We start from the raw sequence: 72,089 nt of genomic DNA, 5'->3' as shown, positions 1-72,089 counted from the left end.
TTATGTGATAATAAATTGGATATCTTTGGCTTTTGGACTGTTGGGCAGAAAAATGAAGCAATTTCGGGACGTCACCTTTGGCTTTAGGAAACCGTGATGGGTACTTTTCACTATTCTTTAACAGTTAAAATACTAATTTAATCATTCTTTGACATTTTATAGACCAAACGATTAATCAGTTAATCAAGGAAATAATCAATCAACAGATTAATCGTTAGTAGCAACCCTAAAATAAATAACAGATGATTTAATATTTTTGCCTCTAAGGATTCAGCACTGATCTATACATCTATAAATAAACGTTTGTTATGTTAATGTTGAAAAATTAATATAGGCATATACATACTTTTTTTTTTAACCCTCAAATATTTTTTAAAAATCCAGTGTTGGTCGGGCTCTGGTAAAATGTGAATTTCTTACTTTGGTGTATGTACATACAATATGTTTTTTATCAATCCCAGTTCTGCGTGCTCACTTACTGAACTGTGCTGAAGTCCAGGGTGTTGAGGAGGTGAAGTTGTGAACTAAAAACAGCAGTGAATTGTATGTGTGTGACAGTGTTTCTCTCAGCACTGTAAACTTTCCGCCTGCTGTTTTGGACTAGCCATCGACTCTCCTTTTATCTCTCCCTCTTTTCTCCTCTCTTCAGCCTTCCACAAGTCCAGCGCACCAGAATGTCTATACAGTGTAGATATGATTATGTATCTTGGCCGGAACAGTGTGCATACATCATTGTGTTTATGAGTGGATGTGCATGCGTGCATCACAGTGTGTCCTAGTTGGAGGAGAGAACCAACTCATGGAACACTTGACAGAAGATATATACCTTTTCCAGAGGAAAAGGAAACAAAGACACACTCCAAATGATACACGGCTCCTCTATGAGGCCTGCGAGAGTACTTTCTCCTCTCTATCGATTCCTCCTCTCCAGGTAAACCCAGCTGTGAACCCATGAGCTCCGCTGGACCCATTTCTTTCATTTTTACGGTCCTTTTAACGTGACAATAATCCCTCACAGCCAGGCTGTCTGCTATCTCCCAGCATGTGCTGACTCGATTTGAACCCAGTTCTCCTCTTTCGCTTTTTCTCTCACTTCTTTTTTTGCCAGCTCTCCCTTTCTTTCTTTTTCTTGTCTTTACTCCTTACCATCCCCGCTTGTCTTTGCCTTTTTTAATTCTCTCCCACCCCTCCTTCCTAGGAGCTAGCTCCTTCCCTCCCCCTTCCTTCCCCGTCCAGGTAGGTCTTTGGTGCCAGACAGAGGAGCACAGTGTTCCTTTGTTATTTCCAGGGCTTAAGTCTAGATAACAACCGCAGCCACTCAGGCTCACCGACACATCATATCTGAGGCTTTACATTTCCATAATTTAAAGGGATTTGAGTCCTCACAAAGGGAAGGGATATCTAGACTAAAAGTTCCCTTTAGACATCGGACAATAAAGACTTTTATGGACACTTCCAGGCACTCACTTCTCACATAAAAAAAGTCTGTTTTTGTAGTATCCTGATTAAAAACTAGCTTTAACTCTCGCTGCTGTGGGAACAAATGGTGTAATTCTACTTTAATATTAACAGTGGTGATAGAATCTTTTCGTCAGCTTCTGCACATGCTCACTTGGTGCAATTCCATTCGGGATGGAGGAATGATACATTACCAGCCGGTACTGATCCAGCTGGCCCCTCCCCTTGACAACAGTTGCCTAGTGCCACAACTGGAGCCCATCACCAGGGCGGGCAGACAGCCAGCCTGCCAGATGTGAGGCCTTCTCCACGCTCTCTGTAATCCAAGCAGAAACACAAACTTCACGTACGCACACATGCACTTACAAAGATTACTGAACGCACATAAAGCATCGTTTATCACGAACGAGCGTTTACCTGCTCTGTATGACTTTGCATTTACTCTTCTTCCAGAATATACTTAAGAACATGAGAAGCAGTTTCAGAAATGGCATCCAGACCTCTCTGTTTTCCATCAAAACCCAAGAGTGACCTTGTTGTGGCCACAGATACCCCCTGTGGAAAGCAGTCCCCTTCAGGACCCTGCTATTAGCGGCTTTGTGGGGCAGAGTGGCGACATGTTAATGGCACACAGACACAGAAGAGGCTACAGACCCCTGCACCCTCCTGCTCCGAGAACACAGCTGACTGCTGGGAACTTGGACTCTTGAAGATATAAGTCGACAGCAACCACAGAGTGATGGTTTGGATTTGCGTTGGCATCGAGATTACATGAAATCATACTGTTTTTTACAAGAAAGTGTAGCATTGTAGCATCTATAGAACATGCCCACATTAATTGTGAGACTTAAGGAGGAAACATCACTTAAAAGACTTTAGTTGCTTTCTTGCCGAGAGTTAGATGAGAAGATTGATTTCTCTCTCGTTTGTACGTTATACCTCGTTTGTGTAAAAATAGGTTTGTGGTTATACGGGGGTTATGTGCACGACTATTTCTTGGCAGGCAACTAGTGGAGATTCCTTTTACCATAACGATGTGGGTGGTATCGATCTTCTCATGTAATTCTTATGAAAGTGAATAAGCATATTTCCCAAAATTATGTCTACATACTACTTCATATTGACTATACTATACTATGGCACAGAGGAATAAGATATATCAGACTTTGGCTACAAAGACAATGATTTTTATTAGGACTTATGTTGGATTTATTGGCTATAAAAAACATAGAATATCTGAATGTCTGAAAAACGGCATTGTCTACAAGCTCTCATGAACATACTGCAGCAGGAGTAGTAATAGTAATGTCTATGGCATTCAAGGTCATTCTACTAAAAGTGTAACTGGTAAAACAGATTTGGGATGGTTGGATAAACTTCCTGAGGCCCTAACAGGTGGTGTCATCAAGCTAATAATGCTGAACTTTTACCAGGTTCTAAACTGGACTTTTAAGTTGAAACATTTTAAGAACTGTATTTGTGAGTCAATCGTTTGCCCAAGAGTGTACAAGTAACAGAGCTGCTTAGAAAACAAGTTACACCATCTGTAAATAAAACAAACCAGAAAAAATAGGTTATTAGAGCCAATGTTGTTCTGTAGTAATGAGGCAACAGCATGATGATGTAATTTCACAGAGGCCAAACGTCAGGACATCTGGACCACTTCCTTTTAAACACAAGGGTTAATGAGCTAGTGGCCACTCATATACACACACCGCTTTGGTCAATGGGGCACCGCATCTCAAACTCAGAATGATAAGACAGCCACTGCTGCCCAATGATCCATTTATGACTGTCCAGGCCAAGATTGACAATTAGCTGTCATCTAACCGTATCATTGTTTCATGGCGCCAGACAGTTCAAAGAAAGAGTTTTGAAGATCTGAGGTGGGTACCATCAGATAGGCTTGTTAATGATGCCTATCTGAAGTAGAGTCTGGCAAACAGCCAGCAAGAGTACCGGCGAGAAAATAAAGACACAGTGGGAGAAGAGTTTAGGAACCAGATGCCTTTAAAAGCTTCTCTGAGCTGAAGAGAATATTCTCAGTCAACACCAACATGCTCTTCATGTAAAACTAAACTTAGAGGACTTAGAAATAGTGGTAGCCCTCAACCTACGCACAGTCCATGACCTTCTGCAAAACCTCATCCACCTACCCTAAACCTTTCCCATTTACCTCATTTCCCAGAAATCTTTGTGTTCGGTCACAGGCCATGGGCAGTAAAATGTAAACAGAGCGCTCCGTGATGAGTCACAGGGCGCTCCATTGTTGTAGCAACTTGCCAACGTAGCAGCAGCTACCCATAAAGAAGCAATGAAGGGAAAAATACCAGCATTTGTACAGTTAGTTGATGTCATCTATCACAGGTTTGTTCCAAGTACATTGATGTGTCTGCATTAATTACTGTACAGTGTGTTGTACTACAGGCAGGTAATTCAGGGGCTATGGTAACTGTCAATGTAATATATTTATTTAGACATTAAATATGTGTATTTAAACACTAAATGTATGTCTACTTTAGTGGTGCACACACTGTATACTTTTTAACCATTTGTCCTGGAAAAGTTGGCTGGACACTTTGCAGATTGACACTGTGATTAAATATTTGCTTAAAGTTTAGGAATTAGCAAAGTGCCTGCTGGAAAGCAAATTACACCGATAATAAAAGTTTATATGCATTTAAAACCATTCTATACTGTTGATGTATCCCACTCTAGATGGCCTATAGCTTCACTATCACTATCTCCATTAGAAACAAGTCCACTGGTATTGCGAGTGCTTTGCTAGGCTAACATCAAAGGCTTCCATAAGTCAGCTGGTGTTTGGCTCGCCACTGATCAGACTGGCACAGACCAAGCTTAAACTTCAGAAGCCCTGGCCTCGGTTTCACAAAGAAAGCAATGATGTCAAGTTTTCTGGACACATTGCAACATCACACCACTTTGAGGCTTGAGAAGCGCTAAAAGCTCTGCTGAAATTTGGAGACGGAGGTGTGATCATAAATCAGAATTCCCTCACACTCTCTCACTCCTCACTAACTTCTACCTTCTTTTTCTCTCCTCCAGTCTCTCGGCCTCTCTCAGAGACGGCACATTTTAAACCCATTAGCGATCAGCCTGCCAGCTGTACATCAGCAGAAAACCATAAATTGTTTTATTGGATGAAGTTTCTGCAAAGTGATGAGCTCAGCGTTACTGATTCCCGGTATACCACTAGCTTATTGTGTGTGTGAAAGCGTGCCTCTTGTCAAATATTCAAGAAAAAATAACGGTTATTTCCAAGGCTTTTGATGTTTGCATAATGTCCCTTGTGCATTCGTCACGGCTTTCTCAAAATCTGTGTCAGTAGGCTAGGAGCTTTATAGCATTTAAATCGAATTTTCTATACAAATATTTGACTTCTTAATTATGAGCTTGCAAGAGGCCATCCATTATTTCATATCACCAGCATTTTCAGTAAATGTTTGTCTATACACTGTAGCTACCTTGTGTGCAAAAATCGCTGATTTATGGCATCTCAGCTACACCTCTCCACTGCTGCAGGCTGTCTCTCTCTCTTTATCTCAGTGACTGGTTGAAGAAGGAGCAGCTTGTGTGAAGTTGTTGACATTAGTACCCATCTCCCACCCCCACTCCACGTCCCCGCTCTCACCAGCCTCTCCAAGTCACACAGCTGTGTGCAGTGCAAACACTCCGGGCCCCCTCGGACTGTGTTGCCAGGGTAACCAAGACCACAACCAGGTATACCCACTGTCCTCCTGCTGGCCAGTAGCCCACGGTCCCTCTCGGTGAGTCAGAAGCTCCGTAAACGATGCCTCCTGGAGGTCACCATATGAACATGTGTTATCCACTAATGTCATCGGCAGTGAAGAAGGGAGTCAAGGTTTTACACACTGATGTTCAGGGTCACAGTGGGGGATTTGGGGGTACAGGTTTGCCAGGGTTTTATAGCAAGTGTTGGTGTTTTCCCTGGTTGCCTTGGAAATGGGATTCCTCAAAGATGGGAAAGCCCGGACCCTTACCAACCCCCTCACCCCCTCCCACCCATCAATATACCACACATCCACTCCTCTGTGGAATAACATTTTGGTGCGTCAGCAGGATTGCGGGCTCCAGAGAGGAATGTTGTCTCAGAGGACAGGTGCGTCACACCTGTATGGCCTGCAGTGTCAAATATTGCCCCCCCCCCGTCTTACTCTTACAAATGAAAAGTTCAATTTATAAGCAATAAAATGCACCCTTGCTCAATTCAGTACTCTCAGGGCTTTTGCACCTACCACCTTATTTGGTCTGGGATGACCATTAGCTTATGTAAAAATCATTTTTACGATGATTTATGTGAGCTAATGTTTGCTAACGTTTGCTAGATATTGCTGTGTAACTAACATTATTGAGTCAGTTTGCTGACTTTATGACTCTTCTCTACTTGTTCTCCTACTATGCTACCTTTTAGCATTTTAAAATAATCCTATAATTGTTTCTTGTGGCCACAGTTGCAGCTGTTCAGCAAAAGTTACATAGGATCTCTTTAACACTAGTTTCTAGCTTGCACATGAATGGAGCTGTATTCATTTCCTGTGGCAACTCACACTACAGTGTGTGGGCTATCAACTAGCCCATTAGCTAAGAAAACTCGGCCATGACTGAACTGTTATCAATTATAATCAGACTGGCTACAGCCAATCAAAGCTTCCTAGTTATCAACAGCATTTTACTGAAAAGAAAGAATGATAACTTTTAAGAAAAAGAATAAACTGTTATTTTGTTTTCTACTAGAACCTACTTTTTGCTTGTCAGTTATCTTTGCTAATGTGCATAAACAAGCATTTGCTACAACTTAGAATACCAAAAAACTATAGAATTGTGATAAAAAAACTAACAGACACACACAAGTCTCCGTACCTGGCCTTTAAAGCAACCTTTATAGGGGTTGTTAACATTTTTACGATGATTTACACTGATGGATTTTGAAGACCGGATCAGAATTTTAACTGGACCGCACATACAATCCTTCATTTTTACATGGGCTTTCACTTATGTCCAATTAAGGCTTTACATCTGGACTCACAGCTGTATTGACAACTGACCTCTCCTGTCTCCTGGAGTGCCTCCACATAGCCGATTTACATCATTTAAAATAAGTAGGTGGGTGAAGGTGAAGGTGTGTGGTGGGGATTTCTGCCATTCAGGGTCCAGATTTGAGCCTGTTCTACCACTTATCCTTCCAGAACTTCATCCAAGAAATACAAACTAAGCTGCACTTAAGAGACTTCATGAAACACATTATTCTTACCCTGAGATGACGTCTGTTTCAAGGCAAATTCATGAAATATGAATACTATGGGAGCTTTAAATCTGCACCTAAATGGCTGCTTAGGAATTCTCTTTTAGTGTTATTGCTGAAGCGTGGAACAGAACTGCAACTATAAATCAGTTCTCCTTCTCATTTTGCTACTTTAACACTTTAATCATTTGATTAAATAACCACGTTAATGGCCTCTTAAAAGAGAGTTCTTTGCATTTTGAGTAATATGGACTGTATATCAAAGTAGAGCTATGTTCTCCTACAAGAGTACTGTACTCCTTTGGACCCTTAAAAAGGCAGTGTTTGCTGGGTTCAGCATGAGGTGAACCCATCCTTTTAGGGCATGCAGATATAGAGACATGTTCCTTCAAAATCAAAACATGTTTGTGTCCTGGCATGAACACATACAGAGAGAGGGAGAGAGAGCAGGGGGTAATGAATCAGCTGAGGTTTATGAGAAGCATACGTACAGTCTAGAGCGGAGCAGTGTGTGATTTAGGAGGAAGAAAGAGAATAACTCCGATCTGTTCAATAAGATGAATACTGCAAACCAGTACTCACAACTGAATAAAGCAGAGAGAAAAAAAGAGGGATACCAAAAGGGCGAGGAAAATAGGCTAAATAAAGAGTCAAAGCAATAAAGAGTGAGCAAGTGAGAAAAGCTGTTTAGAGAATCTCACCAGCGAGAGAGGCATAAGAGGGATGAAAGGATGAAGGCAGGCAGACGTAGAAGGAGACATAGGGCATGTGGTGTTCGGATAAAGCTGACCCGAACACATGAGATTGTACATTTCATGTCTGAGAAATACGGACGCTGAACTCGTCGTGAGACATAACAACTGCCTGACGTCAAATCAGAAGCACCAAAACACACTGACACATGAACATAACCACATGTTGAAGTGTGTGTGTGTGTGTGTGTGTGTGTGTGTGGGGGGGGGGGGGGCGCACAACGTGCCGCTCGCCGCCAGACATGCAGCTAAGATGGTTGACAGGTTACCAAAGATCAGCCGCATCTTTCATATCTGATTTGTCACACTTTTAGTCATAATCTCATACGTATGTAAATGATTATGGCGCAATGAAGAGGCATTAAGTGACGTCAGAGGCATCATTTGGTGACGTGGACCTACGAGGCTGCAGTCAGTCAGTCAGCGCTTGATGGCTAACTGCTGGGAAAAGGCAGATTATAATGGTGTTTTCTTTCCTCTTAGCTATAGAAGCTGACTGTAATTAAAACGAGGAGTTTCCTGTTTTTGAGGGAAAGAATTAAGGTTGTCATGTTGTTTGTGGATCTTTTGCCGATTGTGCAAGTCAGAGTGGCCTCAGAGGAATAATCTGATGCCTTCCGATTTGGGAACATTAACATGGTTGTCAGGAAAGCAGCCACAAGAAGAGACTACACAAGAGAACAAATGAGTAACACAAAGACTAGAACATCAAATGATGCTCATCTCTGCACAAAATGTACCAGTTAGCTCTCAAACAATGCACCGAGAGCACAAACACACACTAAACCACAAGACTGAGTGCCAGCGAGGCCTCATCCCAACAGCAACGGCACACTCTGTTTTCCTGCTGTTAGTGTTTTTAAAGGAGCTCAGTGCCGCTAACTGTCAATGGTGCGTTAAACAAGAACAGTTATCGGGGTTAAATCTGAAGTTGAAATGGAGTGGAAAGAGTCCTTGTGATCCAAGAGGGGAAAGTATAAACGACAGGGAGAGGAGGAAATGGTGTTCCAAATTTGGACATTTTTTCTTTTACTGCCCTCATGCTTCAAATGATTAAATATGATTCTGGTTACTGGAAGGTAATGTGAGAGGCTGCAGAGAGAGTTTATCTTTTTTGTGACAGAATCAAGGTAAACTTAGCTGGACTTTAACACCACGGCCATTGTTGAATATGAATGACTGCAAGTAGGCTAAATACCAAATAATTACCATGTGCAGAGACAGTTTTGCTTTGTGGGCAATGGTAATGATAGTTAGAAAAAATTCATACACACATACATTTTATTAATAGAGCTCTTTTCTAGCTTGTTTTCGCTTCCCCCACATAGCCAAGAAATTAGTTATTGTAGGTTTATGCAAAAATCAACCACAAAACATTAAAAAGTAGAACAGATAAGATAACAGATTAAGATACTGATGGAGTGAAGTGACAGCCACATATTTATGTGGAAACGGATATAAAACTCTAAACATTAAGGTAGTTTTAAAAAGGTGAGTTTTAAAGGTCCTGGTAAATGGGAAGCTACAGTTAGTTTTTCTTTATTTTTTCTGTATGATAACTAATAATAAAGAGAGGCGACAAATTAAAGGAAAAAGCTGAATAAATGTTTGGAGAAACATAACAAATGTAGATGCTTCTATACAGGGCACGAGCGCACACTGAATGGTTTAGTTGATGTAAATGATGTGAATCATGTGCTATACGTCGATTACCTCATAATAATCAACCGCAGCAGTTGCTTTCATAGTCATGGCTTTCAGAAATGCCTGTGAAGCTTTGTAACATTTTCATTGTTGATTTGCCCCTTGTCATACCCCGCTGCATTTATTTATAGTGGAGTGTGCCTAATCTAGCATGAAGACTTAATCCAGATGTAGGATTATGTGAGGGGAAATGTGTCGTAATTCTCACAATCTGCATTTCCATCTCAAGGCAAACATCAACTCTGACCGTACATTCTACTCATAGATCTGGTTCTGTACACGTAACGCTGCTAAGAACAGGGCTGGCCGTCCCGAGTCACTGGTCAGGTAACATGGAAACAATTTACACTATAGCTGAAGGACAAATACCTAGAGTTTGAGTTACACTGCATGTGAGGGTCTGATACTATGTGTGCATACATGTGCGGATGTGAGATGTATGTTAGTTGTTAACACCAGAAATTGACGTCTGATTGAAGTGAATCCTGAATGTGATTCTGATTAAGCTGTATTTAGCAGAGGGCTTAGTAAATAATAAGAAATAAGAAACAGTTTGTCCCAGCTCCTAATCTGCGATATAACAGATATGCATCATCATGGAGTCAGAAGTGCAGAAGTAGAGAGGTGTTGAAGGACTACGCCAAACTTACCTGATATATGGCGTGACAGAATTGCTACTTAAATGACCTCTGTGTCTCTGACAGATAGCTCTGTGTAGTATGCATGCTAATACGTAAGCATACAGTATGTAATGTAATTGTAGCTGACTAGTTATTGTGAGAGCAAGAAAATGAGAAGTTGTAGCAGCTCTGAGGGCTCCAATATACTTCAAAATGAATACTAATTTACCGTGTTCTCAAAGGAAGCTGAATATGCCGCATATCTCCTGGATATATGGATAGTTATTAGAGGTATTATATATTGAAGCCTACACCAAAAAAAGTACCTAGAATCTTTTTTGAATCTGGGAAAAAAAGCCTTTTCTTAGAGAAATTACTTGATAACAAATTATGCCGTATAATTAACCTGTGGGGTTCAGCAAGTTCTTACTGGAGGCCAGAGCACACTGCAACAATCAAACCCCAGTGTCGGTCTCTTTGGGCTCACACACCCACCATATTGTCTTTGAGAACACACCAACTTAGATTTTTGCTTGTGGTGTAATGTAGATTTGAATCTGGATTATTAATTAGTTTTAATGAAATGTTTAGCTCACCAATAAACTGATTTTTGACCATTTGGGGGCAGCGGAAACAAGTTGTAAACACATCAAACTCATCTATCATCACCTTGTAAAATGATATGGTGAACTTCTTAGTCGCCTATTTTTCGAATTCAGCAGATATGGAGAAACAGTAGCATCCATTTGGAGATGTGTTTTTGTTCACCTGATGAATGTAAGTCCAATATTCTCTCCTTTTAGCTCTGGTTTTGGTTTCCGCCAACTCCAGAGGGAAATATGTGGCTCTGTAGTTGCAAAATGCACCACTATGGTCACCAGCTAGTCGCTAACTGCGTCTGGTGCTGGGCAGGTAGTGGTAGAGGTAGTAGGTTTTTAGAGCTTTTTCAGTGACAACTGCTGCCTACTGTGGCCGAAAAATGACGCTGATCAGAACAGTGAGAGTGAACCAAAACAGTAAAGTTGCCGGTCGGAACACCAAAGCACTGAGCTGAAAGACACTAACAAGCTAGAGCTGATGGTAAGTGCAGAGTCAGGTGATAATTCTCTGTTGGTTCATCCCTACGAGCGACCTTTTCACTTACAAGTCATATGATCCATGGTTAATAATAAATATTGATTATAGCCACTTTAAGTCTGGTGTGTTCTCTGTTAAAAACATAGCAAAAATGACAACAATTCAGTCAACTATATTGTGAAACTTGATTTCAGTCAGATCGTCGCTGTACCATGTGCCCTGCGTTTATTCCCCTGTCCGTTTTTCCAGTTTCTCTCTGTTTTTCCCCGTGTTCCTGTGTTACCCTGCTCCTTGGATTCTTATGGATTATTCTTAGTTTGGACTTGTTTTGTTGGAATTATTTCTTGGTTGGATTTTACCTGGACTTCTCAGCCGCCCTCTGTTGTGTTATTTTCTGTTGCAGTAAGTAAATAAAGTCATCTTTTGTTTATTATACCAGTTCCCTGTGTGTCTGGTCTGCTCTCGGGGCCACTTCCTGAACTGAACCGCAAAAGATTTCCTTACACAGCGAATAAAAGCAGCCAGACTGTTACGGTACACTCTAGGGATTTGTAATGGATTTCACTAAATTAGTAGCATTTTGTTTTCAGAAGTTTGTATGGACAGTTCCTAGAAATAAATCAAAACCAGTCTAGGTTACTAGTGAAGGTCAGTCTAAATACTTTGTATAGTGGCAGTTGTCTAAAATTGGTCAGCACCTTAACCCCCATGCCACCAGGGCGTCCATATAGATCTTTTTCCAAGGCGGACATTTTGTCACTTGTCATGGCAGTAAAAGCACAGGTGTAATTAATAACAGTCAACAGCTCAGTTCCATTTAAGGATCACAGTAAGTCATGCCAGTGAGCCAGCATGCATACAACTACGGCCCTGGAGCGGGCACACCTACATGGATTGTAGCTATTTATTTTGTTAACTACACCTGTGCTTTTTCTGCCACGACATGTCAAAATATCTGCTGTGAAAATGGTTCGTCATATGTATGTTAGCAGGTGCATTTTGGGTAAGGTGACCAATGAACTCCCAACAAGTTTGAAAATAAGGTAAATCAGTATCTGACCTCTTAGCTCAGCCTGTTCACCTTAAGAACAGCTTTAAACTTTCTGCTCACTGTCAACAGTCCTGCGTCATCTACATTATCTGAAATAACTGGAATACTTACATGCTAGATGATAGACTGGTAATTCACTGATTGGTGTTCTTAGGAAAATAGAGAGCCAAGGCACGCACAAGAACACACACTCACAGTAATCATTATAAAAGCTGGAATCCTTAAAGCCAAAGTAAACTAATTATAAATCCCACAACAGCCAACATCGGCACAGATATAAGGAAATGTCACACAGATGTGGCTATGCAGTCAGTAAAGATAAGGGGGCACAATCACCTACAATTAATGAGTCATATTCAGAGTCCTTACAGTGAAGTGCATTTTGCGTCATTTGGTCTGTTAGAAAGTAGAAAAACTTCTTTTGCTTCTTGCTTCATCATCACCTGTAAAATCCAGAGAAATCTTGAAAATCCAGATTCTACCAGTTTCTGTCTCTCCTTCCCATCCTCTTTGATTTGCTGAGGGGTATTTGACAGCAGGTCGACAGGGTCGGCTTCAGACGTGGTCAGGGTGGCGCAGAGGGTCGTGATGATGTCCATATAGACTTCCCAGCACTCGAGGAGGCAGTGTGGCGCCACGTTCAAAGTCCTCGCTTGTTGGTGTGGAATGTTTGGCGGGCGAGGTGAGTCCGTTTGAAGCGCGGGCGCGCGTGTGTGTATGTGTGTTTCACCCAAGTAAAAATAGCCGTTGCAGTCCAGGTGGGCGTGTCTGTTTGACACCACAGTGGCCTGGGTTATGTGCACACTGAACAGACATACCAACATTGCAGCCAGGTCCATGAGCCAGCTCGCAGGAGGCATCATGGGAAACAGTTTAGATACAGATGGCACATCCAGGGCACAGCTACCTGCTGGAGGCGCTTATCAATCTCACCCACATCTGTTAACATCCCACAGGGAGCTTTTTATCTTTAGCAAGCAAGTCAGCCAAATACATAAAATTCAAAATGGCTATTCCAGGCTCGCACCCATACCTTTGTTTTGTCCATTTTTAAAACATATTTTCTTTTCTTTTACTTTTTTTTATAGATATCTTCTTACTGTTATACTTTATTTTTGTTATTAATCTTTGATCTAGAATTCTACGTAACGTCTTTGTGTATTCTTTGTTTACTTAATTTAATAATGTAATACGAAGCATTTTTGAGCTACATCTGTGCATGAAAGCTGGTATACAAATAAAGTTTTTTATTTACTTAAATTGTTTGCATATTATCTATATTAATATAGATATTTTATTTATATTATCATCATTATTATTACATTTTAAGAACACAAAATGCACTGAACAATTCATGCATATGGTCTAAGGCACTGTAAGGTTTGATTTTAATTTCTTTAAAATTATCTGTTTCCTATCTCGTTTCACTGTCTGTTGTCCTGCTGTCACGTGAATTCCTCCTCAGTAAAGTTAAGATCAATAAAATGTTCGTTTTATCTTATCTCTAGAATTAGAAATGACCACAAAGCCTGTGCTCAGGTATGTAATGTTGCACACAGGTACTATGAACTTAAGGAATCTAACCAATCACTGGGCAGAAGGGAGCAGTGAGGAGCTGATGGGAGAGGAGCAGCAGTGTTAGACAAACAGTAGCCTGGTATCCAGGTAACGCCAAAGGAAAGGGGTCAACAGGGACTGTGAGACCCTGCTGTTACAGGATGATTTCAAGTAGAACCGCTTGTTGAAGAAGGGCAGTTATGGTAACTGTCCTTCTTCAACAATGAGTTGATTCTTCTACCACGCATTATATTCCCACATACTGTATGTATGCACGTCCACATAAACATGCCCGAACATGCACGCTGATACAAACGCACGTGCGAGCTCTGCTGACACAAATATGCATGTCTCGATACCACAAAACCCCTCAAGTCATATCTAGGTGCCTCATTGAAAATAAACACAGCAGGCCGTTCAATTGGCAGATTGAAATTTACCTTGGACGGCAGCTGTTTGAGTGGCGCCAACTTTAACACTTTGTCATGAGATTTGTCAACATGGCTCAAAAATAATACAAGAAGCAGCATTCTCTAGCTGCCTCTTTCATGTGTATGTGTCTAAACGCTGGTGTGTGTTTTAGTGTGTGAACGGTCGACATGGCCACTGGTCAATGCACAGTAGTTTCTGGGAAGGGGTGTTGGCTCTGTGTGTTTAGTACACATGGCTACATACTGTAGGTACAGGCTACAGAAGACTACCTGCTGCTCAAAGGAGCCCTCCTCCTCCTCCTTGTCTTACTGAGCTCCTCTCCCTCATCAACAGGAGATTTCCACCTGAAAAAAAAAAATACATCAAGCATTAGTGGAAGCAGAAGTTCACACGTTCATAGTACAGATGGCTCCAGGGGGAACCAAAGGCCTTACATTGACTTTGTTAGGGCCCTGCTAGATTTTCATGACAGTCTGTCTGCTTATTGACCAGGGAATAGCAAATGGAGTTGGATGTGTGTGCTGTCAAAATAATAATGTCATGTAGCCAGACTTCCATCAAGCTCAAGGAGATTTGGAGCTCAAAGGTTCTTTAGAAAAGAGTGCACACACACACTGGGCTATATGTTAGAACAATGGCAAGGGACATTGCAAGGGACATTGCAAAGCAGGAAGAAAGAGAAACAATCTCTAATGTATTGTATTGTTTTTAAGCCGTTTGCTTTGTTGACATTGGCTTTATTTCTAACAAATATTACATAGCTATGTATATATATATATACTGTACATCTCTATTTGTTAGTAGGATCAATTCATTGTTGGTTTTGTCCTCTCCATAAGATTTGTTGATAATGTTGATAATGATAACACTAGCCTTATCCTTTAAGCTGTGCAAGAAAAAAGTGCCTCTGATAAAGTCTGGGGGCAAAACACGCTTTTTGACTCTTAGTGGCTCTGTGAGGCTATGGCACAATGGTGCTTAGAGCTAAATGCTAAGGTCAGCCTGCTAACACGCTCACAATGACAATCTTATAGCGAGACTACGTAACTTTTGCTGAACAGAGGCCACTTCAGCCACAAGTGACATTTACAGAATAAAGGTAAATGCTAAAACATAGCGTTACAGTAGCATAAAGAGACATAAAGTCAGCAAACTGACTTAGTAATGTCTGTTACACAGCAAAGTTTGCTAACTTTGACGATAAGCTACTGGTCAAACCAAGTGAGGCTGTAGCAGCAACATTTAAGTTATAAATTCAACTTTTCATTTGTGAGAACGTGTTATTTCTTCTTTCAAAATGTACATAGCATTGCTTTAACATGCTGATGTTTAGCAGGTAATGTTTACCATGTTCACCACCTTGGTTCAGCATGTTATGCCAACAGAGCGACAGACTGACATTGCCATTCCTAGAGAAAACAAAAGAAAAAGGAGAAGAGAATATATAAATATACTTTCATTGGTATGGACTAAATATTCCTACTACTAGTAGTAATTCTTCTTCACTTAGTCACCAGTAATGCTTCTGCTACCACCCCTCTGGTCCAGTCTGACCGCTTTAGCTAATGCTACTATCACATGTAATTATTATACTACTAAAGCACCATTTAGATTTGAAATACACATTCAGAGTGAGGCTTTCCAAACTATATGTCAGCAGGCTAATCCCTATATGTGTGGGCCAGCATTAAATGGGAACACTAAGTCAGTGGCAGAGTTTGAACTTATCTTTATTGTTTAAACAGAAGCACATCACTCGCTTGGCTGAACGTTCGGACAGAGTCAATCCAGGATTTACTCTTTGACCTCAGATAGTGCAGGGCGCCGTGCTATTAATCCCAACGGCCAACTACGCTTGGTCATGCGCTATTGTGCATGCACACACAAACACATATACACACACATACATGCACAGGCTCAGTGAAAAAGCACTATAGGAAGCTTATCACTGTCTGCTAAGTAACTCATTTCACAGAGCTTCACCTGGTGTAATGACATCACAGCCGTGCTTCTGTGTCCGTCTGTGTATACAACCCATTTGGGGTCAAAAGGTCAAACAGGACTTCCTAGCTATAGTACTAAGTAGCATGTGACCCAGTCGCCAAAAAACAGGTGCCAGTTTACTTAGGTCAAGGTTTAGAGGTCAAACATCTTGATTACATCATCTCAGACAGATCCTCTTCTACCCCCAAAACACATACACACAAAACATTTAGCAGTCTCCATGGTAACGGTGCGTCAGCATACAATCGCACATACTTTCCAAGTGCCTTGTTAAAGCAGCAGTGCTACCTCATACCACCAATGCTACCACTGTGCACTCCATGTGAGCCCTCACCGTGTCAACGCCAGCATTTGTCCGCTAAGCATTCCAAAATATTCTGCCGAGATTCCTGCCATATTCCTCCTGCCAATCAAAGAAGGGGAGAGATGGAGAAATGACAGTAAGAGGGAAGAGTATGAAATATCTCCACTGCTTCATGTTCGATGTGCTTGAGCTTATGGATGGAAAATACTGCAGTTTTATAGATTTTACAGATTTTTGCAGGCATTTATTGTTCATCCTATAAATTTTTTGTTTATGTATCTGGCCAGCGGGGTTTGGGGTGAGGGTTGGACATTGTGCATTAGTTAAAATGAAACAGATGGCATAATGACACGAAAAAAGAATGCGCAGGGAGAGGAAAAAAGGCCCAAATGGCTTCTTTGTCACCTCCAAATAATATAAAACTACATTCACACTGTTATGGATATACATCACATGCAAAAAAAAAGCTACGTGAGAAGATGCAACTAACCAAATAAAAAAAGGAGTTTCTTGAAAAATCGCCTCTGCTATTAAGACATTTGGGAAGCTGACGATTGGATGATGAAGTTTCTGAAACAAAGGAGATGGGGAGCACGAATTTGAACGGATTGGGACTTTAACAAAACATTTTGGGATGACCCATACTGTGTTGCAGTACAGATTTTTTTGACATGATAAATGTTCTCTCCAATTCAAGTCTCATGTCTTTTACCACTGAAAATAATAAAGTTAGATTTTTAAAAACACTTGATAGAAGTTTGTTTACTTTGAACCATTCTGCATGAGCACATTAACCAGAACTGGCTTCTCTAATTATTGCTCATTTGATCGATTTCTGTTGAATCAGCTTGAGACAAATTCATTAAAGGACATAAAATACAGCAAATGAATAAATAACAGAACAAAAACTCAAGTCTCTAACTACGTCTGCAAAATGCATCCCTGAAATTCTAAAGAATGTCTTTATAATAGTGTTAACCCCAAAGACCTATGTCCGCTACATCTTCAAATCTTGAGAACTTTTCTCCTGCACGAATTCATCTTGAAATGCTTAAAACTGTAATGTCAGTAAAATCATAAAGCTGCTTGGGGAATCCAAAGTCACTCAAGCTATGTCTCCAAAGCCTACTCAACTACTGCACCTCCAAAAACTAAATCAAGTGTGTATCCCTTAATCTACACCTCGAAAGAATCAATCCAAAAACCTTGATCCACGACCTTTCTCGTAATCCTCATCTCCTGAGCACCTTTCCACCTACATGTCTAAAACCTGAAACCCCTCCCTTCCTGCCTCAAGGTCATTTTCCAGTCTGTGATGAAAGCATGTCCTGTCAAAGAAGAGTTGAAAGGTCACAGGGGTCAGGGACTGCTGGGAAATGGGATGGGCAAACCGCTGTCGGACATCTCGGTGCTACTACTCTTCGCACATTCCTCCCGTGCCATTTCCTGTCCATCACGATAGACATTGGGAATGTGGAGAAGGGAGGTGGTGCTGTCTTCATGGCAACAGGGGTAAGCGAATGCCAAAACACTCAAGCGTTGGATGCCACATTTTGCCTGTGGACTTTCAACTGGGGCATTGTGTGAAATTCACATAAGCAGTCATTGTTTCAGCCTGTCAGTGTTTTCTTTTAAATCCTCCAGGTTCCAAAATCTGAAATAATGTTCTTATCTTGCAGTCTCTGAGTTAACCTTTATTTCTTGATGGCTCAGCACTTTTGTGACATTGTCCAATCACGTTGCACTTCTCTATGGCAGTAGTCTGAGGAAAATGTGTGCCAAAATGAAGGCACACATAATTGTTTTATAGTCACATTTTCCATATAGTCCAATAAAATCAACATATCTCTATCTCTACCGACACTGATTCTCTTTGTCCCACATTTTAAATTTGTATACCTCACTGCATGGAGCTCTAAATTATAGCAAGACAACTGAATTTTATAATGACAGTCACAAACAATCTGTATTTGATGTAGATTGTGGACAGTGAGCACATCTGGGTGTACCCAGTCTTACTAAGGTCAGTGTCAGCTCCTTACCTCTGTCAGCTGTAAAACATGGATATAATGGACATTCATATGCTCTACATGTGTGATTGGAGATGACAGCACTACCCCTCCCAAAAAAGTCCATTTGGATTTATGTTATTGGAGTTTAATAACAGAGGTCAACATGAAATATTTCCTCATTTGGTGCAATAACTTTATGGTCATTTCTGTATGTTGTCACCATCAAAAGTGCAGTTTGTAGCAAAGGGAAGGGCTGCCACCTCAGTACTTTTCTGCATACTGGGTTTTAATAAGGTCAGTTGGTTGATTTGCAATTAGTATTTTTACACATTCAGCAGTGGGACACCAACCAATGAGAAATAAAGCCAATGTCAACAAAGCAAAAGGGTTAAAGAGCTACAATGCATTAGAGATTGTTTCTCTATATTCCTGCTTTGCTAATGTCCCTTGCAGAATGTCATTGTTCCAACATATAGCCCAGTGTGTGTGTGCACTCTTTTCTAAAGAACCTTTGAGCTCCAAATCTCCTTGAGCTTGATGGAAGTCTGGCTACATGACATTATTATTTTGCCAGCACATATATGCAACTGCACCAACTCCATTTGCTACTCCCTGGTCATCGTTCATTAAGAAGACAGACATGAAAATCTACCGGCGTCCACTAACGGCATTATTTTTTTTTTCAGGTGGAAATCTCCTGTTGATGAGGGACTAGAGCAGCTCAGAAAGACAAGGAGGAAGAGGGCTCCTTTGAGCGGCAGGAGACGAGTCGGGAGGAGATGAAAGCAGGAACAAGAGAGAAAGAGGGGCCACACGTTCATCAGTCTCAGCCGCCGTGATCACAGGGCCCCGCGGCAAAACCCCCCAAACAATGGCCCCTGTGTGTGCGTGTATAATTTCAGATAAGGCGGCCTGCTCTCTGTCTCCTCTCTGTTTCTCCTCGTCTCCTCTCCCTTCTCATGCCCCCTTGCTGCTGCTCCTTCTTCCCTCCTCCTCTGTTCTCTTTGTCTCCGATGCTCGGAGGCCTCTCCCGAGATGAAAGGGAGAAGAGATAAGGGCAGGTAAGAGAGTGCAGGAAGGGAAAAGGTGATAAGGAGGGAAACAATGAGGGCTTTGATAGCATGTGAGCTACTGTGTGCATGTATATATTTGGGCATGTAACCATGCCTATATGTCCTGCAGAGATGAGTATAATCTTATATTTTGTAAGCAGAAACTTTTGATTGATAGGTGAAGGAGAGGTGAAGATATAAAAAAGTGACTTCCTGTTGACCCCTCATTTTACCCCTATTACCCTCTTTTCCCTCTTTTTTTATTAGGGCTCACTCATCCTTTTAAGCCAGCATTTCTCTGTTAGCCAGTCATTACCTTGCACAAGAAGAATCCCGCTAACGCACACACACATTAACTCACCTGTTTCTCCCATTTGGGGCTACGCAGCATTTTAGCCTTGCTCTCCTGTCCCTGCTGGGTGTGGTTTTCCAATCTGTCCTGCTTTAGTCATTACAGCCTCACCCACCCAAACTCAGGCCAAACATCCACCTGCCACTCCATCCACCGCTGTGTGTGTGTGTGTGTGTGTGTTTGTGTGTGTGTGTGTGTGTGTGTGTGAGAAGATGCCCGACTTTCCCAGAAGGATCATTAAAATTTTATCTCGTTCGAATATGAGTGAGAAGGAGCGAGCGTGGGTGTTTGCATGTATGTGTATAAGAGGAAGAATGCATGGGATTCGGAAAGCTGCAGCTGCTCGCCAAAAGTAAAAAAAAAAAACCCAAAAACAACGATTTGGAATTGAACAACAAAAACAGGAGGGGGCTTGTCACAAAAGCATTTCCTTGACCAGTGCTTCAATCCAATGATGATGTGTACACCCCAAAGATGTGTCTGGCTTTTATGAGAAGACAATGGCATCTCTATTACATTAGTGTGTGAGTGTGAGTGTTTGTGTGTGTGTGCGCACGTTACAGCTGGGATACACACGGCTAGACATTCCTGAGGATATGGAGGGAGAGAAGCCTCTGGGTTAAAGCTGTATAGATATTTGCAGATAAAAAATAAAGTGAAATGAGTGCTGATGTGGAGATATATGTAACATTATGGCTTATGATAACTTCTTTAATCTTTCAAGAGTTTTACCTTTTAAAAAACTGCAAACACCCACAGCTCTACTCTGGCTTTCTTTATTGTGCTAAACTTTCACCTCTCACTCTGGTGTGTGTTTCTCCCCTCTTACGCTCTATCATGGAAGTCAAAGTAAAGGCCTCTGGACAAAATTTCAGTATTGGCTGCCCTACTTTCAAGAAACGAGCTCCTTTTTGCCTCCTGGTGTTTTCTCACCTGCACTGAAGCATTCATTGCCCTCAGATGCAGTAAGACTCTGCAGTTCCTCCACTGGCCTGCAGGAGGCAGCCTGGGCAAAGAGATGCTGCCTGTAGCGGACAGTTAGTGTTTGGTGGCTGTTCAGCAGGTGGAGCTCCCTGCCTGAAGGTGAAAGGGGTAGGAAGGATATATGCACTATATATACTCTCTAACAGCAGATTTTTTTTTTATTTTATTCTGTGCATTAGCATTATTATGCATATATTTATGGCATTAACAAAGTTGCTTACATACACATGTGGTAGCCACAACAGACAAACAGGTGTTCATACCAGCTTCACTGCAATCAAACAGAAATACAGTGGCCCCTATATTGAAAAAGAAAGAAAAAATAGATTTTCAGTACAGTAGCTTTTAGTACATTACAGTATTTTTCAAAATCTAATCTAGATTAATAAAACTATTATACAGTTTAAGGTTAAATTTCAGCTCTACAAGATCGAATCAACATAAAATGTGCTGGGGTTTTTTTTATTTTATTTTTTACAAATTTTGGAAATCAATTTTATTGAACACAAACTCAGATGGAGGTGTATATTAGGTGAGGAGATCAAGCCATGATCTGCATGATAGTTTGAGCATTATTAGGTGGTACATAAACATTGAAACCTCCCAGTATGTGGCGTTTGGGCCACACACAGCTGCATAAGGGAATTCACTTTAGACATACAACACCGCAGACTTCAAACAAGCCTGATTCGAGTCAACCTAATGATTTGAGCCAGTACTAAGCAGCTCCAGCTGTCAGTAAAGTGACTGCAATCAAGAAGGCTGTTTATGACTAAGAAAAGAAGGAAATACTGGGTTTGGTTCATACACCTGCTCATGTGTTTTGCAACTCTGCAAAGGCAAAAACTCACTTCTTATGACTTTTTTTCAAAAGTCAAATTAAAAGTTGCTCTGCTGCCAAAAACAGTTTTCATGCTGACCCTATTGCATTTAGAAGCTACACTTTTTCTGGTTTCTGACTGTCAGAGGGAGAGCTGCTTTTCTTCAAGAACATTGACTGGTCTATAATTATAAATTCAACTTTTAGTCTAATTTCATTGCAAGTTTTCCTATAAACTACTTAAGTGCCAATTTTATTTTTTTTGGTTATTTCCTTTTCTGTCATTCCTATCATATCTATCACTCCTGGTCATTCTCAGCCTGGCTGATGCTAACTCTGAGACCTTCCTTCTTCCCAAACCAGAGAGGCTTCCTGTGTGAACTTCTCTGTTCTCTTTTCGGCGCCTCTTCCTCTCTCCCTATCTTCTGAGGTGTCTGCTTTTGCTCTGAACTTGACTTTCTGGAAACTCTACACTCCTAACGAGTCGTCCCAAAAAACCTTCAATTTGATGCAGATTCAACTAAAGAACATAACAAGGAACATAATGAACTGCCTTGGAAGTGTCCTTAAAAGATGTGAATTACATATTTGTTTTTCTGGCAAGTAATGCGTCTCTTTAGTAACAATTAGATAGACTACATAACCAATTAGCACACAAAGCATTTGTCTCTTTCTGTCCTGGTGTGACCTGCTGTTTGAGTCACATGAGGACATCTTGGCAGCAGATCCAATTTCCAGCCCAGTTTCTCTTGTTTCTTCTTACAGACATAAATTCTCATGTGGCAAACGCAAACACTGCATTCACCAATCACTCACTGACTGCTCGTAACGCATACAGGCGGATCATTGTCTTGTAAAGTGGGTAAAAGGCAAAAAATGTTTCCTCCAGCTACAATTTGATTCATGGTGCAATGAAAGCAGCAATATCATGCACTTAATTCACTGTTTATCAGTTCAAAGTCTCTAAAAGTGAAATGCCCGGAAGACAAACTGATGGCAAAAGTGGAAAGCTACGTCTTTAGGCATCTTGTTTATTTATTTTATGCACTTTTATCACATGAAAGAGTGATCCCTCGTGCATCTGGCAAGCCACACTTTCTTAGACATATGCCACATTAAGTACTGTGTAAATATAGTTAAATGGGTGACTAAGCCTGCTGATGAGCCTAGCATCAGACAAGCTAACAAGCTCCCCACAAAATTGATCCTCCAGGATCTGCTGACAGCTGCGCTATGTGAAGGGGATGCGGTTTGTGAGACATTTGGGCTCTTAGCGTGATTTATATGAAGAATGAATGGGTTCATCGAGTGCTTTTGCATCACGATAGCATTAACAAAACTGTTGTCTTCGACTCGTCAGGGACAGAGGAGGAGAAGAGAAGAAGAGGAAAATTAAGAAAGGAGAGAAAGTGAAGAAATAATTTTGGGGCACAAACAGGGGTTCTTAATCTCTTTGCAGAGTCGTGCAAACAGAACAGTTGTGAGTAAACTCATTGCACTTCCTGTGACTGTTGCCTCACTGTCCTACTGACAGACTTAAACTGTGCAGACTTTGGTGTGCATTTTCCACTGTTTTGCGTGTCGGTGCACACCAGCTACAATAGAGCAGGATGCAATTAGCGTGCAGTATTTTCAAATATTTATTTTCACCTGACACTGAAGCTTTCTTACTGAATATCACACCTCTGTCTGATCATTTTTTTTGGTGTTTCTGCCTCTCCAGAGGTGAGTGACAGGAGCAAGCATCACCTAACAACACTGGATTTTTTCCCTGGCATGCTGAACTGATGGTTCATGCATACAGCTTATCTGTTGTGTGACAGCACTGTTCAAAAATAGCTCGCACAGGGTTAACTGACAGATGTTTACCACATGTTATCCAAGAGAAAAAGGCGTTTTCTCCATGACTGGCCTGTAGGGGGAGCTCTTAACATACTGTCATAAAAAACGATAATGGAGGAGTGAAGAAGACAGGGACAAGGGCGGAAAGAAAGATGAAGAAGATTTTCATGGTGTACACTTCCTTCATTTTTGACCTCTCATCATTCACAATACATCATCTGATATTGCCTCATCTTGGTCACAGCAGCCCATAGAGAAAGTCTCATACTATCGCTTTTTGTTTCTCATCTACAATGGCCCAGTGAGTCATGAAAGCTCATCATTGTGCTTTGTGATGACTGTCAAGAGACACCACTCCACCGAGCACAAAACTCAGGCCTTCAGCATAATGCCGTGTCTCATAATCGCCTCACAGTTCATCACGGTGACGTGAAATATTGGAGCGGTCTGCGGTAGTGATGTAAGGAGCCAAACTGACAACCATTCCTCAGTAAGTCATGCCACCGTCTCCCGTGTGACAACCCGCTCTAGGTGTCCATTATCTGTTGGGGAACCGGGTGACGACAGTGTCTCTCCCTCCTTCCCCTCCCAGGGGACCAGTGACATAATGGGAATCCCCGCCATGCCAGGGCAGGATGGCTGACATCAGAGAGCAGGGAGGGAGCAGGGGGAGGATGAGTAAGATCCCATCTTGGTTGTCGTGGTGCTGGCCAAGTGGGTGCAGAGCATATTGTGCAATTTAGAAGACTTTTTCATTGCTTTATCCCATCCTGAGTCAAAGTTTGTTATTTCGTACATTTTAAGACGTATGACAAATTACTAATGGCAGCAGGGTGAATGTAAGGGAGTCAAAAGAAGGGGAAACTGCCCAGTAAGACACAACTTTTACACTCTTCGAGCCTCATTCCAGATAAATACTAATAAAATTAAGAACTTCATTTCTAGCACTTTTTTTAAATAGTGTTAGTGTTTCCAACACTGTAGTTAATTTCGTTCTTCGAAAAATGGATACGAAGAAGAAAGCTCTCCGGGTGCTGCTTGTTATTTGGCAGAGTAGGATTATATATATGTGACAAAGATAATATGAAAGTTAACTCCATTTAAGACTCTCTGGCTCTCTTTGTTCCCTCAAAGGTCAGCACTGTCAGGACGGCTCCACCTAACCTGCAGCCTTCAAGGAAACATAGAAGAAGAAGACAACAAGCCTTTCAAGACTTGACATCAACACTTTTGATGGTAGGAAAACATACAATCACATGTTTTGGGAGGTGAAATCAAATAATATCATAAAGAGTAGTATAAGACATTACAGTTGCCTGGGAGAAGTGAATATGTATCTTGTAGCAAGAAGCATCAATTTAAAGGTGGTGTTGGTGTTGTATTAGACTGCACTGTTGTAACATGTTGATGTGATTTCATCCATGCCTTTTATTTTGCGACATACTTCAAAAAACAGGAAGTGGAAGACGTGGGCTTAGTCAGTATGGAAGAGTAACACCACAGGCCACTGACTTCTGCTTCTGGGGACAGAGACTCCCCAAAGCAAGTCCATCTGATGCAGATGCAAATACACCTTCATATCCACGAGACATGACCCTCAGACATAAACATCCCTCCCCACACACACACCTCAGTCACACACACACACACACACTGAAGCGGAAGAGAGCAGCGGGCTGCGTTGGCACCGAAAGCAGCAGCTGGGAAAACAGGCAGTAAGTGATGTCAGCGCGACTCTGGGAAGCAAGGCCACTTTGAAGTGTTTTGGGGTTTTATGACAGCCCTGAGACAGGGCGGCGGATTTGAAGTCGAACTTAGAGTGTGTCTGTGTGTGTGTGTGTGTGTGAGAGAGTCAGACACATACAAACAAAATGCCAACATGGGGAGTGAAGTGAACCAAATCTCTCCAGAGAAACAGAGAGAGAAATATGGGAGGTGAAGAAAACTATTTCCAGGTAAATTCACAGCATTACGATCGACAGTTTGGCCTCCAGACAGGTCCTAAGTGCTGCAGGTGCAAAGTTACAACCCTCCCTTCTTCCCTTTCCTCTCTCACTCCCTCCATCCCTCCCCTCCTCATGCAGGGAAAACACAGAGGAGGGCAGCAGGGGCACAGTGCCAAGTCATACCAGCAGACAGGCTCAGGATCAAAGAGCATGGGGTCCAGGAAGGAAAGTATATGTGTGTGTGAGTGTGTGTGCTATGTAAGAGCAGGTGGGAGGTTGGAAGAAAGAAATACATGAGTCCAAAGCTCTTATGTTCTCATTCTTACACCTTTCCCTTTAGTTACTCAGCTAGTTTCAACATTTCCCAAATTGCAATTAAAGGAGCCTACTACAGTTTCAAGAAGAAACATTACCACTCTGGCTCACTGCACACTCAACCTATTTTCCATTCCATTAGTTGATGTTAATGAATATCGGATTATTCCAAACAGAGGCTTGATCCTGACTGCTGACTGAGCAAAGTTCAGAGACTGGGCATTGCCCTAGTTGGCTGATAAACCAGTGTGAAATCAGTCTGCGTGCTGGTGATTTCACCCAAGTGGGGTTTTGTAAGGTGCCATGTCTGGCCTCCTCCTCATCACAGTCCTACAAAATAGAAACTGTCTAGGACTGTAAAGGAAGGGCAATAAACTCAAAAGAGACTGATGCTTTAAGATGTTAGTGTGACATTTTTTTTATCTCCTCTTCAACAGCCTTTTGGCATTCTGGATTTAAATACATTCAGTTAAAGGTGCCCTGTGGAGTTTTCTTGTAAACATACAAAAGTTGCGTTTACATTCAGTTTACATCCAGAACGCATTGTGTGTATCCTTGTGGTCTAACAAATGTTCTTTACTGCCTTTGTTTTTGCAAGACTTGTACCTGACATTGTGCTTGTTGTTGATGAGCTATCCCTTATGTCTGTTCTCCCATCCCTGATCCCTACTATCAGTTTTAGGCTTAGAACTGAAATCTCACCTAAGTCATCTTGCTGTGGAATCTCCATCATCAAACTAAAAAGATACCTGAGATTTCTGCATCCAGACTGTAACACGGCCCTGACAGCCACTCAGCCATGAGGCCTGAGCAGTTGACCTCGCAACCTTTACTAGAACGTGGGTGGACCTTTTCCAGCACGTTGACAGAAATACAGCCCTGGAGTCACCTCTTTCCCACCCCTGGCAGCTATCAATAAACGTCAAAACAAATCATCCCCCTTTCTCTCTGCGTGACAGTCCGCTGCTGAATTCCTTGAGTTCTGTCTTTTACGCCTGCAACTTAAGAGCCTGCTGTAACTTGATAAAGTCACTACATGAGTAAAATGCTTGAGGTATTTGCTTTATGTTCTCGGCTGAAGTTATGGCAAACACGTGGCTATGCCGGATCTGCCTAGGGCTAAAGTTTTTTTTTTTGATTTTGTTTCACAACCCTGATACATTCTTTATGAGTTGAGGCAGATTGAGTGTGCAACAGCTAGATGAAAAACATCACTGAAAAATATGTTGCATTCACGTGGTTGTTACAGTAGATCGTGTGTGTTCGTTTTGTAATGTAACAAGTATTAGCTGGGGCTGCATTTACTTCTGTTGACATTAGTATTGTGCCAGTAATCTAAAAAGTAAAATATTTCTTCCTAATGCATTGTTTTAACCTATAAAAATAGATATGAATAAAATGGGAGATTTTGGGAATAACGTGGAAATATTATGAGAAAAAAGTAATATTTCAAGAAACTTTGGAGAGTTGTAAATTTACTTGCACCAAAACCAGAAACACATTCTTGAATTTGTCATATGGGCCTCACACGCTTATATGCGCACAGCATCATGGGTACAGTTATGAATGGTACAAATGGTAATACCTTCTAATAATGCCTCTTTTATGACTGTTTATTCTGTGGACAGGACACACAACTGATAATTGCGTAAGAATATTTTAGAATATTTGTTTGGATCGACAAATAGCTGAACACAGACTGAAGGAGGCCTGCATTCTTAGCATCCATATACTTTCAAATAGGAGCTGAGGCCACACACCTGACTGAGAGCAGGAGAGTTTCTCCTCTTTGTCTTGAATATCCTGCCAGACTCAATGTTTTGCTCTCACCCACATTCCTTTTCTCTCACTTTGCGGCCACCTTTTATTTCATCAAAACATACATCCGTCATTGCGCTGCTCCTGGTTCCTCCTTCCTCCCAAACTCCTCCATTCATCTTTCAGGACTTCATTCCTATACATCCTTTCTATCGTCTCCCTTTTATTCTTAACTTGCTGCCACAATTCCCCTTCAGCTTTTCATCTCATATTATGCCTCATCGTCTACACCGCTACTCTCCCTTTTGAGTCCAGCCCTCAAAACCCCATGAGCTCCTAGTATGTCTCTTAGCAGGAGAGTAGTGTAGATAATGTTTTCCTGCCTCCGGCTTGTTAGAGAGTGTGTTTTTTTGTGTTTCCAGCTGCATGCTAAGAGGCCGTCTGGCAAGTCAATCTGTCAGCATACCCACCAAGCCCTGATGGGAGTAGCTAGAGCATGGGGGATGGGACTTCACTCACCCACTTTCACTATCCATTCCAGCCCTCCAACTTTCTGTCAGAGACTTGGTTTTGAATTTCACCCCATGTGGATGAATTCATAAATCCACTTCTACGCTCAGTCCGGTAGTTTGAATATGTACAACTAAGTGGTGTGACATTAGTTTCCTCTAGGATACGTTACTAAAGTTAAGGAATCGGTATGTTTTGTCTCACAGTATATCTAAGTGGTTGGTAGTGGATTACTAGCTAATGAGCTACTTTTCTGCTCAGTAGTCCCTGTTATTTTCCCCAAGAATTCTTATTTAGTATTTTTTACTATTCTTATTTAGTTATTTACTTTAATAACGATCTTACCTTCATCTTACTTTCCTGGGTGGAACAAAGCTACATGGATTTTAGCATTTCTACAGGCTGCTACTCAACTCCGGTTTGTTGGTTTGATGTCTTATTTGATGTCACTTTAAAAAAATACTCCAGACCTGGTGACGTACAGTAGTCTTGGACTGGACAGAGAATAACTTTATTTGTGCTAATCATCTAGTGTATGATAAATAAAAGCTTGAACTTTATAAACTTTTAGAAGAAACATCAAATTTTCAGTCACTGATGGGTTCGACTAGAGCAAGGCCTAAACCCAAAATGAGTGTTGACTGACACAACAACCCTACATTATTATGCTGTGAACTTGACAACTATTTTAGCTGGATTATGGCATTATTCAGTCGCTAATTTGTGTCACACTACATTTACTTGTCAGGCTGACGAAAGAGAAAAAATGCAAGATGCATGACATAAAGAAAGGAAGGAGACAGAAAGGTCACAGAAGGTGAGAGCAGCTGTAGGTCATTCCGGCATCATCCCTCTCCATCTTGGAGACGGACAGATGTAATTGACGCTAGCTGTCACCGCTGACAAAACACGGCTTTGGAGAAATGGCTCTGAACTGTAAGGCTGAAGGCTCAAACAACAGTTTGCTTTAACCTTAGTTGGAGGTCACAAGGTGCTTCGCTGATTGTGTCAGAGCAGGGAGAGTCCCTGGTGGTGTGTATATGTGTCTCTGCATAATGCATGCATTGGTGTGTATGTCCATGTGTTTGCAAAAGAGTGGGTGGCATACTTCTGTATTGTTTCTGACTTTATGTCTGGTCTGTGGAGAAAAAGGGACTTTTTCTGCCTGCAGCAGCTGCTCAGACAGTCAGTCAGCCAGTTCATCAGGTCGATATGTCAGTTAGCTAAGCAGTCAGTGAATTATAGTATCTAAGATCTGGCACTATGCCACCAAAAACTACCCTTTATAGGAATGACAGCCCATATATTTTGCCACACAGGGTTTCAGTCATACAGTTTGTGTCATGTGTGTGAGAGCATGTGATCTAACTGCCCTGCTCTTTCTTTCTTTCTTTCTTTCTTTGTCTCTCACACACTTTCTTTGTCACACTTCACAGGCCATCATTTAAGATTTTCTCTTTTGAAGCGAAACTGTCTCAGGATCATATTTTAGTGCCAAGTGGGCCAGAGGGATGGGGAGGAGGGGCTGTGGTTAAAATACATTATGGTATAGGAATGCATGGGGAATATTAAAACAGAATAAACCCTGCTTTCTCTTTCTCTTTTACCATCCTTCTATATATCCATCCTTCTTCTTCAGAAGGTTGTCATTACTATCAGCTGTATCTGTGTTATTGCCCTCGTGCTCGCATGTGTTCCCCGCAGTGGAAGTGGTTGACGTGGTCAGAAATGTTTCTAGGTGTGTTTCTGTGGGGAGTCATTTATCAGATGCACACAGGAACCACAATTTGTGGTCTACATTCAGATTTTCTATTTTGATTTGGCTTCAGCATGTCAATTTGTCAAGTGTGAGGGCAAAGTTGGATAGAGTCCAAGTGCTGCAGCTGTGACGGACTGAGAGGTAAGAAAAGACTTTTTAAACCGGAGAAAGTTTCGTATGAACACTCAGGGGACGGAGGAGGAAATTTTACTTGCAGAGATTATTGTCTGGACTCTGTGGTTTGACTCCCACAGGCCTTTGTATGGATTTTTGAATTTAAGCTTATTCTCATGTGCTTCGGATGAGCATCATTTAAATGCTTAAAATATACTATACATTTATGCTGTATGTTTGTTTATATGGATTTTTATCACTTTTCTTCTTTTTTTTTCGCTTGTACTTCCACTTGCTCTGCAAATAATACATGTACAAATTATCATAATTGTCTGGAATTTGAAGTACAAAAGCTAAGAAGAAGAAGAAATACATAACATAAAATTCAGTTTCTTCGTCTCTGCAGACCAAAAACTAAACAAAAATTCTGAATACAATATCACAATGATACAATTATATCACAATGTGTAAGAGCCAGTTAAGCACATACATTAATACAAAAAGTACATATATATTTTGATTATTAAATTATAGATAATGATTATATTTAGGATTGTACTTTCCATGTGTGCTATTTAATTTATTTGCTTTAGGTATTAAAGTGGACCTATTGTGCTTTTCCTTATTTTCTGTCATATATAACCAATGTGTTCAATGTCGGATGTTCATATTAAACGTGGCTAAAGTTTCAAATAATGAAGTAAACATATGTAAAAGTAATCCCTGTGAGCAAAAAGCTCAGGCTTCAGACTGCTGTGAAAACTAGGTTTCCAACGTTTTTTTCTACTTTCGTGTTGGGCTGATGTCAGCTCACCACGGATGCCCTTATACACTCATGATCTGCTGCAGGCACAGCACGCCCACAAAGTCTGTCTTATTTAGTCCTTCAGTATGTCTCGCAGAAAGTGCTTTTTTGGTTGTTAAGGAAAGTTAGTTAGTTTCTTGATGGACAGATGGCTGTACTTGTTGCTAAAGTAACTGCTAACTGTAGCAGTAGTTAGCTAGTTAGCTCAGTTAGCCATGCAGCTAATGCTATTAGTTAGCTGACTCTGCCCGGACTGGGAGCTCAGAGAACCGGGGAAGTGTTGGTGTTTACACCACTAGCACAGGAGCTTTGGACCAGCGGGAGGAGGAGGTTTTCAGGCCCGGGCTCTGAGCTCCCAGTCCGCGCAGGATCAGCTAGCTATTAGTGGTAGCTGCTGCTCCACAGTTAGTAGCAGTTAGCAGTTACTTTAAAGTGGAGGTAGACAGCTAGCTAACGCTGTCTGCTTATCAACTCCTTGATCGTAACAGAATATACTAACTTTCACCTCTGCTCATTTTAGAAAAGCCACCTGCAAGAAAATGTGTTCTTTGCTTAGATTATCAAACGGAAAATGGATGATCGATGTTTGTTTCTGGCTGCCAGCATTAGCTAGCGTAGCAAGCCTTAATTTTCCCAGGATCGTGCCTGGTCTGAGACTAAATTTCTGAAAGTGATCAAGGCTTATGGGGAACCTAATCTAAACAGACATTATGAAGCATAAACAAAGAACATGTTTTCTTGCGGTCACGGTGGCCTTTCTAAAATGAGCAGTGATGAAAGTTACTATAGTCTGTTATGATCAAGGAGTTGATAAGCAGACAGCATTAACTAGCGCTAGCTAGTTGAAAAGTTGGAAAGTCTACTTCCACTTTAAAGCTATCTGTCCATCAGGAAATAAATCACAGAGAGTTGAGGCCAGTGGGGCCAGTGTGCATCACGTGACGGACCCGGAAGTTGTAATTCCACGGTTTGGCTGCTATGTCAAATTGGCTTCAAGTGAAGTGATTGTATGTCGGATTGTTGGTTTCGGAAAGGAACAGAAATTCTCAGACACAGTCCTCCCATTATTCAAACAACCACAAGAGGTTATCTTGTCATGAATTCTGGTGAGTAGTCTCAAAGCTGAGGCATAACCTATACAGGCAGAAACACACAAGGCCCAGGTGATTCAGATGACAGTAACCAAGTAACTGCTGGGAAATGCCCCCCCAGCTGAACTCTGACTGCCTGCCGGCACCAGTTCCCCTGCAGTCTCACTCACACATCTATGCACAAAAACAAGCATACATATCCACAAATACACACCAGACAGACATCGTCTGGCTGCTCACAAGTCGGAGCCGGGCCAAAACCTGTTTTGATGCGAAGCTTTCTGGGAATTCTGTCTTCCTCTTTTTTCTCCTAATTGCCTTGTTTACTTTTCCAGGTTGACTGCACATGGGTTTGTGACTAAAAGCTTTTCCACAATGAAGACTGATCTTGGACAGGACATGAGTGGGATTAAAAGACACTTTGGCCACCACAGCAAGGATGAATAAATTCCTGTAAGATTTGTAAAGAGAAAAATATTACCGCCTTCTTATAAAATCTCTTAAATCACCAAAGAAATGGACACAAAAAGTGTTACCAGAGCTGACGAGGGACAGATAAGGAAGACAGTGATCTAAATTCAGAAAAGGATTCCAGTTGTTCCAACGTGACTAAAATAATCCACAGTGGGTAATGACATTTAAGAGACTAATGGGTTGGTATGAAAAAACAACACACACCTTTGAGCTGGTTTATGTCATCAGAAAAAATATGGAAAGTATGCTTAGGGGAAAATATGACTGCAACACTCTGGTGGGTAGTGTTTATGTGTGTGTGCGTGTGTGTGCGTGTGTGTGTGTGTGCCCTCGCTAGGTGTTTGTATGTGTATGCATGTAAATCTGCGTCCACGTCGCTGTGTGTGTTTTCTTGCTATTTATGCCAAAGGGTAAAATATGTCTCTTTCAAGACCAAGGTTCAAGTAATTTGTCTTATTTCTTACAGAACACATCAACAAACATAAATTGAAACCTAAAGATGATGTGTGTGTGTGTGTTTTTTACCACACTGATATGTCCTCTCTTGTCATTCCGTTCTTTCCCTCTCTGTGGAAAGACTTGTCTCCAGGACACCTAAGAGGACACTTCGGGTTATTGGTTTTGGAATGATCCCCAGCTCCTCTCAACGGCCATTAATGAGAAGCTGTAAAACAAATGGAAAAGAGAAGAGTGAGAATGTAAATACGTTTCTTCGCTGCAAAGGTCGTCACCTTTCTCTGTTTTTGTTAGTCAGTTATTGCAAGATGAGGCAGGGTTCTCAGTTTGACTAGTGCTGGCAAGAAATAAATTAATAGATGTTGATACTTTCAAGTTCAGTATGTACTAGTGTGTACTGTTTCCAAGATATAGCCACAGCTTTACCTTTTCCCGCCTACTCTGCTTTTATATATTTATTAGTAACTGCCAGCAATTGAAATGGAAGCATTGCAAAGTTGGACAGTGCACTATTATTTGTTTGACCAAGTGAAGGTTGCTGAAAGCTGCCCTAATAATTATTATTTTTTTATTAACAATGGCTCAAATAATGATGTGTAATATAAAAGGGGTACCAACAGGAATTATCACCACGCTCAGCTCTATGAAGCATTTTAGCGTCCTTCAGCTTGCTGTTTTGGTGTTACGGCCCGCGACTTTACTGTTTTGGTTCAGTCTCACTACTCTCGTCAACCTAATTTCCAGCAGCAGCAGGCAGCTATTTTCAGCAAAAAGGCTCTGATAAACCAACTGTACACTACTTACCCATCACCATATGTAAGACAGACAAAGTTAGTGAGTAGCCGGTGAACATAGTGGCGCATTTAGCTGCTAAAGAGCCAGAAGTTGAAGACCAAACAGTAGCTAAAAAGAGAGTGAATATTGGACTTAGATTTGTCAGGTGACCTGAAACACAACTACAAATTAATGCTAGATAGCAACTAGCTAAAAAGGAGAGTGAACTGAGTGAATTGAACTTACATTCATCAGGTGGACACAAACACAACTCCAAATGAATGCTAATGTTGCTCTGTGTCTGCTGAATGAGTAAATAGGCACTCTTGAGGACTAAAAGGTGCCCAAAGCCTTAGACTCAAAAATGTGGATTGCGTGCAATGTGGATTCAAACATGATTTTCCCAAACTTTAAATAATTACTTTCATGAGGCACTAGGTGAGTTTGCATGTTTGCGGTTTTAGACAGTGGTGACAAAAACATATGAAAACTGTTTGAACTTCAATAGTGATAAATCATATAATGTGACGGTAGTAAGCTGTTCATGTTTACCCAGCCAGCCAGTCTGCGATCACTTTATACCAAAGGATACCAGAGAGATGAGAGAAGCCAAAGATCTAATGTTACAGAAGCCGGCTGTCTTCTGGACAGAGTGTTTGCAGTTTGTATTTGTATCAGATCATCAGTCTGTTTGGGTGGAGTTTTCAGCAAATCTCTAACGTGTCAGTTAGGGGGAACGAGACACAGCGCTTGAGGCAGCCACTGTTTTTGATTTATGCTAATAAAATGGGCTCATTCTTACATTAAAATCTCAGACAAAAAATGACAATTGTTGTCTTTCCCCGGGGCCCCAAATAAAGATTCTTGTCATCCTTTTGGGCTGAAGAATCCAACTACCTTCACATTTTAAACAAAATACTTTTCCTGTTCATACATTAACTTATTTTATTATATCTCCTTGCTTGTTTTTCCAAACCTGACTGTAACAGCGTGTGAGTATAACCAAGCTCCAGAAATCACAGGCAACCTGTGGATTCCCATAGCCTGACAGCCCCATCGCGCATATGCTACCTGGGATACCACATAACCACAAAAACACAAGACGCTGTGTGTATGTGTGTGTGTGTGAGAGAGAGAGCAAATGAGAAACAGGCTGAAGAGACAAGCACATTTTACTTAACCCATGTGCTTTAATCCCCAGGTCTGCACGTTGTCGACTAAATGGCATTTGTTTTGATCTGCGCGTAAGCAAATCAATATGCTGTGTCTAATATTTGCCATTTTTCAGCAGACTGGACTGGTTCACACAATGCTCTGCTGAACCAACACACGTGGGATTCAAGGGGGACAGAAAAGGCAGGAATGCCTTCACGTGCATATATATCTCAGTTTATGAGAAACACATGCCTGCTATAGCTTTGAATGGAGATATTGCATGATTTTTTTTAAAATAATAACTTTGCCATACTGTATGGAAGTGGCTTGATTTGATTAAAATACTGCCACAGTTGAAACATTTTTTAAGCTGGACTTACAAAAAAAAGAAATTAAGTGATGCAAGATTATGACATATGTCTTTTATGTTATCCAAGCTGTGGTTAAACCTGGTCAGAGTCCTACAGTGTGCGTCTGGCCCCTGTCTTTCACTGTGCCTTCGCAGCTTGGAGCCAGGTCTGCTATGAGGATTGTCGGCTCGGATCTGCTGTGCTGTAGCATTCCCCAGACTGCACACACACTGAGGCTGCAGAGTGGGTCAGTAGGACAATGATGTGTGTGTGTCCGTTTGTCTGGGTTTCAGTTTTATTTTGATCTATAACCCTACTGGGGATCTGATGTCCAGAATGGATGATTGCACAGTTGGCAATACTTTTAATGGGGATTTTTTCATTGGGCTGCATGATGTGAAATAGAAAAAGAAGCGAAACTATTCAACAACATCCATAAAAACATTCACATACACATAAACTGACTTTAATCCCTAGACCACTATATATCATATCTCCATGCTGTAATCTTCCTTTTATGGCATGTTGTCCAAAGAGCCTCTCAGGTACATGCACATTCCACATTAAGCCATGCAGTATCACATATATCTTAAAACTGAGTAATGCTCAGAGACATTTGAGGCTCCAGCAGTGAATCGGCAAGCAAACCGATACACTCGGCTGACAATCCCTTATGCCAATTTGGCAACCGTTCAGTGTATTAATTTACAGCAAAACTTTCCATGAGGTGGAATAAGATGCCATTTGGATACGGCAGAGGCAGTGCAGCAGTCTGATGGAAGAGGGCAATGTATGAACATTTTCCCACATGACAGTACATTTTGTAATGTGACAGCATTACATTCTAGCTGTGGTTTTTGTGCTGGACTGTGGGTCGACTGCATTGTCCTGTGGTCACTGACTAAATGCCACATGTCTGGGGAAAATATATGCGAGAGGAAATGTGACTGCCTTGAATCATCATCTTCCATAAAGAAATCCCCCACCATGTTATGTCCTCTTTTACGAAAATTTAAATGTTTTGATTTAGAAAAATTACTCAAGAAATACAATGTCTTATTTTGCATTTATAATGTAAAAATTATGCCCTCTTTAGGACTGTCTTCTTTTAAGAATGCAATGTCTTCTCTTGGGAAAATAACGCCCTGTCTTTGGAAAAATAATCCCCTGTTTTCAAATGCTTCCACAGCAAGCCAGTCGTACACGGAAACAAAGGAAGCTGACACTTGAAAGGACATAAATCACTTCAGCTTTGCCAAAAAGTTTAAAACAACTCAGCCGAGTGATGCTGACAAAGCGCTTGAAAAGTGCCTGTTGGTTATGTACGCCATTTCTGTGTTTGTGTATCCACGTGCGTCAGAACTGACCTCTGTTCCCTTTCAACAAATTCAAAGTGAATGTCATGTCTTTATCAGCCTGTCCATGAAATGAGCTACTTTTGTTGCTTGTATTCATTATTCATATCAGTTGTTTTTATTAAATTCTGCTGTGCCATAAAGCTATAAAAGATATGATATAAAGATATGCAACCATTTTGAGTGTTTGTGTGTGTGTGTGTGTGTGTGTGTGTGTGTGTGTATGATATGTGCATGTTTCTTTAACATTGTACTATACATGAAATGATCCAGACTGAAACATGAGAAAGTGGTCATGTGAAGGAAACAATAACTCCAACAGTACAGTTATGAGGCTGATTGTGGGCATTTTGTAGCCATGGAGAAAGGTGGATTAGTTCAGCTTTTCTTTGGAAGGCAGCTCTTTGGAAGTGAAATTTCCAAAACATTTGTTTATTTGCTTTCACTGGTGTGGTTTGGCTACCAGCTGCTATGGCAGAAAAAAAAACTTTCAGACTGTCACACTCACTTAAAGCAAGACTATGTAACTTCTAAAAGAAGGAACAACACATTCTTCCTCTTACAAAGCAAAAGTTGAATCCATAAGATATAGAATTCTCCATTTCTTAATTCAACATACTCAGGAGTTTTGCTGCAGCCTTATTTGGTCTGGTATGACCAGTAGCTTACGATGGCTAAGGTTAGCTGGTGTTAGCAAACTTTAGATAGCTATTGCTGTGTGGCTAACATTGTTCAGCCAGCTTGTTGACTCTTCTCTACTTGTTACATTATGTTTTAGCATGTATCATTATCCTGTAATTGTCACTTGTTTTCTTGTGGTTGAACAAAAGTTAGATAACTTCACTTCTGTGTATCCATAGTAGCAATAATGTATCCACGTTAGTCATTGTAGCCAGGATATGTATCAAAACAAGTGTGCTACAGTGCAGTCTGGTGACAAGAGTCAAAACCTGAGTAAATGAGTGCAGATGCTGCCACACAGGGCACATGGACTCACTGAATGGTTTGAAAATGATGTGAATCATATGCTATGGCCATATTGAGGCTTGTGGTGGCCCAACACCTTACTTTGTCACACATGTGTTTATCACAGTGGCCATGAGCTATCTATATTAGCCATGAAATGTCCATAGTGATATATACGGAAATGACGTGACGTGAAATGACGTACTGCCGTGATAGTGAGCAGCTGTAACGAAAGAGTTTCCCCTTGGGGATCAACAAAGATCTGATTTGTTCATGTTAAATCTGTTATCCGTAAACCAGCTTCAGTGTGTCTACCAATACACCATGGGACCGGATGCATGCTCATCAAGACATGCAAATACTTCTAGGCAGATTTGCACACACTGGAACTGAAAGTACATTTTGCAGCATATGTCAGCATGTGTTTATCCTGCAGTTAGTGGGCTGTGAAACCTGAATGAAAATCCCACTGTGTTAGCATGAACAAGGCTTTTCCAGATTGTAGTCTGACATGCAAGGCCGTGCATGCAGTATAGGGCCAGCAGTCAGTACTTCCTTTATCTATCCATCCATCCATTTTCTTCCACTTATCCCGGGCCGGGTCGTGGTGGGAGCAGGCTAAGCAAGGTAGTCCAGACATCTTTCACCCAAGCAACGTTTTCCAGCTCTTCCTGGGGGACCCCAAGGCGTTCCCAAGCCAGATGAGATGTTTAATCTCTGTCTGCACACCAGAACAGATAAAACAGAGATGGGGGACTACTTTTTAATGCAGAAAGGAAACTCAATTGCCTTTCTCTGTATCAGGAAAATACATTTGAGAAGGTTTCAAAACGGGATATTTTGGATTTTCACCCATGGGAGAGGTTTGGTAGGGGTGGCAGAGATAAGAAGAGGAAATGGAAGAGAAACAGAACTGTTGAGCTAAAGAGCTTCTTTTTTGGGGACTCTGTATTCCTGCGTTCCTTTTGTGTGTTTTTCTGTTTCTCTGCACACATAAACCTCTGTCTTTTTTCTCTAAATCATTTGACAAAACCACTAACAAACAGCCCAGGCAGCTGATCAAAGTGAAATAAATCAATGTGGCTTAAAGATATTACTTTTTACCTCAACAGACCCTGAGCCAATGACATTATTTTCCATATGACACAAGAAGATATATCAACTTGTGCAGCATTTGCTGAGGCAATGGAAGAATGGCTCGAGCCTCTTTGACACTTTTATGTTTAAGACTGATTGACTGAGCCATATAAACATGATCCAATTCAATATCTCACAAATTGTCACAAGAGAGGCGTGTGTGTGTGTGTGTGTGTGTGTGTGTGTGTGTGTGTGTCTGTAAATGTGTTTGCAAGTGTGTGTAGAGCCCTCCAGATGTGCTGAACAGAAACGGCTGTTCCTCAAACAAACCTTCCGTCACATGCCGTCCACAGGAGTGTGACTTGGCTTCACAGCTGTGGAACACACTCTCAGCTGTTTGGCCCGCACGTATTTCTCTCCCTGCCTGTTATTCTTTGAATGTGTTGGGCCAACTTTAACTGGACACTTAACAGCAGATCTCGTCAAAATAAAATGTTGGTGTCCAGTTGTGCCTCATATTGTTGGCTGTATTTTTATACTCTCAGTATCATATTCCTGTAAAGGTCATATTCAGTATATTCTGCTGTCCAAAATTATGATTCTTTATCCAGAAATATGTAGTATTTGTCTGTCTTCTCCCTTTTCTGGTGATGTAAACTACTACTACTACTACTACTACTTAAAATCAAACTCAATTTTGTACAAAACACATAATTTGACAATAATTGGAACATGTTTATACATTTACTGTATGAATTTTGGATACACTATCTCAATTTTCTATTAATGGCTCAGGCCAATTTCCAACATTTACTGCCAATGCAAAATAAACGCAAGTGGCGTGCCATTTCTGTCTTCTTTTTTTAAATCTGTGACCATGATCTTTCCCTAACCTTAATCAAGTGTTGTAGGTGCCTAACCTTAACGTCTGTATGAAACAGCAGTCTGAAGAGCATCTCTAGCTTCTGTAATGTGACATCATTTTGAGTGAAATGGAATATATGGGCATGGTATCATTTCAAAAGGAAAGAAAACTGAGTTTTTGCCAACTGGTATCCAAACACACACCTCCAACCCATGTTATTGCTCTGTAAGCTGCTATGACCCACAAGCCAACGGTCAAATGTGCTTTTATATTATGGTTTGACCGAATGCATTTATGTATACGCCACAAAGTGCGGGATGAGTCACTAAAAAATATTTTAATGTTTTACAGGAAGAGAAAAGAGGGAGACTTTGAGATATAAATACGGCCAAAATATAACATAACAGTTAACACAGGGTCACTGTGTCTTTAAAGACGTACTCTAGCAACTTAGACTCATAAGAGACAGATTAAAAAAAGAATGGTCAAAATCAAAGCAGCGGTCCCAAGTATATGACAAGCTCCAAAAATACATAATACATTTCCCATAATGCAGTTCTATAGCATCTTTTTATTAGACCATCTCTGCCTGATAAATGTCCACATCTTTCAAACTCCATGCCCCCAGTTTGTAACACAGACACACTGTTATAAATTTGTTAGCTACAAACCTGTTGAAATAAAATTATTTTTTCAGACTTGACAAAGTTCCTCTAGAGCCACAGAAGACATTGTACAACTGTTTTCACAGAGTGAGTAGTATTCTTTAAACATACCTTAATAAACACATTCTCATTCTCAAAAACATTCTCATTTTCAAAATGTCAGTGATGTGTCTGGCGAACGGCTTTCACTGGCACAGGTAAATAAATAGATATTAGTCATGGGGCCAATAAGAATTCAGTGTCTAGAAGAACAGTTCAGCAGGGTGGAGGCCTGAACCTGGAGCAGCCGGTTCATGATATTGGTCTATATACTGTAGACTTTTTGGATGCTTTTTTTGCAAGACACTTGGCAAAATCCAGTGCCCCACCCACCCATCATTCGCTTCCTCCCCAGCTGAGCCCCACCCAAGTAGGGTAAATGCGGGGCTAGGCCTCCCTGGAGCTCCTCACCACCAGCTCTGGTCACCAGCAGGTCAACCTCACCACCAGACCCAGGTCAAGGGCTTTAATGTGTCCATCCGAGCCTGGAAAAACAGCCTGACGGCCTGACGAGAGAGCCTGGGAATCTGGCCCGTACCTGCTGCAGAGTGAATGGAAAGACGGATGGAAAAAGAGAGACACATTGAATCTGACATCTTAACAAGTCACTTAATCTAATATTTTGTGCTCAGAACTTTTTATTGAAGCATGTGAAAAAAAATGATTATGGGGTGGGATAACTGTACTTAGTTCCAACACAAATCTTGTTTCAAGAATTAGTTTCAAGACAGTGTTTTTCTTTATATGATCCACCTAATTGGGTTTTATGGAATTTTGGTATTGACGTTTTCACAAATTTCATTATTTAAGCAAAAACGCCCCTGAAAAGGTATTTGTTTACGTGTTTAAAGAAGAATGTGTTGTTAGACTGCAAATAAGTAGAGTAAATGTCTTGAGATGGAAAGTGTTTGGCAGCACAGAAATACAGTAAAATTAAACAAATTGCGTGTGTGTGTGTATGAGTGTGCCCATGTGAATGTGTGCAGTCAAACTGGGTTGAGCATGTTTGTGTGATTGCAGTGCTGTGGTCCTGTCGCTGCCACCCATCTGCCTTCTGCATTTCATCCCAGTTTGGATGCGTTTCGCCCCTGCTAGGAATGCAGGGGAAGGTTGTGATTAGTTTTTCATCACACAGCAGCTTTTTGCTCGCTTTTGAGAATGACAGTTTTGAAATTCCTCTGGTTTTGTCAATCAGTGCCATGTGGTCTTTGGCAGGCTGGAGGTCAGAGATGTAATGGACTTATGAGTGGCTGGAAAAAATGTACACTTCGGAAGTTATTGAGGACATCCAATAGAAGTATTACTATGATTCAGGGTGTTACTGGAAAGATAATGCACCCTCAGCTGACTCCAGCTGAGCAGAAAGCCTTCATCTTCATCTCCCTCTCTGCCTCTTCACTCTGACCATCTCTTGTTTCATTTTCCACTTATTTTCTGCTGGTTTTAACAAAATGTTGAATCTCAACTATAGAAGTCTTTATATGTCCAAACTTTTAGACCTGATCCGTAACCTTAGGAAAACTTACCCGAACCTGATGTGCATACATTTTTAAAAAGTTTTTAAAAGACAGGTGGACAGTCAAATACACCCAGGGATTATTAGATCTGAATCCAAAATGCTGTGTTCTTGCCATTTAAAGTTCACACTCTCAAACATAAAACACATTTTTCTCCTGGTGCAACAGAAGCCTAACTGGACTGAATATAATTTGGACCCAGCCTGACTCGGGTGCAATGTTGGGTCTTGGTCACTAGGAACACAGTGAACCATTTAAAACATCTCTGCCCATTATCTCTCAGAATTACCTTCATGTTGGACAATTCTGCAGCGCACTGTTTACATCCAATGCCAGCGTTAAGTTGCAATGCAGAAAATGCAGTGTGCCCTTTATGTAGCAAGGTGGATCATTGGTGTGGTGGATGTGTGTGCACTGTAACCAACCTTCATGTTACAAGTGCATGTCCTGTTACAGACCAACATTTTATGCTCACTTTTTGTTTTGTTTTGTTTTGTATCAGATCAAAAAATCCAACACACTATTGATCACTTATACTCACTTTATTTACAATCTTTCGGTCCTCAGACCTTCATCCAGTAAAATTCATGGATATGAATTAATATCATATATCCGTCTAGTGATAGGGTTTATTGTGTACAGTATTTTTTGGTTCTTTTACAGCCAATGTCAGCTAAAAGATAAGATAAAACCAGACCTTCTATATTCTGTTTCATTGAGCACTTCATAACCTTCTTGAGAAGGAACATAAAACACATTTTTTACGTACACTCTTTCAGGCAGAATTCAACCGTTCCTGATTGAAACAAGGCTTGAGTTATAATCCTAGTAAGTTCACATTTTATCAGAAGTTCAATCTTCAGTTAAAAAGCTTCCAGGTATAGGTTTTGGCCTTTTGGCAGAAAACATTTTTGGCTTCCTTATCAGGGCTTTTATCTCAAAGACATGCACTTGGCCAACATTCCTGGTTAATTAAGGGTTAAATACAGGGGTGTGTTAAGAAATGACGCTGAAGGGTTTAGGCTCAAAATATACAAATATTTCCAAGGGGTTTTCCATGAGAAGTGCTAAGCAATTTCTTATCATGTCTTATCTGTTCTTCCATGGGTTTTTATTTTTTTCCATTCAAAGAAACAAAAAAAAAAACATCATTCACTGTATATACTCCAGAAAAAACCCAGCATTCCAGTAGGCAGGAACATCTTATTTGGTTAAAACTGTGGAAAAGCTACTTTCCGTATCACTGCTAATAGAACAAAATGTAATTTATGCAGTGAAAGCATAGCTAAAAGATGGTTAGCTTTCATTTAGCTTGCCAGCGTTTATTCACAGAAAACATACCTTAGAGACACATGTGACTATGCATGCACACACACCCATGCATGTACTCAAGGTCATACCTACAAAACACACCCTCAAATTACTGTTTGGCTTAGCGAGCAGGAAGTAGGTAAACCCACTCAATCTGGCCGTTGTCATGCCAACGACCAACAGAAGAGGGGTTAATGAGGGAGGCAGTAGCCTGTCTAGCCAAGTAGGGATTGTTTGTCATTCTCTTGTTGGCATGAATTCAAAGAATGTGGGTAGAACAGCGATGGACAGTCTGAGAAAACTAAATTAAGAAAAAAAGAGAAGAGGAAGGATGGGAGGAGGAGGAGAAGAAGAGAAGAGGAGGAAGTGAAGGAGAAGAGCCGAGGCTGGAAAGCACCTGAAGTGTGAGTCAGGGGAGGAAGAGGAGGAGGAGGGCTGGTCGCAGCTGCAATAACACTGTCTGGCAGTCCGAGGGGGAGCTGTTAGACTTACAGCACACTCTGTACACACGGACGCACACATATACACTTAATGTGCATGCTCGTCCATATGCTCTAAAAACATTTTCTCATCCGTTAAGACTTTCTTGTGTCATACTGTGTGTGCGCACCTTAGAAAACACATTAATCAGTAGCTGCCTCCTCTCTCTCAGCACAATGCAAGAAAAGAGACTGTGCATGTCATTAAAGGTATATACACACACACACACACACACACACACACGGGCCCAGGTCAGCTAGTGCAGCCAGCCACAGGCATGGCCACAGCCGCTGATCCACACCCCCACATCTGGCAGCCTGGGATCTGGCCTTGGCCTCAGTTCACAGCCTGCGGTGGTCTGCTCCGGGTCTGGGTTTCCCAAAAGCCTCTCGCCATGCGTCTTGTCTTCTCGTCTGGTGAAACATAGCTGGATCCCGCGTTGAGCCGGTCAAGTGTCTCACCCCGAGAGGCCGAGGCCCGCTGCTCTGCAGCCTGAGAGCTACAGAGGACTCAGTGTGCTGTTCACTTTGGTTATGGCAGTGCTTAAACAAAAAATAAACAAGAGTATGAATCTTGAGTGCTGTCGTAACTTGAGGTCACGGTGGTAACAAACACGGCATAGATGTAGACGCTTGAGGATAGAAAAGGTCACAGTTCAAAGAAAATATTCAATATGTGGTGGAGAGCAGTTGTGCTTGGAGTTAGCAGCTACAGTAAATTTGTCAAGCCTTGGTTTACAGTAAATAATCCCTTTTCTGTACAGCTGTGGGTTGAATGTGACATGTTTTCGCTCTGGTGAGGAAATGACATCACCTAACCCTCCTCACTTTGCTCTCCTTGTGAGTTCACTCACATTTTAAACTTTACTACTGTGGAGAATCAACTCCCTCTGCAGCAGTGGAGCTCGCCATAGAAAATAGTAGATGTCCTATGCTGAATGTTGTGTGAGTGTTGATTTTGAAACATTAAAATATATGTATATGTATATATATTTTATTTATTTTTTTGTCATCCAGCAATGGAGCCAAAGTTACAGGAGTTGCCACTTAACCTCTGATTCTGGTTCTACACATACCACAGAAAATATTGCAGTTGCAGTTACTGTTCGTGCATATTGACCATATTTGGGAGTGTCATGAGAAACTGGTCACCTCCGTCAAGGAGGTTATGTTTTTGGAGCCGTTGTTTGTTTGTCTGTCAGCAGGATTACGGAAAAACTACTGGCCAGATTTTTATGAAACTTGGTGGAAGGATGTAGCATGGGCCAAGGATGAACCCATTACATTTTTGAACTGAATTAATATTTTAGTGTCCTCTCCTCTGCGTGTTTGACTGAGGGCAGGGCTCAGCTCCTACACACACACACACAGTGGACAGCAGAGCAGTGAGGCCGCAGTAGAGACAGTGAACCAGGTGAAGTGAAGGTAACATTTTACGTAAAAAGCAGAAAAAGTAGAAAGGCAGTTGTTGTTGTTACAACCACAGCGAGGTTGTTAAGCTAATGGCGAATTTTTACAAACAAACTAAAACTGGACCATTGGCCTTGGCGGAGGTCTGCGCTCTCCGAGTGCCCTTCTAGTTTCTCTTGGGTTAGGTAAAAACAGCCTTGGAAAATAAATAAATATATAAAAGTGGCTGATTGGTTTGGTTTAACGCAAGTTTCATGTCCCTGTCAACCCAAAAGTTGTGTTTCCATCTGGAAGAAGACCACAACAGATCGGTTTGCAACAAGCACAGCACCTTCCAGTTACACAGTAGAAAGTGAAACATTTTTTTTGTAAAAATTGCAAATTGAGCTGCTGATTACGCACCAGAGTCCCTTTGTATATCTTCCCAAGGCTTTTAATATCACAATATTTTGTTAAATAAGCTGCTTTCTATGGGTACGGCCAACGCCGTCTCCCAGAAATTATGTTTATATACAGCTAATTTGCAACAGCAAATACATTTTGAAAGAAATGTAATGTTGATGTTTTCTATTAACATAATGAGGAAAAGTTTTTAATGATTACGTTTTTCATCACAATGTAATTGGTAAAACAATTTAGTAGTATATAAACTTATATAAACTTAATTTCTAGGAGACAGGATTGGTACAGCTGGTTTATATCATATCATCAATCACTTACTCTGTATATAAACAATATTTATTTCCAAACTTGTTTTTTTTAACCAATTGATCTGAGATGAAATGATTCTAGTGATTCTAGTGTTTTTCTCTCAGCTTTGTGTTTGTAATCCGCTGAGTGTGATTTATGCGTGTTTTAATGTGTTTACTGCTTGCCACCCCATAGTTGAGCAGAGAAAGAGAGTAAAAAAGAGAAGAAAGCATAAGAAAGCAAAGATGAAAGCGCTTCCAGGCGATGGAGGGAAAACACTTTGGGGAGGTATGTTTATGAACACAGCTTAAGATCATAATCGGGAAAACATAAGCTCACAGTAAGGCCTGAGTCGGCTGAAAGCTCCGTCTCCGGTGCTGCGAGGGGAGAAGCTTCTCCTGCTGTAACACTGAACTCTGCTCCCACTGCTGCTTTTCTGTGTGCTCAGCAGATGTCTCCCACTGATGACACAAACAGATCTGAGTGTTAGCCCGTTAGCTGGCCTCAGATCAGTGTCCGGCTTTGTTAGAGACAGACTGGAAAAACAAGAAGGTGTTTGAACATGGTTCATGTGATACTTAATGCGTTTTAATATTTTACACAACACGTGAGGAGCAGCAGGAAAGAGAAAAGAAAACATTTATTATTATTAGTTCAGTGTGACTATAAGACAGTATATCTGTGGCCTACATTTAACCAGTGCTTATAGGCCTAATTTGTACTGTACTGAAAAGTGTGTTGTATGACGCGCGTCAAGTGTTGCCCCTAGCACCAATAGGAAGCGTCACACTGCAGCGCGTCAACAGGAAGACACACACAGCTCGACCTCAACAACTGTTTCTCCTCATCCATTGTTCTACACACACGAGAGACAGCGACAGCAAGAGGTAAAGAGAGGAAGTCGAGCTGCCACGGAGGCTGTACAAGCAGGGAGCGCGTGGAGTTTATTTATTTATTTTATTTTTGCCTTGTAGATACAGGCACAAGTGAAATAGTTAAAACTACAGTGAAAAGCAACAAACTAGTAAATAATGTCTGTAGTTAGGCCAACATTGTACTGAAGTACAAAACAGCTTTTTCTCTGGAAAAAACGTGTGTTTTTTCAGGGGTGGCGATGCTGGAATTGGGACAGTGGCGTGAGGTGTTGCGGGGTGTTGGGGGGTGGCATCTAACCGCCTCTGGTGTGGTCTCACCATGACCCCCATCTTTCCCTAACCTTAACCACAGAGATCAAGTCAATTTTATTTGTATAGCCCAATATCACAAACAATAAATTTACCTCAAGGGGCTTTACAATCTGTTGAACATATGACACCCTCTATCCTTACTCCCTTGATTCGGATAAGGAAAAACTCCCCCCAAAAGTCCTATAAGGGGGGGGCAGATTAATCATTAGTTATTATCATCATATGGCCATTTATTATCAGGTGACCAAAGTTCCACACTTAGGTCACATGATAACCATTTGCTGAGTGGAGATTGAGAGAATCAGTTGACCTTTGTTACATATATTGTTCCCAAGGTCAAGATTGAGCTTTCAAGTCATATGGGTCATTTTGGAGGGAATTACAAACTACCTAGTTTGTTGTTCACGCGTGTGGACTTGTTGGTAGATGCTGTTGTTGCCTTCATCGGTCAATTTTTAAACAAATCACAACTCTTCTAAAATGTAACATTTTTATGGCTTTATGCTTTTATTGAGAGTTTTGGTAAATGTCTCATTGTGGAACATACCAAGTTCACACACTACACATGTTTATGGTGCTCTTCCTGTTGCAGTAAATGTATCTGTAGATTAACCGAGGAGTAATTTCTTCCTGGAAGGATTATCAACATCAGCCCTAGTAAACACTTTCCACCCATGCCTCAGTCTTCCAGTTTCTTTACTACTTGTTCCTATTCAGGGTCACGTATCCCAGCATGCATTGGGCAAAAGACAGGGAAACACCCTGGACAGGTTGCAAGTCTATTTGCAGGGCTGAACACTTTGCCAGGATAAAAATACACTCTACCCAACAGACAACAAAGCTGTCCATGTTAGCTGGCTAGCTTGTTAATGATGCTATAGTTTACAGGCAGTCTGTTTCTCACTGTGGAAAAGTTTTGCAGCCACTCGGAGGCTGATCTGGACCCTGTAAACAGGCTACTAATTCAGATTATTTACAGCGGGAATTAAATCATAAGAGGGCTCTTCCTGTGTGCAGGATCACACTGTGTGTATAGCCACTCTGTCTCTCTCTCTCCTACTCTCTGTTTGTGTCCCTCTCCCTTATTGAGCAGATTTTTGTCCTCTGAGGGTCTGCTCCCATGAAATGTTCTACAATAATAATGTGGCGACTGGAAATTCAGTTCCTCTCATAAAAGTCTACTTGCTCCTCCTGGTACTTCCGTACGTCGCCCCCACCCACCCGCACACACACACACACACACTTTAAATTGTCACACCACAGGGCCAAATGGCAACACGTTAAAGATAAGTTTGTCATACCTGCTGGCGCAGACACCGGAATCTTTGGATTTTTACACAACACTGTTTCCAGTTTTATGCAGCTCATTCACTGGGGTGGGCCACGTCCACAGAGGATTTAAACATGGAGAATCATCCCTTCATAAAGTTTACAAGGCCCCAAATACCAGTAATTAACTTCATAGATATCAAGGTCCAAAAACTGCTCCACACTGACTCAGCTGTAAAATATACAAAATGACGTAACAGCATGTTTAGACTCTGTTTTGGCCATCATGAAGGAAAGTAATTTACTAAAAAAAGACTTTTCAGTTATAGTTGACATGTCACCATGAAAAGAGATATTTATTCCAGAGTCCTCTGGGATTAAACATGTCACCCCTGCCATAATGCAGTAGTTTAAAAACAAGCCTGACTTACAGAGCCACCTTTATGCTGCGCCAACACCACTGGAACCCAACGAAGAACTAGGGGACTTTTGCCACTGCATCATACTCAAAAAAAGCTGCAGCCTTTGCAAAAATGAGTTTTCTAAATTCCATCTTGCATTAAAAGCTCTTGAGTAGAACTTAAAGGTTTGTACGTCTGATGTCTCTGAGGTGGCACGAGGTGAGACCTATAACTCAGTTAACAAGCCTTGTTGTTAAAAAATGCTTACACGACCTCTGCTCCAAATTCAAACAGCCTGCTCATGAAAAATAAAAATGAAAAGACAACAGTCTCCTAATATTTCTTACTAAATCTCAATCCCACAGTAAGGTACGGTCAATAACAAATTTAAAGCTGCTCAATGCAAAATTCACATGCTGGCATTAAATCTCAGTTTTTTTAATGTGAATTCTACAGTCATGCTAGCATCTCTGTGAGGCTGTACTATGAACATTTTTTATTGGCAATTGCTTAAAAGGCAACAATGATCTAATTTATTTCTCTGAGCGCTGGAGTGCTAATATTAGCACCTCTGACATTACTCCGATGCATTAATTTGTTAGCAGTAGTAGATTATGGGTAATTTTACATATCAAATTCTGTCGAGTAAGTTACAACATGACTGTTCATGATGTCTGGAGAATCTCACAGAACATGGGAGGAGCTGACATCATTAATGGCAGTAATTACACTTTAAAAGCATTTTTATTTTATGACTGACATCGTCATTATGGGAATATTGCTCATCAGTGGTAATAACAGTGGCTAAAACTCACTGTTTCATGAAAATCACAGGGAACCCGCTACATTCTTTGAGGAAACATGAGAGTGAAGGGGTTAGAAAAGTTAACAAATAATGCCACAGCTCACACCTGACAAGAGGAGCTGAAACAACGGACCACACAGTTTGCGCCCAGAGAAACTGGGCTATAAGATCTATTAACACAACAAACCACTGGGTGTAATTTCCCCACAGATGAGCCAGGTTCTCGCTGCCAGGGAATGTCCTGTGGATGTCAGAAATAAACCTCAGAAATGCTCTGAGCCAGTGCTGCAGGTGAGGGTTTTCGCGGCATCAGTGTGTGCGTAATGGAACCAAGAGAGGAGCTGGGGAGAAATGTATTCGCTTTAATTCATTGGATAAACCACCAAATGAGTGAGGACACAGAGGCCGACAGTTTAGCAAAGACTTTCTGAACTGTCCTGAAACCAAGACTTGCATGAAAACACCAAGCCAGTTTCTCCCATTTTTGGTCATCCTCCTACATCGCCTTCGAATGAAAGATGGATAAGATAATTATTACCAAATTTACCCCAAATATAGATATATATAGACAAACATCCAGTTTGTAGTCAGTGCCATGGGAAACAATGTAAACCACATCATCAGAAACAATTAATCTAACAAACTGAAGCATAATGTTAGAAATTCAAAAACGCAAGACCATCTTCTGCCATACAATGCAGATAGAATCAAAGAACAATTAAGCATTCACTAACAAAGACCACGCCAATAAACATATGGATTTAGAATAGTTCACTGTGTATTAAGGATGAGGGAGAGCCAAGATGATGTGGGAGGGATGGATTGAGGGACTGGAAGGAGGGATGAGGGGAGAAAGGATGTATGGAGGAGTGCGATGATGGATCGGAGCCAGCTGGTGGCGGGAAGACGGGAGGGAACCAGGGGAGTCGAGACTGACTGAGTGAGGGAACCGCCTCTTCATGTGCTCTGATTCGGATAGAGCCCCCGGTGGTTCCTGTATTAAAACAAAAGAGAGTAGGGAATGAATTTTTTTTTTTTTTTGGGGGGGGGGGGTGAAAACTGAGTTGAAAGGGAAGTGGGAAGATAGGGTGTGCTTAAATAGTAGTGTGCGTAAATGGGACGTGCTCAAGGCGTGGTCTTTGTTCCCGAATCTAGTTCTAAAACTTAATTTAATACTGTATATAGATATTCCTGTTATAAGCCTCAATACAAAACATCTATCTCTCACACAAGATCATACTCAAGGGTATATACATATATGGACTACAAAAGTGAAGGATAAGGGATACAATGACACAAAGATGAAGGAACACATTTGAACAAGACTTAGCGTCTACAGCCATGCTAGCAGCTCTGTGAAGCTGTACTTAGGCACAACCGTGCTTTGAACTAAATGCTAATGCCAGCATGCTAATATATTCAATGACAATGCTAACATGCTAATTTTTAGTAAGTACAATGTTTACAATGTTAGCCATTTTTGTTATGTGTGTTAGCATACTAACATTTTATAGCCCTAAACAGAAACTCTAAATTGATGCCAAAAGGTAGAAATGCCTCCAGACCCTTGGTCCAAACACTTCTCTCTTAGCTAACTTTTCCTCCAGATCTCTTCCTCTGTGCAGCTAACGTGTTTAGTGCAGTTCAGAAAGGGTAACAGCCCATTTTGAGCAAGCAGAGGGTGGGTTTTGGTGGACATGGATTACTAATACGTCTTAAATTTGATGGTGCCAAGCCATTTAAAATTCTCTACAGTGACTGTTTATTTTGGTTTATTTCTCTAACAGTTTATTACCAGTAAGACCTACAGGACAGTTTGAGTATTTTGGTGTGAGGAATTCAACAGTGGATAGCCCATATGTAACCCTGTTCTCTTGTCTTTTGGTTGTTTTATGGCTCATTCAGTGCAGATACAAAAGTTTAGTTTGAGTAGTATCACTGATAAACTGAATCACATAGCCAGTCTGTCTTCTATTAGGCTGTACAGTGACCTTTGAACTCATGTGGACCAAGATCTGTACCATAACAAGCACCAGCACAATAATTTTATTTTGCTTCCTCTGCTATCGTTCATACATCATATGTAGCTGGAGGGGGGTTGGTATGGTATTCCTTACACAGAAACCCCTGGGAAAGATTTCATTAGAAGTTTCTATTAAACACCAGGATATGTTTTCAGCACAAGCTGGGAAGTTGACTAATGGGTCTATTTTTGTAATACATCATGGGCTATCAGCACCCCTCCAGTTTGCAGATGGCCAGAAGGTATTGTCCCATAGTTCCTAGAAAGGAAAAAAAAAAATGTGAGCGAAAATCTCTACTGCTACTTTAACTTTATGGAAGCACTTATAAAGTACAAGGAAGGCTTTGTTGCAGATGATCAAGATGATTTGTTGAATCTACTGAGTTTTTTAGCAATATGCAGCAAAGATAAATTCTGAAACTTTTATCACAATTGATAGCTAAATGTTCAGCACTAAAAGCAGATAATTGACGTTGACTTGGATTATTATGAACTCCATGCCCCATAAATAGCTGAAAGAAACAGATGAAAGGTTAGGAAAGATGAAAATAAAAATACTTGTTGTATCCACAAAAAAAGAGATAATAGATCAAGTTATACTTTTTACTTACTATCTCATAATTGTGACTTGGTAAATAATAATTTTGGATTACTTAAAAATGTGAATTACTTATCTCATAATTTTGACTTCATAACTTTAATTTAGTCAGTAGAAATTCTGACATGTCTTAGTGTTTTTATATTTATTATTGCTAACTTTTAATTGTTTTTTTTCCCTTGTCCTGGCGGAACAGCCGCTTAAATGCCCAGCACAATCAATATATAAAACTTTATTGGCTATGCTTTATGCACATTGGAACGCTAGATTTCAACAGAAATCTAATGTCACAAAGACCATTAACTTGTTTCTTAAATTCAACCTGAAAGTTTGTATAAGCATCCCCTGTACTAGTTAGAAATGTCAAGTCATTTTTCACTTTTGCCTGACTTAAAGCGCAGCTATTCAGATTCAAATAAATTATGTGGGTCCTTGCTTCTAAGCGTTGCTAACCTTTACATTTGAGTTCATCACAACAAACCGAAGGTAATCCTGCATTAAGCTCTTCTGTTGACATTTTAGTGTGTACCCATTTAACTGGTGTCAGGAAATAAAGTGAAACCTTAAAAACCCTGACACCTCAGGATTTTCCACATCACCTTGGTATTTTAACGCTGGCTTTGAGGTGGGTGTTTCAAAGTCATGCACCAAGAGTGAGATCATCCTGCACTTACAGCAGCGGGACAAACTTATTACATATGTGGGCCACAAGATTAATGCTGCGTCCACATTGTGTGGGTGTCCCAAGAGATATGCAAAAGAAACGTCGATATTCTTCACCCACTAGATGTCAGATTCACATACAACTCATGCATACCATTCACACATATTGTATAATTATGTTAATATGCTGTTAACCAAGAAGGAAGATTGTTTATTGAATTATGTGGAAAAGAGTACAAACAATGCACATCACATTTTGAGAAACTGTCCCATAAAGAGGCCACGCTGAGGTATTTATTTATGACAGGTGACAGCATGTCCGATCACTCTGCTTTGTTCCTATTGGCTTCCTGCTGTTAATAACACCCATCCCTGCCAATAAAATGACCTGCTCTTTGAAAAGAAACCCACGTCACACAACCTGAATGCTGTCTGGCCAGCTCCAACCTAACAGTAAAGATCAAAGGTCAAATGTCAATGTCAGGGTTAAAGCAGTTTGAAAGCTGGGGTTAAGTCAACATTTTGTTTGTCTTTAGCTGAGCTCGACCTCAGTGTGTGTGTGTTGCAGTGTGCATTTAGTCCAGAAGTTGCTTTGCACCAGTCTATTCCCCCTGCATAGATTATGTATCAGCAACAAAGTTGGTCAGTGTCAGTCAAGGAAATATTACTACATGAAAGAGAGAGAAAGGCCATGGAGAAACGGTGATCTGACAGCCAGCTAACAATTAGTTTCTACCCAGAAAAAAAATATAAAAATATATAAAAAAAATAATATGTGAAATCTTTTGCATCTAGGGGCAGAAAAAGCACTTGGAAAGCTATCTGAGAATCAGAGAGAAAGACAGAAAACAATGAAGCGGTGTAACAAAATCTTCCTATTTTTTATATCATTAATTGCTTCCTCTGTGCATTCAAAGTCGCTCAGCCATCATGGTCTAATGGGATAAATATTTCTGTTTTTCTGTTTTAGGCACCTGCTGGTTTTGGCTTCGTCCTGTGGGAGGCTACCCATTAGACCAGATTAGATTACACAGACTCATACACACATGTGCTCACACTTGCGAACTTCAGTCATTAGTCATTGTAGTATCATTTTCAGTTCTCAGAGTGGTTCTGGACACTTTTCAGCCCAGCGAGGGAAAGTGGAAAATTATTAGGCACAAAACAGGACCCCATGTTTTGATTCCATGTGGAGGAAATGTCAAATGTCAAATGAACAAATCTGAGAAATACTGAAATATGCAGAACTGTTTAAAGACTGTACATTTTGTGTTGCAGCTAGTTATCACATGATTAAAATGTGTTCTTTTCTCTTCACCTAATGCCTGATGGTAAACTTGTATCAGGCTCTGTTTTGTTCATAGGAAGTGCGGTGTGAGGCTAGTTAATGAGTGAGCGAGGAGAAGAGCAGGAGGAAGGTACTCAAACATGCGCAAACTGACGCATTTGCCTCCTCAAGAGCTTGATAGGAATGAACATTTAGATCAAAGCAGGGTATTAATGGTGAAAGTATGACCTGTTAGCATGAGGATGAACAATAGAGAGGTCGATTACGCTGCAGGAGTGCTTAAAATTGAATTCCTTTTCCACCGTCATGAATCCAACTGGACCATCAAATAGAAAGCTAGCACTATGAGAGTGCATACGTATGTCTGCCATGGCTAAATTGTTTTCAACATTTGTTATTATGTTTGTTAGTTTTTTCTGCATCTGATCTGCATCAAAATAGTGAGAGACAATCAAGACTTTTGAAGAATATCTCAATCCCAGGAATATTATAGCGGTAAGTACACACCACCTATAGGAAACTATAAAATTGTGCTGCATCACTTTGAGTTTAAGATTCATAGCAGTTATATCAATTAGGCCACACCTAGTGGAATTCAGACTGAATGATGAATCAAATTTTAAAGGCAGCGTGAGTGCAAGTCGATGGATACACGCAATTAGAAGCGAATTCGCCCAGAGCTGCGCAAATTACAAAATTTGCACATGTCCCGGGGTTTTTGGAAACATACAATGTAACTCAATTCAATTTTATATAACTTTCTTTATCCCAACAAGGGTAACTGTACAGAGACGAGGGGCAAAAGGAGAGAGACTGGAGGGAAGTCTCTGGTGAGTTCTGAGATCAGTCACAGGCTGAGCTGAACACAAACACTCAAGCACACAGACATGGGAGGTGTGTCCATTGCATATGTACAGTTGCTACATTGACTGTTCGGGGTGAAATAACACGAAGCAGCAGTCAAATTCTTGCGAATGACGTGAAAATTCGGATCACTTTCTCTCCGAACAAACCTTTAGAACCAAGAAATCCAGGGTAAAAAAAGACATTTTCTTCACAGTTCAGGGGCAAAAAGTAGTTTTTGAGCTATTATGCTCGCTAACAGCTGGGACAAAAAAAATGCTGTAGAAATGCACATGGATGCACAGTTCCAGTATTGATTCAAACACAACATTCCCGTGAGTAATGTACAACACACACCTCACACACTAACACCCATTGTGCAAATTGCCTCGTTTTCACCCACCACTTCCTCCAGCACCCTCCGACTGCTTCGCTCTCTATTAACAGGGAACAATCAATCAGGGTCATTTCCTGTGCAGAGTGGACGTCCTGTCTCACAGGATGTGGCTTAAGAGGGTCATGGGCACAAGAGACTCAGTGGGCAGAGGCAGCAACCCCCTCCCAGCCCTTCATGTCAGGAAATCTCTACATGCCTACTAAATACTATACTGTATGTAAGTGTGTAATGTATACCCAGGCACCTGTGTGTAATAAGGAAATATCTAGAGATTAGTTCTAGTTCATATAAACAATGTATGTAGTTGCAATAGTGCATGTTTAATGGGACGACTGAAGCTTGGTGCTCGTTACCTCAACTCATACCACACTTGTCCTCTCTCTCGCTTTCTTGCCATTATGTGTAGTGCCTACCTTGCTCGTTTCGGGGTCCTGGTTCCCCGCTAACTCCCAGTACCAGGGTGAGAGAATGGAAACAGCACATTAGGGTGTGTGGTACGTGGCGCCTTCAGCATGTGTGTTTGTGAGACACAGAGCAATACAGTGGTAGTTAACTGTCAAATACGGCAGCTTCTGGTTTCCGAGCATCATATAAATATTGCATTCCTCAGCGGCCAGTCTGCCACTGACAAGCCTGGATTCCACAGAAGTCCCGCTGTAAACGGATTGTAAAAATGTCAGAAAATGCTCATCAGATGAGCCAGTACCCCAAGCCAAATTTCAACCTTGGTTAATTGCATTTGAGCTCTTCACGTTGGTGGTCTGTAGCAAATTGTATCCATGTTAACTTTGATTCAAGGATTCTGTCTTGTTGGTAAAGAAAAGAGCTTCTGTTGAGACAACTTCACACCTCAGGAGGATGTCTGCCTTGTATACAGGCGAAAGGAGTGAGGCTTTTAAAATAAAAGTACACATTGGTGTCTGTAAAAGCCCATTGAAGACTGACTCCAAATGAACATCAAAGAACTAGGATAACTTTACTGTCACAATATACTTTCATTCATTCTTTGTGACTTCTTTTTTATTATTATTCCAGTTTTACCAAAGGAGGACATCTGCTTAAACAAATGGTTTAGGTCAGGCCGTGGAAACTTATGTAATGATGAGTGAATTTACACCCTTTTGGAAATATTTCACAGGGAGGGCAAAGGACGATCTGGTTCTGGGAGGAAAAAGTGAAAACGGTAACAGTGGAGCGATTCACGTAAAGCCAAATAGGTGGTTTTTAATGTGGAGATTTGTGTAGTTTAGAATGGGGTTTGGCACAGCTTGAAGATGCCATCTGTGTCCCAGGTTAGGTTTATTACTGTCAGTGGAATTGAAATGGAATTATCCTGATGAACTTCAACCATCTTTTCCCTGCAGACTTATTAATAAAATCCCTGTGGTAAAAGCTTTCTAATGAAACTCACAGAATTGACATTTCAGCAATCCATAATTTATTTAATGTGACTTACTACAAAATATAAATATGCTATAATCATAAACAGTTGTTGGACTTTAAGAGCAGGACCAGATTAACCTGCTAAGGGGGCTCCAGGGCAGAAATTAGTTGTTGGTCCCAATTGAGGCCCCATTCCCCCCATTATGTACTGCATGTATCCTGTTGCTTGTATGTATCCATCCATGTACAAGGCACATGACAGGCAACACATGGAAACTTAATTATGTATAGTTTGTAATTTGTTTAAATTCAAATTTATTTAGGAATAAGCACCATGTAAGCATAATATCAACTGAAACAATAAGGGCTGGGAATCGTTTTGCTATAATTTTATAATTTTTTAAAGTTTTTTTCTCAAAACTCTTTTTTCATTTAAAAAAATAATATCAGTTGTTTGCATAAGCAGCTGTTTTTTGGCTAAAAAAAGTAGAAAATTGACAAAATTTTTAATTCAAAGGAATAGTGAATTTTGGGAAATATGACTAGAGTATCACAGTTGCATCTGATTCATAACATCCCCAGCCTAACCTGTTTTCCTGTTCACTAACCTCTCTTGTCTTTTTAGAGCTGCCATTCCCACCTCTGCCCACCCAGTGCCCTCAGTGTGTTCCTGCCCCAGTCACCACCTGAGCATCGTCTGCCAGCACACCTGCCTTGCATCCCCCTAATCAGTGTGCTAGTATATATACCTCCCCACTCACAGCAGTCCTCTGCCAGATTGTGTTTGTACTGAGCTTTCCACCCAGTTTTCTCCTCCAGTTTATCATACTTCGTGGCTCTCGTGGTTTGACCTGAACCTGTTTTTCAATGCCAACTTTTGGTACTTTACATATTGAAATGGGCACCATTGCAGTAGGTACCAAAAAAGTATTAATGTTTGACATCCAGCTGTGGAAATAATGAAGGTATTTAAACTATATTTTGAGTTAGGTAAAAACTAGGAATTACGTCCATATTGGATGATTTTGCACCTTTTTTACACACAATGCCAACATTCGGATGCAGCCCATGCAGGAAGCAGCGTTGCTTAACCATTGCTTATTTGCCATAACCACAATGTTTCCCTAACCTTAACCATACCATAGTTGCCATGTGCCATGTACAGGTTTTGTAGAAAGCAAGAAAATGTTGGTGTTGGACATACAAAAGACATCATCATTGAACGTAATCCAGGGCTTTTCAGAATCGTCCAATATTGACAACAAATCAAATTGCAAATATTAAAAGTACCACAAACTAATTGCCACACCGTAAACCTTTGACCTTCAGGGCCCCTGATGGTCTAGAACCCCAAGACAGTTACCATCCCACTTAGCATGGTTGGTAATCTAGCCTTGTCTAAGAGTAATAAAGTGATGCTTGAAACACAGTTCCTCCAATTTTATTGAGACATTTTGTCCATACTGCACCACCAACAAATGGAGTCAACAGCACCAACATTATTCTGCCAGGAATCTCAGTATGCACATCACAACGTATTTGAGTTACTTATTCAAATAAGTTGATGTGCAGTTTGCATTCTTTTTTCGGCAGTGTGGGTGCAGCTAATGAAGACACTGACAGTCAGTCCTACGCAGGCGAGTGAGTCAGCCGCATGCTGATAAAGGGATCTGCTAGCAAAGGAGCCATCAATCAAACGCAGGATCACTCCTACTCTCACTCCGCTCTGTTATGTCTGTATATCCAGCTGCTGGCTCGGTGCCTCAGACAGAAACCCCTGCTCCTGTCCTGGCTATCTAACGGAGGTGCACAAAGAAAGAAGGAGATGGCTGGAAATTCAATCCATGCAAAACTACAGTGCCAATTTGAGTTCAGTTTATAGTCATACGTTTAAAAAAACAGTTAAAAACTATGTCACAACCTTGTCTCTGTTCCAGACACACAAAATAAACAATATGTGCATACGGTGTATATAAAACAATAAGCTTTTGAGATGTTTCTCTGCACCGCTGACAGTAAGGAAAAAACATACAGTATAGTGTGCTCTGGGAAATTTGGAAAGAGTAAGGTTGGAATCTCAACTCACCCACGTCGATGGGGATTTGCAGCTCAACACCCAGGAGAATAGACATATGGCTTAGTGGTTTGGAGCCGAGATATGTCGAAAGCAATGGAGACTGAAATAAAGAGAGAAAAACAATGAAAAAAGCAACGATAGAGATGACAGAGAGAAATTCCTTTTTATTTACTTAACTTTTATTTGACAAGGTTGGTGCCGCTGACAGTAAAAATTGTGCTAAATGAGACGTATCCAAGAAAGTAAATAAATTACAGACAAATACTGTACGATAAGTTGAGAATAAGTGAGCCAAAGAGCTGGGAGAGACCAGGACATCTTGGTTTGCATGTCCACTGGGAGGCCAGACGGAGTTAAGTAAGAGAGCAGCTGCAGTAGGCAGGATATAAAGCCAGCTACTCCCATGGAATCCCCCAAACTCCTCCAACTAACACTGCAGTTAGCTCTCGGCTCACTCCTGGCCTCCAGGGAATCCATCACACCGGGCCAGTGAAAAGTTTAATTGAAGTCACTTAAAACTCTAAAATAATATCCATCTGCTGATTAATACTGTGACTGTCAATCAAACAATCAGGGTTTCTAGGCAAGATGGAGACGCCAGAGGAAGCTGTAAAAGTAATCACACCCAACAATTAGGAACAAAATATAGCAGGCCTGATAGACTGCCTTGAAATATGATTCATATACTACTTAACTGCATTAGCAAATATGTTTTGTTTAATCAACATAACAAGGAAACATTTATATTGAATATATCTACAAAGCATTCACTGACATAAGTGCATTGGCAACTAAAGCATGAGTAACAACTCAAAGCACTTGGTTAATGTTAGCGAAAGATTGAAAACACATCCTGTCTCATGCTTCAGGCTGGGGTTAATTTTTTCAATATTTAGCCAAGATGATGATCTTTCCTTAACTTTCACCAAGTGCTTTCATAGCCTAAAGTGGGTCGTGAACTTGGAAGTGCTAAAAACTGCAGTTCCTCAAATGGCCACTTGAGTCTGGCTCCAAAAGCGAGTCAATCCCCATAGATGTTAAAATGCCCAACTTTACAGAAATAAACATGTTTACAGCCAGGTACGAAAAACAGTTTTGGTCTCCATAGCTAATTTCCCCGTTCATGACAACTGTGAGGGGGGTGAATTTTTATATAACTCAATTATATTATAACTCATTATATTAAGGCTTAAATGTATGCATAATTAGGGGCATGCCCTCTTTGAGTGACAGGTGGGTGCCGTCACAGGTGGCTAGCCGAAGCAGCCAGGCTTCCTTGGGCCCGTCTCACCTACGCTCCACCTTTTTGCCCATTTTTGGATTAGCCGGGAGTTAGGCGGAGTCAGGCACTGCCAAGATGGCAGGAATCCCATTGGGCCATCCCCCAACATTTACAAATCGCCTCCTGGCCTGGAGCCACCACAATGAGCTTCACAATGGAAACATGTTTGTTTTATGTTTTAAACAGTCTATGGTTCAAACATAGCTTAATTTGAACATAGTGTGGGAGTTACGCTACTATTGCACCATGCAAGTTAGTCACTATGTACTGTGAAGTTTTAGGTATTTTGGGAAATACTCTTATCCTCTTTCTTACCGAAAGTTAGAAGAGAAAATCGATACCACTTCCATCCCTACAGCCAGCAGCCGGTTAGCTTAGCCTAAAGACCGGAAACAGGGGGAAGCAGCTAACTTGGCTCTGTCCGAAGATAACAAAATCCTACCAGCGCCTCATTAATTAACACGGGTATAGTATTACGTACAAAAACAGAAGTGTAAAAATGACAAATTGCAGTTTTGCAGGGGCCTTAGACTTGTATTTACCGCACAGATTGGAGAGTGATATCGATCTTCTCATCTAACTCTTGGCAAGAAACTAATTGGTTACAGCATATTAATTAGAAGCTAATAATTCTAGTCATTTGTCAAAGAAAATTTGTAGGTTATTAACATCATTTGTAGGAGACATCTTTTGCTTGAGAGATCTTTGGATTGTGAAATTGAATAGACAAACACACACACACACACACACACAGGATTAAGACCCTCAGAGGCGCAACACCAAAAGCACTGTCAGCAAGTTCTCAGTTTGAACCTTTGTTGTGTCTGACTGATGAGAGGTATTCTCAAATCACACACCACCCTGAACACACACAGACAAGAAAACATACATTTTTGTACTTGAACACACACTTTTCCCAGCATACAGCAGTAGTCTGACCTCACTCATGTTACACATTGAGACAGACAGCTTGTCCCACAGGATTAGTGTGGTGTTTCCCACACACACACACATCATCTGGTGCCAGCCATGGCCACAGTATATAAACTGTATGTCTGTCTGTATGTAGATGTGTGTCTGTAGACCTGTTAATATGTGCAATACATTTGTGTGCATCATGTTGGTTTTCTTATCAGGGAGAAGGTCAGGGAGGCCACCTGTAAGTGGAAAGGTTGCTGGTTCTGTGAGTCACAGCAGCATTGAGCAAGAGCAACTAAAATACCTGGTTGTGTTTACAAACTGGCCAAATGGAAAAATATGAAAACTAGCAAAGACTGCAGTTTTTTGGATGCTCATAATTGGGATAAACCTTTTGAAAAAATAAGAAAAAAAATCAACTGCATTTTTTCCCCCTTTGTGATTGTCTCTGTTTACATCTCTGCTGCAATAACACAATCTTTCTTTTACAAATGATGAGTTGAATTCAATAAAAAGCACAATTTCTTAAATATATACATGAGCCTAAGCTACTGGTATGGTATGACCAGTAGCTTATGGTGGCTAATGTTAGCAAATTTTAGTTAAATGCTATCTAACTGACATTATAAGTACGTTTGCTGACTTTATGGCTTGTCTGTACTTGTGCTCCTGCTCCACTACATTTCAGCATGCCACAAGTAAGCATGGTGATGCAAAAGACTCAAGAGAATCATTGGAAATGAAGGCAAATTCAATGTGCTATTGTCCTGTAATACCAGCTGTGGCCACAGTGGCCGCTGTTCAGCAAATGTTATGTAGTTTCAGCCAAATTACAATTTTTACTTAAATCTGCTGGTATCTAGCCATGCAGATAGTTTTGGTTTTACTTGTCCAGGTCTTGAGATATCCATCTGTCTCCACCACAATACATTGGAGTTGAATGGAATTTAGTTGTGGCGCTCACATGAAAAATTACATCTCAAAAAAATTCAAAAGCAACATCTCTCTCCAGAAACAGTGTCCTCCTGATAATCCACAGAACACACTATAGACAGTTTGACAAAAAAACGTCTTAACTTAAAGTTTTTCCGGGGCTTTCGACAACATCTTACAGTCTTCCTCAGTGGATGGAGTTTGCTCAGTTGTCATCAGTTGACCTAAATATGGAACATGATGACAATTGAGCTATCTAACCGACAATTAAGCAAATCCATCCACTGACAGCAAGAATGAACTTTCCCACTTAACACTGTCAACAGTTTCCATAGGGACTATTGCTTTGGTAGAAAGTAGTTCAAAAGAAAACTTTTGGCAGCACTTAAGGATGAAACCTCAGTAGTGGATATCTCAAAATCGGGATAAATAAAACCAAAGTATTTGTGGGAAAGTGTTTTTTTTGTAATTTGGGCAACTGACCCTTTAATGAGATCCAGAAATGTGGCCAGAAAATATAAAATTTGATTGTATTTTAATTTTCTACTTTACCACAGAGTCGTTTTGTCACCAGTTTTTCCCATGTCCCTCGGGGCTTAGATTGTGTATTTATGCTGAGTCTCAGGAATCAAACAGCATGATGACACAATCAGTATGCACACATGTTTCTTCAGAAATGTAATCACTAAGCTTAAATTTCAGTCAGGGGGGTTCTATCTCCCTCCAGTCTAACTTTTCCTCTCTCTGTTTTTGTCTTTTCCTTTGTCTATCTGTCATGTCTGGAGAACAGATTAGAGGCAGGGAGCAGAGCCAGTGAAAAGAGGTCACTCATGTGTGTGTATCTTTTTCTTCTCCTGTCTTCCTCTCTTATTACTCTCCCCCTATTTTCCATCACTCAACGCAAACATCCAACCTGCCCAGTGTTGGAATGCAACAAGTACTTTTACTCAAGTACAATTTTGAGGTACTTTACTTGAGCATTTCCATTTTATGCCACTTCTATGCTACTTCTACTCCACTACAATTTGGAGGCAAACATTGTACTTTTTACCCCACTACATTTATTTGATTGCTACTATTAGTTACTATTTGCTTTGATTTGATTTAGATTATTAATACAAAATATAAATCGACTAACAAATGATGATGTATTATTATGGGTTAAGCTACCCAGCAGTATATAAACTAATTAAAATTAGCCCTACCTTTACCAGCTGCAACATTAAAGTGCTGTACACATTAACGCATCAATAATATATATATATGATTCAGAAATGGGCCATTCTGCACAATGAGTACTTTTACTCTTGGTACTTAAAGTATGTTTTGATGCTAATACTTTTGTTCTTTTACTTTATGAATGCACAACCTAACACCTGTAAGTAGTGACTTGTACTAGTATTTTACACTGTTGTATTGCTACTTTTACTTAAGTAAAAGATCTGAGTACTTCTTCCACCACTGAACCTACCTCATGTAGTGACTCCTGCTTGGGGGAGATATACAGTGTCTGGCTGCATCCTCTCACAGTGCTGGGGCTCTGACAGTTAAACCCCCCACTACGTGTGGAAATACTGACATTTAATCATCACTTTGTGTGACTGCAAATGTTTCTCAGACTTGTTCAGGGTTTGTAAAGGAAAAAAAAAATCACAATTGAATGTGTTATAAGCAATATAATCTCAGCCAACCACAATCACTTTCGTGTTGAACTGACATCATTTTAAACAGGATGTAACAATGTTTTCCATTCACTCTGTGGCTTGTTTATTAGGAAAGATCCATTGATGTTCATGTTTGAATTGGATGTACTTCTAGGAATTTCAAATCTATGTCCACCCCAAACATGTAAGCCTTAATCAAAGGTGCTGACAGAGGAGTTTTTATGTGTATGTGTGTGTTTGTGTGTGTGTGTAGAAGACGTAAGTCGTAACAATTAATGGGGCTTTGCTGACAGACAGGGAGGAATCTCTGTCAGGGGCTGAATGGGAACGAGGAGGATAGAGACTAAAAACACCCACACATACATTAGAAAAACATGTACAAGATGGACACAGATGGAGACCTATGTATATATACGCATGCATTAGACATACATATGATTATGACAGAAGTGCTGTTGCATGAATGCTCATGACAGATGTCTGTTATCTTTCATCATCTATTATTGAGGTGCACTTGACGAAGGTACCTAAAGGAAAATTCTTTTTGTTTTTTTTCCTGGTCTTATTTTCATAGTTTTGGACATCACTTCTATTGTGCTCACCAAGTTAATTCTGAGGAATCTGATATCAATCTATATCACTAGAGCTAGAGTGCAACAGGACACAAGTGTTCATGTAATCATACAGATTGCAAATAAACCTAGAGTTTAGCAAGATTATCTAAACCAGTGGTTCCCAACCCTTCCCACTTGTTAAAGAGATACTCAGGTGATTTACAGTTACACTTTCATACAGTTGGAGGACTCGAAAGAGAAGAATGGTCCATGTCAAAGCAGGAGAGGCCGAGATATCCTGACATTTGGGCCCTAGTATGGGTCAAACTCCAAAAACACTGGATCCTACACTTCCCATAATGCAACTTGATAGTGTTTTTTATTAGACCCTCCCGGCCTGGTAAATTCCCATTCTTTCAAACTCCATGCCTCCGTTTTGTAATGCTTTCTTTTTGTTTAATCCCAATGACATCACTATGACATCATCAGGGTTATTTTCTCAGAAGCATGAAGAGGTAAAATGATCCAGTATTTCACAAGAAAAAAGCTTTCGGGTTGGATAAACGCTTTTTCCTGTTTCTTATAACTTTATTTGTCTCACAACCCTGCAAATCTATGTGGCAACCCTATGGCAGCCAAGCTGGGAACCCCTGATCTAAATCACTTATTTGGAGAGAAATCAAATAAGAAAGAAAATTCAAAATGTTGGTTATAATGGCTCATTAAATAGAAAAATTGTGTCAAACCAGGAAGTTGGTCTGCAAAATTGAATTACCAATAACAACTAAATATCTATGTTAACGCTGGCCTTTCTTTTCTCTTCAAAATAAGTATGGCTGTTTTTTAACAACCTGTTAGATCGCATGACCGTTCATGCTCCTTTCTCTGTTGGACTTGCTTCATCCTTAAAACTTAGCATTGAAGTTTAGTTAGTAAAATGCTATAATAACTGATGGCCAATGGAAATATGACCCAAACTAAAAAAAGAAAAAGAAAACACCAGAATCCTCCTTTAACACCCAAATTCCGCAGAACTGTAGGAGACTTGAAGGACGTTGCTGGGAAATATCAACTGTGGTCATCTGTCTTTCCTTGGATAAATGAAACACAGTGTCCAGTGTAAACACACCTCCACACCTCTTTCAGTCTTGTGAAGTTTTACCAGTGCCAGCCACAACTAACCTCTCACCCTCAACAATTTGTTAGGACACTCCCTGCTTGATTAGATTTCCTGCTGCACAGGAAAATTGACAGAAATATGGTGGTGGAAGAGCGCAGGTCAAAGGGATAGAGGTAAGGAGAAAGGTAGAGGAAGAGGGAAAATCGAAGAGAAAGTAGGAGAAGGAGGGTGGAGGAGAGTTTTGGAAAAGAGTGTGAGCGCACACAACGCAGGGCGTGAGCAATTTAGCAGCTTTGCCCTCTTCGCTCGCTTTACGCACACTTTCTGTTGAAGAATATGGGTCACAAAAACACATTTCAGCCTCTGAACATTCATGCAATGTCTGTGAAAGCAGATGAGAGGGAGGTGAGAGGAAAGTAAGTGCACTTTGCTCAACAAGCATGAAAAAGGGAGGGGGGGAAGGAAGAGGAGAGAAAGACAGACAGGTCAGGAGCAGGCAAAGATAAAGGAAGAAAAGGAGTGAGGAAGTAAATCAAATCAAATCAAAAGGTCCTTTGAATCATCATTTCTATAGCGATAGTTTTCAGATGCTGTAATCATTAGATAAATATACCCGACTCCAGTGGAGCGTCAAGATCCTGAGCAGAAGTGATGTGGACTCCTGCTGTTTTAAAGCAGCTCGCTCTGGTTCACAGTGTATCACTTCAGAGTATCCACAGATGATGGATTTGACTCCATGATGGATGACAGATTACATAACATCTCTTTTTTTCCTGCCGTTTAAATAATTAGGACTCAACAGCGTGTGGTGAATTCTCCGTTTTTCCACCTGCAGGTGTGTGTGTGTGGATGTGTGTTTTTTAACCTCTCTGACCAAGCATGTGTTGTTGAACATAACTGTACACTCTGAACAGACGTTGCTTTTTCAGCCTTCCTGCAAAAATACACCTTTACAAGCCAGTGGTGTTTTTGTAGTGAGCTCCTTCAGGTGCAAATATCTCATGTCTGTGTCCTCTCCCTCTCTTGTATTCAAGGGTAGCATCCTAAAAACTTCCTCATCAAAATCTGTCACAATTTATAAAAGTCTCAGTGTAAATTATGGGAATCTTGTCATCATTATGGGCCATTTTCACTAATAAATTCTATAACTCCAAAGTTGCACTTTAAGCTTTTTATTCATTTTAAATTATCACCAACCACCCGGACTGAAATCCTAAGAATTATGACTTTAAAATCAACCCTATATATCCAGTAAAGTAATATCCAGAAACACATTCTGACATGTTTAAGGGTTTAAGAGACACTCAGCTGATGCAGAAATGCCACGGCATGTCAGATAGCTGATAAAGACATGTGCAGAGCGCACCACATGACCTGCACACATACACACAGCCAGTGGCATTGTTGATGTTAAATGTCTTACTGACAAGAACCATGTTACCAGTCTGATGTTTGGTTTGTACTGTATGTAATGAGATAGTGAATACATGTCTGGGTCACTGTTTGTGCTTTTGTACTCCTGTTTGACACAAAGCAGTGCCGTGCTTTCATTCAAACAACCGCTCAGAGATCAGTTACTCAGCACAACAAGGTCAAAGGATGACACCAGGGGCGGACTAGCAACAAAAAGCAGCCCGGGAATTTGCTGTCAAGTGGCCCCAATTCGATACGCCAAGTTCGGACTGACACAACATGTTTGTCGATCAACGAATCATTCATTTAAAAAAAACACAATCTGTTAATTTGTATTGTTTGTGTGTTTCTGTTAGGCTAATATGTAAAACGATGAAACTCATTTTCCAAGGTTTTCCTCCTCATGTTTGTGAGTAAGTATTTAACAAATAATTTTTATTGCTGGGCTGGCTATCAAATATTATATGGACATGGGAAAAGTTTCCCCTCAGGGCTTTCTGCAAGAAAACCTTACTACTTGGTTAGGCTTAGGAAAAATTTATGAGTAGTCTAGAAGAAAATTATCAAATTTACATGTTTAATTTACCCGTTTAAAGTTGTTACAGTTGATGACGATTTTTTTTAAAAACTTCAGAGAAATTTTGCGTAAACTTCTCTAAACATTTGTGCACTGAGTCTGACTTGTTAATCCTTGGAAATGGTCAAACCTGCATCTGGACTCAAGCACTGAAACCCCAAGGTTAACAAAAACATTTTGTTCTTTAGTTAGTTCATTAGCTAGTTCACAGCACATAGCATGTAAGCATTACAAAGCGCCTACTCCCTGCTCACGCCTCTTTGTTTCTGCCTCTTCGCCACTGTCCTCATCATCACCTGCAGACTGCTTAAACAAATCTTAGCACACTTTGCGGCGTCAGCCAGCAAAGCCTTTTTCTTTTCTTTTTTGGTGCACCTTCTCTGCACCGCAGGTTTTTTCTTTCTATCCATGTTTTCGGCAAAGAGTGCTAGATAGATGCTTTCAGTTTCTGTTGTGATGGCAGCTGCTACCTGCCATTACGGATTGCGCCAGCCATGTGTGTCGCTGCAGCTAAGATGACCTATTGAAAATCTTTAGGTTATAATGCCGGGGATGGGAAAAAAAGACCTGCCCTCACAAGACCAGTCCACGCCTGGATGACACTGAGTAAAGCTGAAAGCCATAACAGCTGACACCAGATATTCAATAAACCCCTTTCACTGGAGACAGGATGTTGGTGTGTTTTTGCCTCATGCCATTTTGATTAGAAGTGAAATGCTGCCACAGTCATAGACCTAGAATGATCAGAAGGGACACACTTACTTGAGTTCATTTCTGAATCTGTATTTTCTGATGGGCCCTCTAACCTGTGATTTCAACAACTTTTAGGTAGTGTTTTCAACATTGTTTTATGGAATTTTCCTCACCCATGTGTCCAGATTGATCACATAGGATGTTTTTGCTGTTCTGATAATTGCAGTGCTATGTTGGCAGGCTGATCACTGCCCCCGGGCACTGGCCTACTTCTCCAAAAGCTCGCTGTCCTTTAGGCCTCTCACAAAGATTTATCTGTGACCAGAGTGTGTGTGGAGCTTGTGGGTTGGTGGGGTTTATGCATGAGTGTTTCAGTCTGTCAGTGTGTCAGTGTGTCAGGGTGCACCGGGCCGTTTCGTAGGGGCGGGTGACTCAGTTTGCCATCGGGGCTGGAGACTTCCTGTCATCAGTCTTTGTCAGACACACACGCATACACACTTAGTGTGTTGATAGCTGAAACAAAGAGAGCTCCCCATTCAAGCACTTGTTACAAGTGTCCTCTCTAAACTGCACCACCCCACAGTCTACTGTACTGTAACTCTTGCAGGAAGTCGACCTTTGACCCTGAGGTCATTGACCGTGAGACCCAGACACAGAACAACAGGAAGTGCTCTTTTTTTTCTCCGCTAAATCAGGCCAACAGACGCTGATCCTGCACACTCCACACTACACATGCAGCAGAGCCTGAAAGTCAACACGGCGCGACATACTACAGAGTCACACAACCTTACCACCAGCTGGCCTCAGGAAAACACAAACAACTTGGTCAGAAGCAAAGAGAGCCCACAATCTTCTTATCAACTTCAGCATTCCCCACAGGTTTTTTTTTTATGTATGAGTATCATGTTTTTTGCCCTTTAAAAATACAGAGAATGCTTGAATAAATGCAACCAGAGCTCTGCCACAGCTGACAAACGCAGAATCGACTTTTGACCTGCAAATCCAATAACATTCTTTTATGTGGAGAAGCCAAGTCCATAAGAGGAATTCCCACTTCCTACACACTGATAGACAGGCAGCCAGTGAGCTGATAGGGTGATCCATGCGAGGGAAAGCACTCAAACGTCAGTACCCAAAGAAACAGCAATGTGTTTTTCTGTTTCTTTTTCCAAAATATATATACAATTTCGAGGCTGATGCAGTGACACAAGGGAAAATCTACCATGTTTAATTGAGGTAGAATGTTTAAGCATTACAGCTTGGTGTGGTTGTCCAAGAAGGAATCCAAACGGGTGTGTTTAGCTAAATCTGCCATTCGTCCAGGGGGTATTAGAGGGGTGAGAACACGATCTTGGAAGCTGGGGAGCATCAGAAGCCATTAAAGGGAGGTGAGGAAACACAGAGTGCAGCCTCTGGACAGTATCACAGTGAGTCCAGGGTGGAGGAATGAGAGGTGGAGGTAAAAAAGGATGCATCCTCAATGATATGCTGCACTGGAGAGGACATATCTGATATTCAAAAGATACATTGGCAGTTAAAATGGAATTGTAAGAGGTATTCAGACCAGAGTGCACTTTGGCTACTGTTGGAGAAAGAATTCAATAATATTTTGAAGTTTGACATGTGTGGAGGAATGGAACCACCCATCTGGCAGATAAAGCCTAGCACCAAGTGCTCCAAGTCATAACTTAAATTACTCAGCACGCTGTTAAGAGTATGTTCAAGCCATGCCTTGCCAGAGAAACACATTCAAAAGGCACCCAATAGGAGAATAAAAAACAACATAACATGGGACATCATGAGATCTCTGAGGACTGCTGAGTGCTAAACTGCATAGTGCAAAGTTCATTCTTGAAGCGAGGCGGAACCAGCGGTGAAGTCATGGTTACTTCCAGGATGAGGACATGCGGACAGCTGCAGGCGCTGACCTCGTCCTCTGGCCCTCGCCGCTGCAGCAGTGCTTACACAATCCCAATATAACGTTGTGAGAAAGCTGGTTTGGCACCCGCAGCTGACATTGCCACACGCCAATGCAATGAAAAAGGAAAAGAATTCATATGCGTGTGATTAAGCAAGTGTACTGTCGACTGGAAATTCTACACACACACACACACAGCTCAAAAAGAGGAGGCTATTATGGGAAAAGGCAGCGTAAATCACCTTCAGCTGACCACTAACTATCAAAGTCATTTAACCATCTTTCATCATTCTCTTCAAACGCGACCAAAGTAACCAACCTGACTCATCGTAGAACCGCTAAAGATGGAAAGCTCTCTCTGTCGTTCTGTTACCAGCATCCCACTTTTGAACCCTGTCTGCCCTTGCTGAAAACTCCACTGTCAGCATTTTGATAGACACACACACACACACACACACAAAGACACACAAACATGCAGAGTGCAGATCGTCTCCAGATGTCTAATTGGAGAGAGACATAAATAGGGTAACAATGGCGAACGGGAGAGTCACGAAGTCAAGCTGAATCAGATGAGAGGCTCGTGGCAGTCTGTCTGTATGGATTAACGATTACTGACACGCACATTCATACAAATGCACAAGCACTCTCACTGTGCAGTTGTTTTTGCTTGAGTCCTATATTTTATATACAATCAATGGAATCCTGGGAATAGTCCAGTAGAAGTATTGCTTGTTGCATTACTAAACTCAGTATCAAAAGCAAAGACATTTATTTGGTAGATGTCTCTCTTTTTAAAAATGTAAAATCTCTCTTCGATGGCCACTAAATGTTGTTCATTTACTGTACACTAGTTGTTCTTTGTTATTTGTTCATTTGAAATTTGAGGGCAAGTCACTTACACACTTTACATACTTTTATGAATTAAATTTGTGTTTAATATATAAATATATAAAGTCTCATAAAATGGAAATGTAACGTCGATGTTACGGACAGATCAGGCCGGAGACACAAGGAGAATAGTGAGTACTTTATTAATACAAAAAGCGTGGATATAGAATGAGGGGAGAACTACTGTCCTTGGTCTGGAGTTGGCTGAGATCTGGCAAGGAGGGGGAAGTCCAGATGGTAGATCCAACTCGAACCAGGAGACTAGAGTAACACTCACTGTAGACGAGCGACACTCGAACCCAGGAGACGGAGTGGAAGACTCACGGGAGACGGGAGCTCAACGGGGACTGGAGCTGGAGTGATCACACACGGAAGACTGGAGATACACTGAGACTGGAGCTGAAGTGAACCACACAGATGACAGGAACACGAAGGAGCCAGGGAAGAGGTACTGAATAGCAGTAGCAGAGAATGGGTAGGTTTAGTGAAGAAGGGAGTCCAAATTGTTCTAGGAGATAGGTGAACTAGCGTTCTGTCCTCTACCATGAACGAGACCGGACACTGACTGAGGTGAGGAGCTGTGTTATATAGGGAGTAGAGTGGCTGATTATGTGCAGGTGTGCTATGGGTGACAGGTGCTGGGAATCAATAATCAGGTGAGGGAGTGCAGAGTGACGGGGAAAGAACAAGACAGACTGTGACAGTCGACAAGATGACAACATTCTAAGTATGCACTGTACTTTAAAGCCCCTGAAAACTTGATTTCAAATCTTATGTATTTCTCTATGACCTTAAATCTTCATGACTAAATCTGCAACAATCATTTGTTTATTTGTTAAGAAATCCTGATTGGTGCTCAGAGGTAGGCCTACTTGATGTCACCTTTTTCCAACTGAGTCCCGCCCACTTCAAACCAGTGAGAAAAGCACAGAAATCTCTCAGGTGAAACAACCAAAACTTTTCTAACTTTGGCAGAAATGCTTTTGTGCATTTTACAACGACGTCGCTCATAGTGAGAAGCTCATTGAGAAAATAGATTTTGAGGGCCTTTAAAAACTGTAAGCAAGTATCTACACTTATATACTCCATGCTATATTTGCAAAAGTCTTTAAATATGCAAATATCATTGAAATATGGAGGCTTTCAATTTCATGTTTGGGAATAAGAATTACTGCCTATGCACCTGTATTATGTATTGTTATGGGTTGCTTGTTCCTGTTACAGAAATTACACACACACACACACACACACACACAGACATTCAAACACAGCCTGTTGGTAATGTTGAAGATCATGCAGGGGTCAGTGAGGGTTATCTCTGCAACCAGCCGGCTAACGTTGCAGGGAGGTTCTCACAGATCGTATCTCGATGGGAGACAATGAACTCTCCCAGCGTTCTCCATTAAAGACCAGCATGGCTGTCTGCCCATGTCAGACTCCCTCCTATTAAATGATTACAAATGGTTACTGCTTTTAAAGGCCTCCTCCCAGAGACCTCATCACCCCATTCAAATTTCAATGAAAACAATCTGCCAGACAAAACAAGTCGATGTAGGACTGAGCTGTGAGTCTACCGATGCACAGCTGGGCCTTTTTTAATGGGCAGGAAACAGCAAGACTGAAAATGATGGAATTAAAATGGACTTTAGTACCATACTTGGGTATACATGTTGTAGATGTAACTAACTTTCCAATGGTTTACATCACAAATTATAATAAATAATAATCACCTCACAGCCCAGCACTTTTCCTGGGGTCTCTTGGTAGGTTGATAGCTGCAGAAAGAAAAGAGGGGCCGCCTGCATAAAATGTCTGCGTAGGGTCCCCTAGAGGCCTTGTCAAAGCCAAAGAGAAAAAGAAACAAACAAACAGTAACATCATAAAAAGAGAGTTGCAATGTGGACTGGGGCTAAGGAAAACGGTAGCACTAGTGTCAGGTAGAGGTGAATAGTGCTACCTGATTTGTTTGTTAGCTAATCTCATATATGAAGCTGGATCCCACCACAATT

General features: G+C 41.0%; 2 long non-coding RNA genes across 3 annotated transcripts; one reads left to right on the top strand and one right to left on the bottom strand.

The window, feature by feature from the left end:
• The first annotated feature begins 29,526 nt into the window (after positions 1–29,526).
• Positions 29,527–36,475, top strand: LOC122872394. 2 transcript variants are annotated; one of them, XR_006377100.1, is made up of 3 exons: positions 29,527–29,734; positions 31,939–32,056; positions 32,655–36,475. It is a non-coding gene; the product is annotated as an uncharacterized LOC122872394 (long non-coding RNA). The 2 variants fall into 2 exon arrangements; XR_006377099.1 differs by having other exon boundaries at positions 31,939–35,059; positions 36,002–36,475.
• A 5,381-nt stretch (positions 36,476–41,856) lies between these two features.
• LOC122872397 lies at positions 41,857–58,560 on the bottom strand. The gene is made up of 3 exons (XR_006377101.1): positions 58,130–58,560; positions 45,526–45,647; positions 41,857–43,629 (listed from the first exon to the last, which is right to left on the bottom strand). It is a non-coding gene; the product is annotated as an uncharacterized LOC122872397 (long non-coding RNA).
• Positions 58,561–72,089: the final 13,529 nt, after the last annotated feature.

This window comes from Siniperca chuatsi, linkage group LG24, assembly GCF_020085105.1.
Source record: "Siniperca chuatsi isolate FFG_IHB_CAS linkage group LG24, ASM2008510v1, whole genome shotgun sequence".
Classification (NCBI taxonomy): domain Eukaryota; kingdom Metazoa; phylum Chordata; class Actinopteri; order Centrarchiformes; family Sinipercidae; genus Siniperca; species Siniperca chuatsi.
This window is presented reverse-complemented; position numbering and strand designations above follow the sequence as displayed.